This window comes from Oncorhynchus keta, chromosome 37 (assembly GCF_023373465.1).
Source record: "Oncorhynchus keta strain PuntledgeMale-10-30-2019 chromosome 37, Oket_V2, whole genome shotgun sequence".
Taxonomy (NCBI): domain Eukaryota; kingdom Metazoa; phylum Chordata; class Actinopteri; order Salmoniformes; family Salmonidae; genus Oncorhynchus; species Oncorhynchus keta.
The window spans coordinates 3057816-3114024 of NC_068457.1; the positions used below are offsets into that span (position 1 = coordinate 3057816).

Genomic DNA, 56209 nt, shown 5'->3' on the forward strand with positions numbered 1-56209 from the left:
CAAATGGTTGAAGTTGCGCATGGATATATTTTCCCATTTTCAGTGATCAGATTTTCCTGCACTTTTCGATGAAACGCACGTTCTGTTATAGTCACAGCCGTGATTTAACCAGTTTTAGAAACGTCTGAGTGTTTTCTATCCACACATACTAATCATATGCATATACTATATTCCTGGCATGAATAGCAGGGTGCTGAAATGTTGCGCGATTTTTAACAAAAAGCTGCGAAAATTCGCAGCTTCCTTAAGAGGTTTTCAGAAAAGTATAAAGTTGCTGAGGGAAAGTGCCAGATTCCTTACATAAGAGAGATAATTCAGGCATGTGGGAGACGAGTTCAATTCCCCAATGGGGAGGAAGGAGTAGGCTGTTTTTTTCTTAACTGATTCTATATGTGTTATTTCATAGTTGTGATGTCTTCACTATTATTCTACAATGTAGAAAATAGTCAAAATATAGAAAAATCCAGGAATGAGAAGGTATGTCCAATCTTTTGAATGGTACTTGCTTAATTCGTTTGTTTAATATTACGGTGTTTCTATTCTATGAAAACTGAAAAACGCAGTACAGTATTGGGCTATTTAGCTAAAGAATCCCTGTGTCGTGCGGACAGGAGACCGGGGTTCAATTCCCCGACTGGGATGTGTTATTTTATAGTTGTGATGTCTTTGTGATGGCTCTCTATTTAGGTGTGTCCAAACTTTTGACTGATACTGGTTTAATTAATTTGATTAATATTATGGTAAATTCGGACCATTTCGCTCTCGGAGCGCATACTGGACGTTCAGGCTGAGGAGTTGTGTTGATTTGAGCATTCTGGCCTTACAACAGCAGTCAGGAACCCAAGCTAACGTTGGCTAGCTTGCTAGTTACTTCCAGACACAAATGAGACTACTCTGACCATTTTACTCGCCCTAGTAGAGCTGGTTAGGCAGTTTTTGCGTTAACCAGAACATTGGTGACTGTAACTGTGCTGTTGGAAACAATTTAATTACGTTTTTTGCCTACGTTTACTGACACCGGCCATATTCAACTGGTGTCGAGCGCTCGTAAATTCATTATTCTGCGCTCTGGTACACTCAGACGATAGTGCTCTGAAATCGGAGTAGATAATCAAAGCGAATTTACGAAAGCATCCGAATGTCCATTGAGAACGCACAATGACTTTACCATTTAGCTAAGCTAAGAATGACGGGAATAATCAAGTCAATAAACATTGGGTATTTAGATAACTATAGGCTAATATATAGTCAAGTTTGATGTATAACTACTAACGTTAGGTAGATGGCTAACAGGTAACTTATTTGAAAAGTCATTACTTTATTACATTGAGTAGCAAGCTACCGCAAGGACGCGCTCTATCAACTCTGCGGCTTGAGTATGCTTTTGGTGCAGTCGATAGCGCACTGGAATTTGGGCAAGAAGGTTGAGGGTTCGAAACATGCTCCCTGCTTGTTTCATTTGATGTCGTGCACAATCATCAGTTAATTATTTGGTTTATATTTCCCATTCATTGTCAGAGACACAGTAGTGTATTGGGAACCCAAAGCATAATCAGTCCTCTCACTTCCCCTTGGTCATTAGGGCAAATCTGGTCTGTGATAGTTTTTTTCACAAATAGCCCGGCTATTAGACTATTCTTCAGTAGGTTGAATAGTCTATTGTTCAGCTATTAGCCCCCCTCCCCAACTTTCAACAAATTGATGTTTTTTGGGGTGAGAGCAAAGCTTTTCTTTATTTTCAATCAAAAATAATTGTTCTGAAAGCAAAAACGAGGCATAAAAGTCAAATAAATATTTTTTGCAATCAAATATTTTGTGATAGACTGCAAAACTATATGCATTTTATTCCCCAAAAATATTTAGAACAAAACATGTATTTGTTAATCTTAGAACTACCCATCCCGGATCAGGTGGTCCTTCTGTAGCTCAGTTGGTAGAGCATGGCGCTTGTAACCCCACTACGCCAGGGTAGTGGGTTCGATTCCCGGGACCACCCATACGTAGAATGTATGCACACATGACTGTAAGTCGCTTTGGATAAAAGCGTCTGCTAAATGGCATATATTATTATTATTATTATTATTATTATATTATCAGGGAGAATTGTCATCAACTACACTAATTAGCATAGCGCAACGGTCAAAAACTATTACTAGAAAATATTCATATTCATGAAATCACAAGTGAAATATAGTGAAACACAGCTTAACCTTTTGTTAATCACCCTGTCATCTCAGATTTTGAAATTATGCTATACAGCCAAAGCAAGACAAGCGTTACTGTAAGTTTATCGATAGCCTACCATAGCATTATGTCCAGCTAGCAGCAGGAAGCTTGGTCACGAAAATCAGAAAAGCAATCAAATGAAATCGTTTACCTTTGAGCTTCTGATGTTTTCACTCACGAGACTCCCAGTTAGACAGCAAATGTTCCTTTTGTCCCATAAAGATTATTTTTATACCCGAAATACCTTAGTTTCTTGTCCACGTTTTGTTGAGAAATCCACCGGAAATTGCGGTCATGACAATGCAGAAGAAAACTCCAAATTAGATCCACAATAGACAGAAACATGGCAAACGTTTTTTATAATCAATCCTCAAGGTGTTTTTCAACGTTGTTGAAATATTATCGATTATTTAGGCTAGAAACAAGCTGAGGCTTGGATATAAACATCGTTTGACATGTTTCTATGAACTTTACGGATACAACTTGGATTTTTTTTGTCTGCCTGTTGTGACTGTGTTTGAGCCCGTGGATTACTGAAGAAAACGCGCAAACAAAAGGTTTTCGGATGTAAAGAGACTTTATCGAACAAAAGGAACATTTATTGAATAAATTCATGTCTTCTAAGTGCAAACATATGAAGATCATCAAAGACAAGTGATTAATTTTATCTCTATTTCTGACTTGTGTAACTCTTCTACTTGACTGGTTACTGTTTGTAATATTTGTCTGCTGGGCTATGTTCTCAAATAATTGTAAGGTATGCTTTCGCCGTAAAGCATTTTCTAAATCTGACACCGTGGTTGGATTCACAAGAAGTTAATCTTTAAACCTATGTAAAATAGTTGTATATTATCTGAATTTTTATAATGAGTATTTCTGTATTTGAATTTGGCGCTCTGCAATCTCACTGGATGTTGGCCAGGTGGGACGCTAGCTAACCCTAGAGAGGTTAATGCCACCTGAGTCAGCTCTCCGTACTCGTCCTGAGGAGTGTGCTATCAGTCTGGTAAAATCTGTGCCGGCTCCACGCACCAGGTCTCAGGTATGCCTTTCCAGCCCTGTAAGTCCTGTGCCAGCCCTCCAAACTCTCCTTGAGGAGCGTGTCATTGGTCCGGTACCATTTGTGCCGGCTCTACGCACCAGGTCTCCAGTGCGCCTCCACAGCCCAGTACATCCTGTGCCAGCTCCTCACACTCACCGTGCGAAGTGTGTCATCGTTCCGGTACAATTGATGCCGGCTATACGCACCAGGTCTCCAGTGCGCCTTCACAGCCCGGTACATCCTGTGCCTGCTCCACACTCGCCCTGAAGTGTGTTACCAGTCCAGTACTACCTGTGCCGGCTCCACGCATTAGGCCTCCAGTGCACCTCTCCAGTCCGATACGTCCTGTGCCAGCTCCACGCACACAACCTGAAGTGTGTGTCACCAGTCCGGTGCCACCTGTACCGGCTCCACGCACCAGGCCTCTAGCGCGTATCCACAGTCCAGAGCTTCAGGCTACCAGTCCAGAGCTTCCAGCTACGGTTTCCAGTCCAGAGTTTCCGGCGACAGAGTGTCACGTAGAGTAGGCCAGAAGGCTATACTGGAAAACCTAACCTCTATCAAAATAAAACGATGGCGGAGCCGCAAATGTTCTTCTGTGCAAGGGTGTTTATTTACAAAGTGATTCCGGAACAAAAACAACAGTACTGCCATCAAACATATACCTTATGGGACAGCTAAAAACAATACTGCCCCATTCACAGCTCAATCCAAAATGGCCTCTCCATGAACTGTAGGGCTAGCCCCTCCCCTCAGAACAATTAACCCTAATTAATTAATCAATTATCTAATTATCTTCCGTCTTCAAGAGAGCGAGAGTTGCACCCCTTCTGAAAAAACCTACACTCGATCCCTCCGATGTCATGAACTACAGACCAGTATCCCTTCTTTCTTTTCTCTCCAAAACTCTTGAACGTGCCGTCCTTGGCCAGCTCTCCCGCTATCTCTCTCAGAATGACCTTCTTGATCCAAATCAGTCAGGTTTCAAGACTAGTCATTCAACTGAGACGGCTCTTCTCTGTATCACGGAGGCGCTCCGCACTGCTAAAGCTAACTCTCTCTCCTCTGCTCTCATCCTTCTAGACCTATCGGCTGCCTTCGATACTGTGAACCATCAGATCCTCCTCTCCACCCTCTCCGAGTTGGGCATCTCCGGCGCGGCCCACGCTTGGATTGCGTCCTACCTGACAGGTCGCTCCTACCAGGTGGCGTGGCGAGAATCTGTCTCCTCACCACGCGCTCTCACCACTGGTGTCCCCCAGGGCTCTGTTCTAGGCCCTCTCCTATTCTCGCTATACACCAAGTCACTTGGCTCTGTCATAACCTCACACGGTCTCTCCTATCATTGCTATGCAGACGACACACAATTAATCTTCTCCTTTCCCCCTTCTGATGACCAGGTGGCGAATCGCATCTCTGCATGTCTGGCAGACATATCAGTGTGGATGACAGATCACCACCTCAAGCTGAACCTCGGCAAGACGGAGCTGCTCTTCCTCCCGGGAAGGACTGCCCGTTCCATGATCTCGCCATCACGGTTGACAACTCCATTGTGTCCTCCTCCCAGAGCGCTAAGAACCTTGGCGTGATCCTGGACAACACCCTGTCGTTCTCAACTAACATCAAGGCGGTGGCCCGTTCCTGTAGGTTCATGCTCTACAACATCCGCAGAGTACGACCCTGCCTCACACAGGAAGCGGCGCAGGTCCTAATCCAGGCACTTGTCATCTCCCGTCTGTATTACTGCAACTCGCTGTTGGCTGGGCTCCCTGCCTGTGCCATTAAACCCCTACAACTCATCCAGAACGCCGCAGCCCGTCTGGTGTTCAACCTTCCCAAGTTCTCTCACGTCACCCCGCTCCTCCGCTCTCTCCACTGGCTTCCAGTTGAAGCTCGCATCCGCTACAAGACCATGGTGCTTGCCTACGGAGCTGTGAGGGGAACGGCACCTCAGTACCTCCAGGCTCTGATCAGGCCCTACACCCAAACAAGGGCACTGCGTTCATCCACCTCTGGCCTGCTCGCCTCCCTACCACTGAGGAAGTACAGTTCCCGCTCAGCCCAGTCAAAACTGCTCGCTGCTCTGGCCCCCAATGGTGGAACAAACTCCCCACGACGCCAGGACAGCGGAGTCAATCACCACCTTCCGGAGACACCTGAAACCCCACCTCTTTAAGGAATACCTAGGATAGGATAAAGTAATCCCTCCCCCCTTAAAAGATTTAGATGCACTATTGTAAAGTGGCTGTTCCACTGGATGTCATAAGGTGAATGAATTGTAAGTCGCTCTGGATAAGAGCGTCTGCTAAATGACTTAAATGTAAAATGTAAATCTAGTCAAACCTACATTTTCCATTAACTAAACATACTAAAGGATATACATTGCAACATGTTTTTTAAATAATATCACCACATAACATTTACAAAATTACATCACTACTGACAGTGTCTTTTAATAATATCTTCATTTACATTAATGGGCCATTTGGGACAGGCACTACAAAGTCTGCCCCGATTCCCTTTGCTCGGGTCCTTATCCAGCATACCCATAAACTACAGAGAGAGAGAGGAACAGAACAAACAAACAAACAAAGCGCTCATCCACAACATAGATAAGTATAATACATATTGCTTATATTAAATATGAACAATGACATAAGTGTGAAATGAATGTACTAAGACAGAGAAGTTCATTTGTGTGTCGACCCACATTGTTACCTTATCTGATAATGGAGCAAGGAGGAGTGATGAATGTGTGAGTGCGTTAAAGAACCAAATGCTGCCAGCGGCCAGTGACAGCCTACGTCACACAGAGCTTCCAGCGACGGTCGACAGTCCGGAGCCTTCTGCGACGGTCCACAGTCCGGAACCTCCTGCTACGGTCGACGGTTCGGAGCTTCAAGACAAATCCTCCAGTCCAGGCAGCTGGTAATAGTTTTCTCTAATTGGGGATCATATTTAAGTAGTTATTTTTCCCATCTGTGTTTGTGGGATGTTGTGTATGTGTAGTTGCCTGTGAGCACTCCATTGTCTTCACGTTTCATTCATTCTTTATTGTTTTTGTGCGTTTCAGTAAATAAACATGTGGAAACCATATCACGCTGCACCTTGGTCCGATAATTCTTTCGACGAACGTGACAGTAAGATTGCTTTCTGTGCTGTATTGATGTATCCTGAAAATGACATCTGCTGCTTTAGATTGAACGGTCATAACTCAGTTATTGTTTTCATATCTACAAAGAATAAGCTATTGTCTTTACTTTCAGAGTGCGAGTTGATCAAGGGGTCAAATCTAGTTATTTCCAGATGCATGTTCACTGTCCGAGGAACAGGCTGTGGAAGCTTTTTCTGCTGGCAGAAGTGTTCATAACCAGACATTATTACTGTAGTGTACCTATGATTAAAATTACAGGCCTCTCATCTTCTGAAGTGGGAAAACTTGCAGAATTGGTGGCTGACTAAATACTTTTTTGCCCCACTGTATACATGCATGCTCTTCAATTTAGTTATGAGTCTTCAGCCTTTTTAGGTGCCGTCCTCCCACACTATGTAGGATATTGTTTTAGCCCCAGTGCCACTGTTGATAATGGCAAACATTTGTATTTTTTGGATTAAGATGAAAGGATAGCAGGCCCAGCTTTCAAAGTGAGCGAGTAGGTTATTCTGGATTGAGCAGGTACTTTTATGTAGTCTATTTCTTGTGAGGTTTTCTGTCCTCAGATACAGAGAGCTGGGAAAGCCTGTCTGCAGATTAAGAGTTCCCGATTGAAGAGCACTGGTTCTCAGCCCTGGTCCTGGGTACTCAAAGGGGTATACTTCTTTGTTTTTGCCTTAACACTACACAGCTGATTCAAATGATCAAGTCATCATCATCAAGCTTCAAGTGGTATTTATCTATTAATTTGTGACGCTATCCTTGATATGATCCTGCTATTGCCAAATGTTGTACATGTATCTATCCAATGTTATCATGATGTGTTATCAATGACATACGGGAAGTATTATGAAAGAGAAGCTTTACATTGCAATACAGATAGAGATGCAGTAGTCCCAGAGCTAATGATCCAAGGTCAGTTTATATTATACAGGAAGTATTATTAAAGATGCTTTATATTGAAATACAGATATCAAATCAAATGTATTTATATAGCCCTTCGTACATCAGCTGATATCTCAAAGTGCTGTTCAGAAACCCAGCCTAAAACCCCAAACAGCAAGCAATGCAGGTGTAGAAGCACGGTGGCTAGGAAAAACGCCCTAGAAAGGCCAAAACCTAGGAAGAAAGGCTATGTGGGGTGGCCAGTCCTCTTCTGGGTGTGCCGGGTGGAGATTATAACAGAACATGGCCAAGATGTTGAAATGTTCATAAATGACCAGCATGGTCCAATAATAATAAGGCAGAACAGTTGAAACTTGGAGCAGCAGCACGGCCAGGTGGACTGGGGACAGCAAGGAGTCATCATGTCAGGTAGTCCTCAGGCATGGTCCTAGGGCTCAGGTCCCCCGAGAGAGAGAAAGAAAGAGAGAATTAAAGAGAGCACACGTAAATTCACACAGGACACCGAATAGGACAGGAGAAGTACTCCAGATATAACAAACTGACCCTAGCCCCCCGACACATAAACTACTGCAGCATAAATACTGGAGGCTGAGACAGGAGGGGTCAGGAGACATTGTGGCCCCATCCGAGGACACCCCCGGACAGGGCCAAACAGGAAGGATATAACCCCACCCACTTTGCCAAAGCACAGCCCCACACCACTAGAGGGATATCTTCAACCACCAACTTACCATCCTGAGACAAGGCTGAGTATAGCCCACAAAGATCTCCGCCATGGCACAACCCAAGGGGGGGCGCCAACCCAGACAGGATGACCACATCAGTGAATCAACCCACTCAGGTGACGCACCCCTTCCAGGGACGGCATGAGAGAGCCCCAGTAAGCCAGGGTTAGAGGCAGAGAATCCCAGTGGAAAGAGGGGGACCGGCCAGGCAGAGACAGCAAGGGCGGTTCGTTGCTTCAGAGCCTTTCCGTTCACCTTCCCACTCCTGGGCCAGACTACACTCAATCATATGACCCACTGAAGAGATGAGTCTTCAGTAAAGACTTAAAGGTTGAGACCGAGTTTGCGTCTCTGACATGGGTAGGCAGACCATTCCATAAAAATGGAGCTCTATAGGAGATAGCCCTGCCTCCAGCTGTTAGTTTAGAAATTCTAGGGACAATTAGGAGGCCTGCGTCTTGTGACCGTAGCGTACGTGTAGGTATGTACGGCAGGACCAAATCAGAGAGGTCGGTAGGAGCAAGCCCATGTAATGCTTTGTAGGTTAGCAGTAAAACCTTGAAATCAGCCCTTGCTTTGACAGGAAGCCAGTGTAGGGAGGCTAGCACTGGAGTAATATGATCAAATTGTTTGGTTCTAGTCAGGATTCTAGCAGCCGTATTTAGCACTAACTGAAGTTTATTTAGTGCCTTATCCGGGTAGCCGGAAAGTAGAGCATTGCAGTAGTCTAACCTAGAAGTGACAAAAGCATGGATTAATTTTTCTGCATCATTTTTGGACAGAAAGTTTCTGATTTTTGCAATGTTATGTAGATGGAAAAAAGCTGTCCTTGAAATGGTCTTGATATGTTCTTCAAAAGAGAGATCATGTTCCAGAGTAACGCCGAGGTCCTTCACAGTTTTATTTGAGACGACTGTACAACCATTAAGATTAATTGTCAGATTCAACAGAAGATCTCTTTGTTTCTTTGGACCTAGAAGAAGCATCTCTGTTTTGTCCGAGTTTAAAAGTAAAAAGTTTGCAGCCATCCACTTCCTTATGTCTGAAACACATGCTTCTAGCGAGGGCAATTTTGGGGCTTCACCATGTTTCATTGAAATGTACAGCTGTGTGTCATCCGCATAGCAGTGAAAGTTAACATTATGTTTTCGAATGACATCCCCAAGAGGTAAAATATATAGTGAAAACAATAGAGATGTAGTAGTCCCAGAGCTAATGATCCAAGGTCAGTTTTACATTTCACCTCCTGATGATTATAATGACTGACTATGTTAGAATTTAAAAAAACAAAGGTTATTCATAATCTCTCTCTATCCATCTGTCTCTCGTCTGCAGGTATGTTTTGATGTGAGAGAGGAAGCCAGTCCCGTCATCACCACCTCACCCGTTCTTCAGATAACCTTCGGGCCGACTGGGAGCCCAAGGCTGGTTAGGAGACACCGCTAGAGATGTAATTGTGATGAACTGAGAGAATATTAGGGTAGCACTGTAATTCATTAATCATATGCTGTCTTCCCTGCTCCTCTGTTCTACCTCTTTCCTTTTCTGTCTTCTACATTTCTCTCCCCACCTCCTCTTTGTTCCTCTTTTTTTATAATGCACACCATATGTGCATTGAAGTACAGATTGAACTTGTATTTATAATATAATATCACCATTATAATATTTATAATGCATGTATTATGTATTTATAACACCTGGATAATGAACTTTCAATAAAGCGTTTCACATTCACCACTGGTTGAAATTAAGTGTGTCATTGGAATATGACACCTATCCCGTGTCCTCAGATTAATGCGGATGAAGGGAGTTAGATATTCATAGGAAGTGTAGTGTACTGTTTTTTTTTGTATATATAAATTACAAATGAGCCTTTACCTAAACCATGTTTCTAGTCTATTGTATAGTTACAATGTATAATCATTGATGTCCCAGGAGAAGGAGTGGTAAACACTGTTGAAGTGTATAATTGTAATACATACATGCAGACACAGCATCATTCAAATAATGGAGTTTGATACACCTGGTATTGGATATGACTGAAAAAGAATGTCTCACAGAGATAAATACCTGAACCACACCTTTATTTGCCAAGGAGGAGTACATGATCAGTGAATATATTCAATCTACAGGCTAAAATAGGTGGAATTCATGCGTGGTAATAACTACAGTACATGTATATAGGACTTGCATCCTTGACACAAAGTTATTATATTCTACTCAATCCGTAGGAATCATTAATGCCATTCAGACTTGAAGTCGATACAACAACTATGATAGCTGAGGTTCATAGATTGATTTTGAACTAATATTCATACCAAACGTTTTATACACAGATACACAGATACACAGATCAGCTACATACTGTTGCTAGCTACACATCCATAGGCATACAGATATTTCATCCTCCACTACACAATAAGCAAATAAATAGTTAGCTATGTTACTTCAGCTGTATTGTATGGCAAATATAAGCAAGGCAAGCTAACATAATTGTACACTCAATGTGCAGTAAATGCTTTAGCTAGCTAGATTCTTTACATCCACTCTTTCACAAGACGACAGCCTGGTTTTCTCAGGAGTCCCTAAAACATTAAACACGAATTACAATGTCATATTCTTGTCATAACACCAGCTAGCTAACTGGCTAATGTTGGCTAGTCAGCTAACTGGCTAAATAGCAATTTTCTTGAAATTAACTTTGACAAAAAAACATGCACAATCACTTGCAGTGGCCGGGGTAGGCCGTCATTGTAAATACGAATTTGTTCTTAACTGACTTGCCTAGTTGAATAAAGGTTAAATCAATTTATACTCCTACCATGGATGCCAAAAAGTTCAGAAGTATGGTTTTCTGTATATGTCTCTGGAATATTGCAGGAAACTCGTACTGATTTGATTGGATTTGATTTGAAAACCAGTCAGTATCTGGTGTGACCACCATTTGCCTCATGCAGTGCGACACATCTCCTTCGCATAGAGTTGATCAGGCTGTTGATTGTGACCTGTGGCCTGTGGATTGTTGTCCCACTCCTCTTCAATGGCTGTGCGAAGTTGCTGGATATTGGCAGAAACTGGAACACGCTATCATGCACATCGATCTAGAGCAGTGGTTCCCAAATGTTTTATAGTCCCGTACCCCTTCAAACATTAGACTTTCATCTGCATACCACTAGGGTCAGCAAACTCTCAAATATTGTTTTTTGCCATCATTGTAAGCCTGCCACACACACTATACGATACATTTATTAAACATAGAAATTAGTGCGTTTTGGGCACAACCTGGCTCGTGGGAAGTGACAAAGAGCACGTATAGGACCAGGGCACAAATAATATAATAATAATAATAATAATAATCAATCATTTTGCTCTTTATTTAACCATCTTACATATATAACCTTATTTGCTCATCAAAAATAGTGAATAACTCACCACAGGTTAATGAGAAGGGTATGCTTGAAAGGATGCAGATAACTCTGCAGTGTTAGGTTGTATTGGAGAGAGTCTCAGTCTTAAGTCATTTTCCACACACAGTCTGTGCCTGTATTTAGTTTTTATGCTAGTGAAGGCCGAGAATCCACTCTCACATAGGTATGTGGTTGCAAAGGGCATCAGTGTCTTAGCGCGATTTGCCAAGGCAGGATACTCTGAGCGCAGCCCAATCCAGAAATCCTGCAGTGTCTTCTGATTAAATTACATTTCCACAGAACGGCTTGTTGCAATTTTGATGAAGCTTTCTTGTTCAGATATGGGTAAGTGGACTGGAGGCAGGGCATGAAAGGGATAACGAATCCAGTTGTTTGTGTTACCCATTTAGGGAAAGTACTTGCGCACCCAACTCACTCAGGTGCTTCGCTATATCACATTTCACATTGTCCGTAAGCTTGAGTTCATTTGCACACAAAAAAATCGTACAATGATGGCAAGCCCTGTGAGTTGTCCTTGTTAATGCAGACAGAGAAGAGCTCCAACTTCTTAATCATAGCCTCAATTTTGTCCCGCACATTGAATATAGTTACAGAGAGTCCCTGTAATCCTAGTTTCAGATCATTCAGGCGAGAAAAAACATCACCAGTCTTGTGAGAAACTCATCATCATGCAAGTGGTCAGACAAGTGAAAATTGTGGTCAGTTATAAGAAAGTTTAAGCTTGTCTCTCAATTTAAAAAAAACATGGCAATACTTTGCCCCTTGTTCACCAGCGCACTTCTGTATGTTGTAAAAGCGTTACATGGCCACTGCCCATACCATTGCATAGTGCAGAAAATACACAAGAGTTTAGGTGTCTTGCTTTAACAAAGTTAACCATTTTTACTGTGGTGTCCAAAACGTCTTTCAAGCTGTCAGGCATTCCCTTGGCAGCAAGAACCTCTCAGTGGATGCTGCAGTGTACCCAAGTGGCGTCAGGAGCAACTGCTTGCACGCACATTACCACTATGTCTCCCTGTCATGGCTTTTGCGCCATCAGTCGAGATACCAACATGAGCAGCAGCTACGTTTGGCTACATAAGGACAGTTAGATGGTTTCATTTTAGTTTTGGGAGTGAAACGAGGCTATTCAGACGGGAGAAAAAACCTCACCCAAATGTATTGCCCTGTTGGAAAATATAACTGGACTGCTTTTTCGTGTCTTCACAACTGTCTTGGAGTGTTTGGACCATTCTAGTTTGTTGGTGATGTGGACAACAAGGAACTTGAAGCTCTCAACCTGCTCCACTACAACCCCGTCGATGAGAATGGGGGCGTGCTCGGTTCTCCTTTTCCTGTAGTCCACAATCATCTCCTTAGTCTTGGTTACATTAAGGAATAGGTTGTTATTCTGGCACCACCCGGACAGGTCTCTGACCTTCTCGCTATAGGCTGTCTCGTCGCTGTCGGTGATCGGGCCTACCACAGTTGTGTCGTCTGCAAACTTAATGATGGTGTTGGACTCGTGCCTGGCCATGCAGTCTTGGGTGAACAGGGAGTACAGGAGGAGACTGATCACGCACCCCTGTGGAGCTCCAGCGTTAAGGATCAGCGTGGCAGATGTGTTGCTACCTACCCTCACCACCTGGGGGCGGCCCGTCTGGAAGTCCAGGATCCAGTTGCAGAGGGAGGTGTTTAGTCCCAGGGTCCTTAGCTTAGTGATGAGCTTTGAGGGTACTATGCTTTTGAACGCTGAGCTGTAGTCAATGAATAGCATTTTCTCATAGGTGTTCCTTTTGTCCAGGTGGGAAAGGGCAGTGTGGAGTGCAATAGAGATTGCATCATCTGTGGATCTGTTTGGGCGGTATGCACATTGGAGTGGGTCTAGGGTTTCTGGGATAATGGTGTTGATGAGAGCCATTACCAGCCTTTCAAAGCACTTCATGGCTACGGACGTGAGTGCCACGGGTCTGTAGTCATTTAGGCAGGTTGCCTTTGTTTTCTTGGGCACAGGAACTATGGTGGTCTGCTTGAAGCATGTTGGTATTACAGACTCAATCAGGGACATGTTAAAAATGTCAGTGAAAACACCTGCCAGTTGGTCAGCACATGCCCGGAGCACATGCTCTGGTAATCCATCTGGCCCCGCAGCCTTGTGAATGTTGACCTGTTTAAAGGTCTTACTCACGTCGGCTACGGAGCGCGTGATCACACAGTCGTCCTGAACAGCTGATGCTCTCATGCATGCCTCAGTGTTGCTTGCCTCGAATCGAGCATAGAAGTGATTTAGCTCGCCTGGTAGGCTCGTGTCACTGGGCAGCTCGCAGCTGTGCTTCCCTTTGTAGTCTGTAATAGTATGCAAGCCCTGCCACATCCGACGAGCGTCGGAGCCGGTGTAGTATGATTCAATCGCTTTGCCTGTTTGATAGTTCGTCGCAGGGTATAGCGGGATTTCTTGTAAGCTTCCGGGTTAGAGTCCCGCACCTTGAAAGTGGCAGCTCTACCCTTTAGCTCAGTGCGAATGTTGCCTGTAATCCATGACTTCTGGTTGGGGTATGTACAGTCACTGTGGGGACGACGTCCTCGATGCACTTATTGATAAAGCCAGTGACTGATGTAGTGTATTTCTCAATGTCATCGGAAGAATTCCTGTAACATATTCCAGTCTGTGATAGCAAAATAGTCCTGTAGTTTAGCATCTGCTTCATCTGACCATTTTTTTTATAGATCGAGTCACTGGTGCTTCCTGCTTTCATTTTTGCTTGTAAGCAGGAATCGGGAGGATAGAGTTGTGGTCGGATTTACCAAATGGAGGGTGAGGGAGAGCTCTGTATGCCTTTCTGTGTGTGGAGAACAGGTGATCTAGAAAAATAATTCCCTCTGGTTGCACATTTAACATGTTGATAGAGATTTGGTAGAACTTTTTTAAGTTTCCCTGCATTAAAGTCTCCAGCCACTAGGAGCACCGTCTCTGGGTGAGTGGTTTCCTGTTTGCTTATTTCCTTAAACAGCTGGCTGAGTGCGGTCTTAGTGCCAGCATCTGTCTGTGGTGGTAAGTAAACACCCACGGAAAGTATAGCTGAGAACTCTCTAGGCAAGTAGTGTGGCCTGCAATTTATCATAATATAATCTAGAGACTTCCTTAGATTTCGTGCACCGGCTGTTGTTTACAAATATGCACAGACCGCCCCCCCTGGTCCTACTGGAGTGTGCTGTTCTATCCTGCCGGTGCAGCGTGTATCCCGCTAGCTGAATATCCATGTCGTCATTCAGCCACGATTCCATGAAACATAGGATATTGCAGTTTTTTATGTCCCGTTGGTAGGATATTCATGAATGTACCTCGTGTAGTTTATTGTCCAATGACTGCACGTTGGCGAGTAATATTGTTGCCTTCTACAGGTCCGCTCTTCTTCCTCTGCGTCACTTTCTTTTGCGAATAATTAGGATGTCTGCCCTGTGGGGTGTTTGGAGAAAATCGTGTGAGTCCTGCTTGATGCTGCTGTTGTTTTTGTTGTTGAAAAAATCTTGTCTTATCCGAGGTGAGTGATCGCTGTCCTGATATATAGAATATATTTTCTGCCGTAAGATACGGTTGCAGAAACATTATGTCCAAAATCATTTACAAATATCGCGAAAAAAAAACACATAATAGCACCACTGGCTAGGAGACCGTAAAACGGCGGCAATCTCCTCCGGCGCAATTGTTCGTTCGAGTTCAAGTCCGGACTCTGGCTGAGCCTTGGTGTTTGCTTGTGGTGGTATGTACACAGCTGTGATAATAACACACGTGAATTCCCTCAGCATAGTGGGGTTGGCATTTTAGCATCAGAAACTCCAGGTCGGGTGAACAGGAGCTTGAGCCGTTTTCAACTTCGGTACACCAGGAACTGTTGACAGGAAAAAATACCCCTCCCACACCTACTCTTACCAGACTCCGCTGTTCGATCCATGCGGAAAATGAAAAAGCCGTCTGGTTGTATAGCAGAGTTGAGTGTATTATTCGCAAGCCATGTTTCTGTAAAAACAAAGACACAGCATTCCCTGATGCATCATTGAGTTTGTCCTTGTGTCATGTGTGTTGTGAGCTGTCAGAGACATTTTGGCCTCTTCAAACCTTATTGGCTCAAACTTAAACCTAGAGAAATGTACTCTACTGTAGACTCTAGTATTCACAAACAACTGCAATATGTCCCTTATAACATAGATACACCACGTGTTTACCCCTTAATGGAGCATGTAAACACCTTGAGAAATGGCTCTCTGCAGTGGCATGTTAACATTTTGCCTGCACAATTGTTGAAGCTCACTATCTTCGGACCGTGGAAAAGCTGCCATTCAATGCTTAACCATGGAGGCTCGGCTCCAGTCGACTTGTGAAATTTCTCCCTCCAAAACTGCTGAACGGTATATCTCTCGCATGTCTCACTGACTACTCAGCTCCTGAAGTGGAACCACAAAGTGTTTTGGACTCAGTGTAGACAATGTAAAATACATTGGATTTGCAAAAAGTCATCAACACACACTGAAATTTGAACCACAGAATTATGTCTCTAACTTTCAACATAGACAAACCTTGTATAAATATGCTGAATTTGTACCTTTGAAACAACTTCAGATCTTCAACGCTACATCCACTGTTAGAAAAAAGAATAGGCAGGGCAGTACCTTTTACTGGAAAGTACTCTTTTGGTCTCCATCCAGGGTTTTAACCAAGCCCAGCTTTGATATATGTCACTGACTAGTACCAATGTGCTATCGTGAGAATGATTGTTGAGAGAATTCCACTTAAATCAATTAAATTGATTCACTGTTGCTTTTTTAAAAAGTAATTCCAAAAGGTAGGTTTAACAGAGCAAATTAAATGTAACCACGATGATGCTAATGAACAATGATGCTCTTTAGGCCTACAGTTGAAGTCGGAAGTATACATACACCTTAGCCAAATACATTTAAACTCAGTTTTTCACAATTCCTGACATTTAATCCTAATAAAAATTCCCTGTCTTAGGCCAGTTAGGATCACAACTTTATTTTAATGGGAAATGTCAGAATAATAGTAGAGAGAATGATTAATATCAGCTTTTATTTCTTTCATCACATTCCCAGTGGGTCGGAAGTTTACATACACTCAATTAGTATTTGGCATTGCTTTTTAATTGTTTAACTTAAGTCAAACGTTTCGGCTAGCCTTCCACAAGCTTCCCACAAAAAGTTGGGTGAATTTTAGCCCTTTCCTCCTTAGAAAGCTGGTGTAACGGAGTCAGGTTTGTATGCCTCCTTGTACGCACACGCTTCCTCAGTTCTGCCCACAAATTTTCTATAGGATTGAGGTCAGGGTTTGTGATGGCCACTTCAATACCTTGACTTTGTTGTCCTTAAGCCATTTTGCCACAACTTTGGAAGTATGCTTGGGGTCATTGTCCATTTGGATGACCCATTTGTGACCAAGCTTTAACTTCCTGGCTGATGTCTTGAGATGTTGCTTTAATATATCCAGTTACTTTTCCTTCCACATGAAGCCATCTATTTTGTGAAGTGCACCAGTCCCTCCTGCAGCAAAACACTCCTGTAACATGATGCTGCCACACCCTTGCTTCACGGTTGGGATGGTGTTCTTCGACTTGCAAGCCTCCCCCTTTTTCTTCCAAACATGACGATGGTCATTATGTCCAAACAGGTGTTTCATTATGTCCCATGGTGTTTATACTTGCGTACTATTGTTGTACAAATGAACGTGGTACCTTCAGGCTTTTGGAAATTGCTCCAAAGGATGAACCAGACTTGTGGAGGTCTACATTTTTTTTCTGAGGTCTTGGCTGATTTCTTTTGATTTTCCCATGATGTCAAGCAAAGAGGCACTGAGTTTGAAGGTAGGCCTTGAAATACATCCACAGGTACACCTCCAATTGACTCAAATTATGTCAATTATCCTATCAGAAGCTTCTAAAGCCATGACATAATTTTCTGGAATGTTCCACACTGTTTAAAGGCACAGTCAACATAGTATGTAAACTTCTGACCCACTGGAATTGTGATACAGTGAATTATAAGTGAAATAATCTGTCTGTAAACAATTGTTGGAAAAATGTCTTGTGTCATGCCCAAAGTAGATGTCCTAACCAACTTGCCAAAACTATTGTTTGTTAACAAGAAAGTTGTGGAGTGGTTGAAAAACGGTTTTAATGAATCCAACCTAAGTGTATATAAACTTCCGACTTTAACTGTATAAAGCATTTGTGAAAAGTCATCTTTAGCTATTTTATCAATTTAACAGAGGATTATACAAAACATTTACAATACATATAGGTCTATGGTTTCAATCTTTGATTGATTTCAAATGTATTTCCAAGTTAATAATGTCTTCATCACAGCATAAAATCTAAGTTAATAAAGAGTAGGAGTAAATCAAATCAAACTTTATTTAAAGTGTGTTTAAAGATTTATTTGATTTAATTATGTTTGTTAACGTTTTGGTTGAGGTGTAGACGTGAATCCAACATATCAATTACTAACTTGCAGACAAAGTGGAATCAAAGCCAGACTAAGTCAGTGGCGCAGACAGAGAACACTTGGGAGGGATCTTAGACCATCATAACTCGTCCAGATCGTTGATATCCTTCATCTGTGCTTACGGACTGTCCTCTTCAATTCAAACCACAGGTTTATAATGGTTTTCAATTCTGGAGACTGAAATGGCCATTGCAAAATTATGATTTTGTGGCCACTTGACCATTTCTTTGTGGATTTTGGTGTGCGCTTGGGGTTATTGTCTTGCTGGAAGGTCCACTTGCGGCAAGTTTCAGCCTCCTGGCAGAGGCAACCAGGTTTTGGGCTAAAATACCTTTTGTTGTGCTTTAATAGGGTTGAACGTGCAGTGATAACACATTGGGATTTCAACAAATTATTGGCTGCCGTTTTGAGTGAATATACAGGTAACTGCTCAAATAAAGGAAACACCAACAAGAGTGTCTTAAAAGGTCCAGTGCAGTCAAAAACATGATTTCCCTGTGTTTTATATATGTTATTTCCACACTATGAAGTTGGAATAATACCTTGAAATTGTGAAAACTTTTATAATTCCCTTTAGTGTAAGAAGAGCTGGTTGAAAAGATCACCTGAAATGTCAGCCTGTTTTGGTGGGATGGAGTTTAGGCCTGCCTTGTGACGTCACCAGGTGGTAAATTAGTTAACCCCCTAGAGTTGAATGACCCACCGGTGTGTCAGTCTAAGTAAAAACAAATCCCCATAAAAATCTGTCAGTTTAAAATAGAGATATCAGTTTTGCATTGGATGCGTCTCAGTCCACCACATTAGCCACCACATCCGCATCTGCGGTGAAAGGTGGCATAGCTATAGCGGTGTTTGTCAGACCATGAGACATCCTGAAAATCTGGCTTCTCACAAAAACGAATATGGAAAAATGTGACTCTCATGAACACGGTGGTGGTCTCTGTTTAGGTCTACCACCACCACAAGTGTCAGGGGACTTGTCTGAAGTCCGTACCGTAGATGTGCCAACTTCTGTTTGTAGCATCACAACCGTTTGGGCTACAAACTACAAACCCCAATGTGGAAAGGGGAGATTCGCATGAACACGATGGTTTTGTTCGTTTCACAGGACTCTATGACCCCCCCCATTGGCTTAGGCTTTGAAGTATTAATAGACCAATAAGAAAGAGATCCAAACCTCTCTGCTAATAAGGGCTAGTTTTCGGTTTTTCCTTCCCCACTCAGACCACTCCCAGACAGTCCTAGCGACATTATTGTTTGAGAATGTACATTTTTTGCCATTTGAATTGAAAACATTCAGGGTAAGGTACTTCATTGTTGATACTGAGATAAAAATGGCTACATTGGACCTTTTAATAGGGCGTTGGGGGCCACCACCAGCCATCAGAATGCCTTAACATTGATTCTACAAGTGTCTGGAACTCTATTGTAGGGATTCTTTCACAAGAAATTACATAGGTTGGTGTTTTGTTTTAAGGTGGTCAAAAAGGCTGTCTCAGGCGCTGCTCAAGAATCTTCCATAAGTGTTCAATTTAGTTGAGATCTGGTGACTGTGACACACACACACACACACACACACACACACACACACACACACACACACACACACACACACACACACACACACACACACACACACACACACACACACACACACACACACACACACACACACACACACACACACACACACACACACACACACACTTACAGTGAGCTCCAAAAGTATTGGAACCGTGTAACATTTTGTTTTTTTGGATTTGAAATTATACAATGAGTTTATACAATGAGTTTAAAGTGCAGACTGTCAGCTTTAATTGGAGGGTATTTTCATCTATATCAGGAGAACCGTTTGGAAATTACAGCACTTTTTGTACATAGCCCCCAATTTTAGGGGACCAAAGGTGTTGGGACAAATTCACTTATATGTGTATTAAAGTAGTAAAAAGTTAAGTACCTGGTCCGATATTCACATCACGCAATGACTACATCAAGCTTCTGACTCTATACATTTGTTGGTTGTGTTTCACATTATTTTGTGCTCAATAAAAGTTTATGGTAAATAATGTATTGTGTTATTTTAGAGTAACTTTTATTGTAAATATGGATAGAATATGTTTCTAAACACTTCTACATTAATATGGATGCTACCATGAATACGGATAATCCTAATTGAATCGTGAATAATGATGACTTAGAAAGTTACAGATGCACGTGTCACCGACCCAATACTTTCGGAACTCACTATATATTAAACCCCCTATGGTCCTTTGAGACCTCTCTTTCAAAGTAACTGGTATCTCTTCCCAAATTATGGAATAGCCATGGGAGCCAAAGTAATAGGCAGCTGGGCATTTTTCTACATGACCCTAAGCATGATGGGATGTTAATTGTTTAATTAACTAAGGAATCACACCTGTAATCTCACCTGTTTTCAATATACTTTGTAGTCCTCATTTACATTTAATAAAGTGTTTCCTTTATTTTGGCAGTTACCTGTAGGTTGTAATCTCATTGATCAACTGCTCACCCAAATATTACCCAATTGTCTACGTTGAAATGACATGGTGTGCCTAGTGGGTAATCATCCCAAGAAAAGGAACTTACAAAATGTATGTTTATCATGCTTTTCCCCCCCTCCTCGCAGAAATTTTGAGGTTATATTTTGAGGTTCATAACCAAGATGTCTCTGAAGGTTCACACCAGCAATGTCACCAACAAGAATGACCCCCAAGTCCATCAACTCATGCGTGTTCATCGGTAACCTCAACACAGCCGTGGTGAAGAGGTCGGATGTGGAGAGTATTTTCTTGAAATATGGCCGAGGTGCTGGGCTGCTCTGTGTCCAGTATGCCAGTGACAGGCATGCCCGTGGGTCTGTTATGGGGGAGAATGGATGAGTGTTGGCGGGACAGACTCTGGGTGAATCCTATTTGGGTTCTTCTGTCGTTCATCTCAATAGTGAATACTAGGGCCAATGTTTTTGTTTCAGCTGTAGCAAGTGTTACCATTACATTTCAGTGTAATGATGATGATAATGTCATGATAATAACAGATCAGCATATGTCAACAGACACTGTCGAGGGATAATGAATAAAATAGTTTACCTTAAAATCAAAGTTCGTCGGAAGTTTTCAGTCGATTAGAACACATTTCACGGCATCTGTTATTTAGAAATCTGCAGGTCTTAATTGCACATGAATGGGAAAGATTGGCACCATCTAACATACACAACAAATGCCGTGGAACTCAGCTTTTGACATACAGTACCAGTCAAAAGTTTGGACACACCTAATCATTCAAGGGTTTTCCTTTATTTTTTTTGTAGAATAATAGTGAAGACATCAAAACTATGAAATAACACATGGAATCATGTAACCAAAATATTTAGATTTGTCAAACAAATCTTGAAAGTATCCACTGCCTTTGACAGCTTTGCACACTCTTGGTATTCTCTCAACCAGCTTCATGAGGAATGCTTTTCCAACAGTCTTGAAGGAGTTCCCACATATCCCACACATCCCAAACCATCTCAATTGTGTTGGGGTCGGGTGATTGTGGAAGGCAGGTCATCCGATGCAGCACTTAATCACTCTCCTTGGTCAAATAGCCCTTACACAGCATGGAGGTGTGTTTTGGGTCATTGTCCTATTGAAAAACAAATGATAGTCCCACTAAGCGCAAACCAGATGGGATGGTGTATCGCTGCCGAATGCTGTGCTAGCCATGCTGGTTAAGTGTGCCGACAGTGTCACCTGCAAAGCACCATCACACCACCTCCTCCATGCTTCACGGTGGGAACCACACATGCGGAGATCAATCAAGTAACCACTCTTGACCTTATGATACAGTATGTACCCCATGTAGAATGCAGCAGCCATGACTAAACGGGTTGGCCCTGTTTTATTTTGGTCTTGCATAATGTGCCTCCAGTGGTGTAAAAATAATTTAAAGTACTACTTAAGTTGTTTTTGGGGGGGTATCTGTACTTTACTATTTATATTTTTGAAAACTTTAACTTCGCTACATTCCTAAAAAAAATATATATACTTTTTACTCCATACATTTGTGCATACATATGAGTAGGCACACACCTACTCATAAACACACGCTCACACATAAACACACACCTTTATTTAAACAGGGGGGAAAATACACACAGCTCTTTCACATCATGCTCAAGTTAATAGGCTTTCAGTGTGGAGCGATGCCCTAGCGTACTCCTGACTGCCTCAGCCCTAAGCCCCCACAGTGGGCGTGCCCAGAGAACACAAACAGGAGGCCTGGTGCTCAAACTGGAGGTGACAGTATCCATAGGCTCCAGAGGCAGTGACAGCTAAGACTTAGAGCACTGATGCTAGCATTAGCTACAGTGCCTTCAGAAGGTATTGATATCTCTGACTTATTCCACATGTTGTTGTTACAGCCTGAATTTAAAATGTATTAAGTACATTTTGTTTCTCACGCATGATCTACACACAATACCCCAAAATGACAAAGTGAACACGTACAAAAAAATATTTGCATATTTATTGAAAAGGAAATTCAGAAATGGCTCATTTACACGAATAAGTATTAACATATGTATACATGTTAATGACCTTTAAACAACGATTACAGCTGTGAGTCCTTCTGGGTAAGTCTCTCTAAGAGCTTTGTTTACACATTATTATGAAAAATATTATTCAAGCTCTGTCAAGTTGGTTGTTGATCATTGTTCGATAGCCAAATCTTGCCATAGATGTTTAAGACAATTTTAATTCAAACTGTAACTAGTCCACTCAGGAACATTCAATGTCATCTTGGTAAGCAACTCCAGTGTATTTTTGGCTTTGTGTTTTAGGTTATTGTCCTGCTGAAAGGTGAATTTGTCTCCCAGTGGTGGAAAGCAGACTGAACCAGGTTTCCCCCTAGGATTTTGCCTGTGCTTAGCTCTATTCCATTTTTAAAAAATCCAAATAACCTCTGTAGTCCTTGCCGATGACAAGCATATCCATAACATGATGCAGCCACAAACATGATTCAAAATATGAACAGTGGTACTACAGTAGGTGATGTGTTGGATTCTGTAAATGTAAATGTAAATGGATTCGAAATAGGCAGAGTGGTGCTAGGTGATGTGTTGGCTTTGCCCCGAACATAACACTTTTTTATTCAGGACGTAAAGTTAAATTCTTTGCAACCTTTTTGGCAGTTTTACTTTAGTGTCTTATTGCAAACAGGATATATATATATATACATTTTTTTTAAATTCTCTACAGGCTTCCTTTTTTCACTGTCATTTGGTTAGTAATTGTGAGTACTACAATGTTGTTGATCCATCCCATTAAACTGTTTTAAAGTCACCATTGGTCTCATGGTGAAATCCCTGAGCAGTTTCCTTCCTCTCCGGCAAACTGAGTTAGGAGAGATGCCTGTACAGTGCATTTGGAAAGTATTCAGACACCTTTGACTTTTTCCACATTTCGTTACAGCCTTATTCTAAAATTGATTCAATTATATTTTTTCCTCATCAATCTACACACAATACCCAATACTGCAAAAACAGGTTTTTAGAAATGTTTGCAGATGTATTTATATATAAAAACAGATACCTTATTTACATAAGTATTCAGATCCTTTGCTATGAGACTCAAAATTGAGCTCAGGTGCATCATGTTTCCATTGATCATCCTTGAGATGTTTCTACAAGTTGATTGGAGTACACCTGTTATAAATTCAATTGATTGGACATGATTTGGAAAGGCACACCTTTCTATATAAGGTCCCACAGTTGACAGCACATGTCAGACCAAAAACCAAGCCATTGAGGTTGGAGGAATTGTGGGAAAAGGGCACCAAAACAGATCTGGGGAAGGGCACCAAAACATTTCTGCAGGATTGAAGGTCCCCAAGAACACAGTGGCCTCCATCATTCTTAAATGGAAGAAGGTTGGAACCACCAAGACTCTTCCTAGAGCTGACCGGTCGGCCAAACTGAGCAATCAGGGGAGAAGGGCCTTGGTCAGGGAGGTAACCAATGGAGATGGGAGAACCTTCCAGAAGGACAACTATCTCTGCAGCACTCCACCAATCAGGCCTTTATGGTGGAGTGGCCAGACAAAAGCCGCTCCTCAGTAAAAGGCATAAAACAACCTGCTTGGAGTTTGCCAAAAGGGACCTAAAGACTCTCAGACCATGTGAATCAAGATTCTCTGGTCTGATGAAACCAAGATTGAACTCTTTGGCCTGAATGCCAAGCGACATGTCTTGAGGAAACCTGGCAGCATCCCAACGGTGAAACATGGTGGTGGCAGCATCATACTCTGGGGATGTTTTTCAGCAGCAGGGACTGGGAGACTAATCAGGATTGAGGAAAAGATGAACGGAGCGAAGTACACATAGATCCTTGATGAAAACCTGTTCCAGAGCGCTCTGGACCTCAGATTGTGATAAAGGTTCACCTTCCGACAAGACAACGACCCTAAGCACACAGCCTAGACAAAGCAGGAGCGGCTTCGGGACAGGTCTCTGAATGTCCTTGTGTGGCCCAGCCAGAGGCCAGACTAGAACCCGATCCAACATCTCTGCAGAGACCTAAAAATGGCTGTGCAGCAACGCTCCCCATCCAACTGTAACAGTGTAGCTTCCGTCCTTCTCCTCGCCACAACCTGGGCTCAAACCAGGGACCCTATGCACACATCAACAACTACCTCCCACGAAGCATCGTTACCCATCGCTCCACAAAAGCCGCGGCCCTTGCAGAGCATTTACATTACATTTAAGTCATTTAGCAGACGCTCTTATCCAGAGCGACTTACAGATTGGAGCAAGGGGCACAACTACTTCAAGGTCTCAGAGCGAGTGACGTCACCGATTGAAACACTATTAGCGCGCACCCCGCTAACTAGCTGGCAATTTCACATCGGTTACACAACCTTATAGAGCTTGGGAGCATCTGCGGAGGAGAATGGGAGAAATTCCCCATATACAGGTGTGCCAAGCTTGTAGCGTCATATCAAAGAAGACTCGAGGCTGTAATCGCTGCCAAAGTGCTTCTTCAAAGTACTGAGTAAAGAGTCTGAATATGTACAGTGCCTTGCGAAAGTATTCGGCCCCCTTGAACTTTGCGACCTTTTGCCACATTTCAGGCTTCAAACATAAAGATATAAAACTGTATTTTTTTGTGAAGAATCAAAAACAAGTGGGACACAATCATGAAGTGGAACAACATTTATTGGATATTTCAAACTTTTTTAACAAATCAAAAACTGAAAAATTGGGCGTGCAAAATTATTCAGACCCTTTAGTTTTCAGTGCAGAAAACTCTCTCCAGAAGTTCAGTGAGGATCTCTGAATGATCCAATGTTGACCTAAATGACTAATGATGATAAATACAATCCACATGTGTGTAATCAAGTCTCCGTATAAATGCACATGCACTGTGATAGTCTCAGAAGTCTCATGAAGAACAAGGAACACACCAGGCAGGTCCGAGATATTGTTGTGAAGAAGTTTAAAGCCGGATTTGGATACAAAAAGATTTACCAAGCTTTAAACATCCCAAGGAGCACTGTGCAAGCGAGAATATTGAAATGGAAGGAGTATCAGACCACTGCAAATCTACCAAGAACTGGCCGTCCCTCTAAACTTTCAGCTCATACAAGGAGAAGACTGATCAGAGATGCAGCCAAGAGGCCCATGATCACTCTGGATGAACTGCAGAGATCTACAGCTGAGGTGGGAGACTCTGTCCATAGGACAACAATCAGTCATATATTGCACAAATCTGGCCTTTATGGAAGAGTGGCAAGAAAAAAGCCATTTCTTAAAGATATCCATAAAAAGTGTTGTTTAAAGTTTGCCACAAGCCACCTGGGAGACACACCAAACATGTGGAAGAAGGTGCTCTGGTCAGATGAAACCAAAATTGAACTTTTTGGCAACAATGCAAAATGTTATGTTTGGCGTAAAAGCAACACCCTGAACACACCATCCCCACTGTCAAACATGGTGGTGGCAGCATCATGGTTTGGGCCTGCTTTTCTTCAGCGGGGACAGGGAAGATGGTTAAAATTGATGGGAAGATGGATGGAGCCAAATACAGGACCATTCTGGAAGAAAACCTGATGGAAAAAAGACCTGAGACTGGGACGGAGATTTGTCTTCCAACAAGACAATGATCCAAAACATAAAGCAAAATCTACAATGGAATGGTTCAAAAATAAACATATCCAGGTGTTAGAATGGCCAAGTCAAAGTCCAGACCTGAATCCAATCGAGAATCTGTGGAAAGAACTGAAAACTGCTGTTCACAAATGCTCTCCATCCAACCTCACTGAGCTCGAGCTGTTTTGCAAGGAGGAATGGGAAAAAATTTCAGTCTCTCGATGTGCAAAACTGATAGAGACATACCCCAAGCGACTTACAGCTGTAATCACTGCAAAAGGTGGCGCTACAAAGTATTAACTTAAAGGGGGCTGAATAATTTTGCACGCCCAATTTTTCATTTTTTGATTTGTTAAAAAAGTTTGAAATATCCAATAAATGTCGTTCCACTTCATGATTGTGTCCCACTTGTTGTTGATTCTTCACAAAAAAATACAGTTTTATACCTTTATGTTTGAAGCCTGAAATGTGGCAAAAGGTCGCAAAGTTCAAGGGGGCCGAATACTTTCGCAAGGCACTGTATGTAAATGTAATATTTCAGTCTTTTTATGAATGTGCTAATATTTCTTAACCTGTTTTTGCTTTGTCATGATGGGGTATTTAATCCCTTTTTTAGAATAAGGCTGTAACGTCACAAAATTCAAGAGGTCTGAATACTTTCCGAACACACTGTATTTGAAGTGACTGGGGGTACGGATACACCATCTAAAGTGTAATTAATAACTTCACTGTGCTCAAAGGGATAGTTCATTTTTACCCATCTACCAGTAGGTGCCCTTTGCGAGGCATTGGAAAACCTCCCTGGTCTTTGTGGTTGAATCTGTGTGTGATCTTCATTGCTTGACTGACAGATAATTGTATATGTCGAGAACAGCTGAGGTAGTCATTAAAAAATCACGTTAAAACACTATTGCACACAGAGGCCATGCAACTCCTGTGGCTTTGTTAAGCATATATTTTTTTACTCCTGAACTTATTTAGGCTTGCCATAACAAAGGGGTTGAATACTTGTTCGCTTAAAGACATTTCAGCTTTTCATTTTGAATTCATTTGTAAAAATGTTTCTATGTATGTCTACAAACATAATTCCACTTCTGACATTATGGGGTATTATGTGTGAGCCAGTGACACATCTAAATGTAACGTATTTTAAATTCAGGCTGTAACAAAATGTGGAAAAAGAGAATAATTTCAGAAGGCAGAGGGGCAGAGAGAGGCGTATCATGGTTTCACACCTCCCTCTGGTGGAGATGGTAGGTCTGCACAAACATTAGCGTTGTTGTCAGGCTTTCATTTTGCCCTGTCGTGGCTTGGTACTGGACAGATCTAGAATCAGCTTCCCCTCCCCCATGGGCTCCCTTTTGTGTTATGGCTAGGTTCAATGCAGCGATCAAAGGGTGTGGTCCAGATATTCTTGTTATGTGGTGTGTTTCCATTGGGCCCTTTATGTTGATTCACCTTTACCTGACCCCCGAATGTCAGACATAATACTGCAGCAGTAACACCTGTAACGGAAACCTCATATCCTTCTCATATTGTCTATGTTTGATGGAATATTAAAGATCACCCAAATTACAAAATGACATATTGGTTTCTGTAAGCAGTCTATGGACAAGGTATGACAGCAATCAATGCTTTGAGTTTGTTTATCTGACAACTGTCTCCAAAAGCTAATATCAGGGCTTGTATTGGATTTGTTCCACAAATGCTAAAAAAAATAAGCATTTGGAGATCGTGTTCAGGTAAACAAAACCACTGCTTTGTCTTATGTTGTCCATAAACTGCTTACAGGGTAAGGAAACCCATATTTTACTAACTAAAAATGGGTTTCTAAATATGGGTTTCCTTGCCCTGTCTGAATATTTACGTAATTGTAATATTTCAGTATTTTTTTATAAATGTGCTAAAATTAGTTAACCTGTTTCTGCTTTGTCATGATGGGGTATTTAATAACGTTTTAGAATAAGGCTGTAATGTCACAAAATTCAAGAGGTCTGAATACTTTCCAAATGCACCGTATATTTTAAGTGAAGTGAGCGTTAGATTATTGAGAGATTGATTTTTTAAAAAGCATCTCTCTCTATTTCTCTGTAACACCCCCTTTCTCCACTCCTCCTCAGACATCAACATGGCGGGGGAGCCCAAGCCCAACAGACCCAGAGGGCAAGGTTGATATAGATGAAACTTGTGACACTTTCCCATTTTTAGTCAATTTCTCTCAATTTCTCTGTAACATTCTTTGTTCTACCTCAGACATCAACATGGCGGGGGAGCCCAAGCCCAACAGACCCAGAGGGCAAGGTTGATATAGATAAAACTTGTGACACTTTCTCCTTTTTAGCCAATTTCTCTCAATTTCTCTGTAAAAATTCTTTGTTCTACCTCAGACATCAACATGGCAGGGGAGCCCAAGCCCAACAGACCCAGAGGACGGAAGAGGTCTGCCGCTGGTCTCTACAGGTACATAGGAGAACCCTTTTTGGTTCCATGCAGAACCATTTGGGGTTCCATGTAGAACCCTCTGTGGAAAGTGTTCTACACAAACCCAAAACAGAACCAACAAGTGTTCTTCAAAGGGATCTCAAATTTGGACAGTTGAAGAACCCTTTTGGGTTCTAGATCGCACCTTTTTTTCTGAGTGTACTCTATAAGGTGTAAAGCGTAAATCATGTGCACAGACTCAGAGCCGCAATAGTCCGGCATTCTGTTGTGACATAGCTATGTGGCTCTGTATACCTCCCCGCAATTCCCAACCAATGCAGCTCTATTCATTTGAATGTGTTGACAGTTGAAGAAATTGCTTGAGCTGCGCTGAGAATTTGAAAAGTATGAAAGCCAACGGTTCAATATTCTAGAACACTGCTGTACGTACGAATACACATTTGGACTATTAAGGCTTCATGGAAAGGAGGGGGCAGGAATAAGTGGTCAATCTCAAGTCTCAATAGTTGCTGATAATTCCTTTACTCATTTCCTATCCTTCTTCTACAACGATCTGACAGAACTTGATAGTGGGATTTTGCTGTACTGCTTTGACCTGGCTTTTTTTCTGAGGTCAGTGCACATGAGGGAGAGGAATTTGGGAACTGAGGAGACTATTGATGCTCAATGTCAATCCAGAACATTATAATGTTGTCTAGATATTTTTTGGTTTCTTTCAGTGGCTATGACTTTGATAATGACTACTACAAAGATGAATTCTATGACAGGTCAGTGGATTACGCCTGTAAATTCACTTTCGGTGTAACTCTACATTGCACATCATCCAGCAATGAGAAAGAGAGAATGATTTTGCAATGGCAAACATTCACAGTACAGTAAATAAAGAGATCATATTCTTTCATCAGTGACATTAATCGTTTTGCAATCTCCAAAAAAATCAGTCAGTGATGGCATTATAATGCAGTCATACAGACACAATTAATGTATTTTGTGAGGGTGCAAACCATTAATGTCATTGATCAAAGACTATAAACTATATATTTACTTTCATGGGACTTTTTTTCTGAGCCGTGGAAGATGTTGCCTTTTATTCTCAACTCATCATTACTGAAAGATGTCTAAACTTGTTCCCATAAGTAACGCTCACCCAGCTGTTAAGTCAAGCTTTTGTTTCACAACATGGCCTGTGCCGAGCAAACTTTGGCAGTGTCCGCCTCCTCTCTTGGCCGTCCCCGTTTCAGTGGCTATAGAAGCCCCGCTGGTGCTCTCCACTGGATGCCTGTGTTCGCAGATGTCTGAACATAATATCCAGATGAGGAACACATTTCAACCATCCAGAGGAGTTTATTTATACCCTCTCTGTGATGTCCAAATCTGAGTTACGGCTGTCAGAGGCTGCCTTTGACTGGGATCAATATATTACAGAGAGATACACCCAATAATTTAATCGCCCTTCTGCTTTCAAGTGATCTTCAAAACCCCTAGTCTTCATGGAGCCGCTGACGCAACCAACGAACTTGCTCTCTGTCTGGACGGCAGATATCGCTTTGAAGCCGAGGCAATAGCCTCAGCCTCTTACTTTATTTCATTCACAACACACTAGAGAAAGCAGAATAGTTTCCTCTAAATCCTTTTCAAAGGTAGGTTTATTTTTTCTACTGAACAATGGACACACATACCCTTTAAAGGCAATAAATATAATTATCTCAAACTCCATAAGATGCATTCAACACCCACAGTCCATGATACTGTAGATACAATATGGTGTACTGTAGATACGTGTAAGAAGGTAGTGCTTTACCTCAGTTGGCCCTTTCAATGTTTCAGGCATGTCAATACCTTTTTAACACCCCCGAGTCGATTGGTGCACTGGTGCATAAATCTAGGTAACATAATAAAAAAATCCCCATCAAAATCCGTCAGTTCAAGCTAGAGATATTTTTTTGCATTGAATGCGTCTCAATCCACCTTATCCCCGTTCAAGTCAGATGACTTGAGCTGTTGCATTTCCGCATCTATGGTGAAAGATGGCAGAGCTATAGCGGTGTTTGTCATACCATGAGACATCCCGAAAATCAGTCTTTCTTGTGAAAACGCTTGTAGCGTCCGAACAGTTTGACCTAAAAAACTATTATGGAAAGGGGAGACTCTCATGAACACCAAGGTGGTCTCCATTTTGCATCACGAACTTCACAAGTGTCAGGGGAAGTCGGTACCGTCAATGTGCCAACTTCTGTTTGTACCATCCAAACCATTTCAGCTAAACTAATGTGACCCCAATGTGGAAAGGGAAGTTTCTCAAAACACGAAGGTGTTCTCTGTTTGGCTTTATGACCATCACAAGTGTCACGGAGCCCATCTGAAGGTAACCGGCACCGGTTTTTAAAAAATAATGGAAGTATGAAGGTAGTTTTGTGCCTAGGGATTAAATACATGCAAGGGATTAAATACATACAAAAAAATCTAGATTTATATTTCCCAAACTTTCTTATATCTCGTAGATATAGGACAAATACTTCAAAACCTTGTTTTTCATTTCCCTGACTGCCTTTTTTAGCCATTCATGAATGTGTTATTCCATGTGTTTCTCTGGTCTGTAGTAAAGGCCAAATTCAATATTTTATCAAATATTTTTTGGATACCTAAAAGGAATTTTAAATCTATAAGTATAACCATCTAAAAACAATTCAATGTCAATTTAGAACCCCCCAAAACAACTTATTTTTTTTAAATGAAGGACTATTACCTCTGTACTGTCATAACTCAATACAGAAATGTACATTATCAATATCCATCCACCAAAGGCTGTGTACCCTCTCTCTTTCCCTCTGTAGGCTGTTTGAGTACAGGGGCAGAGTGTCACCAGTGCCTCGCATAGTGCCAGTTAAGTGGCCTCACATGGCCATGCCCCTGGTGTGTCAGGTCAACTATTTGCCCGCCAAGCTGTTGGCACGCACATCACTCCTCCCTAGCAGCATCAAGCAGAAGTGTAAGTTCCTGCAGGCGCTTTATATCAACAATTTACCCAATAAGATGTCTTTAAGCAAAGCTCTGAACTAAAATGGCTCGGTTGAACTTGAACGAATCCATAGCAATCTCTTTTCATCTACAATTTTATATTTGCTTTTAAACAGTAAATTCTAAGATGAATGGATATCATTTGTTGGGACGAGTACATGTTATTGTTTTGAGCAATCGCGCTTTGCAGTGTTGTTACCATATACAGCAGTCTTCTCTTGATTCGGTTCCATGCTGCAATGAATGTCTGGGTGGATCTCAAACTTAAATGACTCTTCTTTGCTGTCCCCCTTCCCTCTCTTTATATCTCTATTCTGGTGTTGTCTGTTACGGTGAGCTCAGCGGAAAAATCCAACGAGCTACAGGCAATCAAATCAGAGCTGACTCAGATCAAGTTCAACATTGATGCGCTGCTCGGCCGAGTGGAACAGATCACAGAAGACAAACACTTTGCCGCGGGTGAGTTCCATCTCCATCAGGCCACAAGAAAAATATAACTCTACAGACTACAACTTTACAGAGAGCACTCTTTATCAGGGTGGAGTCAACAAAAGGTCAAACAATTACGTGAAAACACCTTTACAGGAGGATAGAGACAGTAGGGTAGAGAACTCAATTGAACCCCCAACACTGTGAAAAATGGCAGGTCCTTGTAGCCAAATAGAACTTGAAGTGTGAGTTGAGTACAGTTTAATACAGCTTAATCAACCCCAAAAAAACAAAAAGGGCCAAGATAGGCCCAATATAAACTCTTACAGAAGCAGCCAAGAAAATCAGACTGAGTCAATAACCTTAATTAGTGTACTATTAATTAATTTGAGTTATTATTACAAGGCTGCCTCTGGTATGCAGATTGTATAGTTTCCCACTCTCCCCTAATGGCCAATGTCCAGTAGGTGGCAGAATGACACAATCAGCCATTGATTATCTCCTTGGTGTGACCAAACAAGAAAATCTATTTTCTCTCTCCTGTTTCCTGGTCACAGACAACTTTATTGCACCAGCAGCCCCCGCATTATTTTTCATATAATGTGAGACACCTTTATAAGCCCTTTTTCTAAATAAATTAACCCTCCACAGATCTTATTCTGTTAACCATGAGGGTCAAACACTGTAAAGGTGCGAGTCAGCGAGGTCCTGGTCTGCATCCCAAATGGCACCATATAAGGCACTACCTTTGACCAGAGCCCATTGGAAATAGGGTGCCATTTGCGACGAAGACCTGTTATATGAACTGTCATTCACACTGGGTTTATGGCCCTGTAGGCTGGGCCAGCTGTACTCCTCTCTTTCTCTCTCAAACACACACACACACACACACACACACACACACACACACACACACACACACACACACAGGTCATAAATTCAGTGCTGCTCTGTCTCTGACCTGGTGTGGCCTCTAACCAGAGATTTAGGATCAGTATTCCCTTCCTAAATTTTTAAGCCAAACCGTATCGATGTGAAACACAACTAACCTTGGATCAGTTGTTTCGGGGTTTACTTCACAGAGCAGCTCTAAGTCCTAACTAATCATATGTATGTTTGTCAGTTATTAATCTGCTGTGTGTACCACACTTTTGGTTTTCAAGTAGACTTGTCAATGATATGTCTGGACAAATAGTACCTAGTTAAAGTGTTCCATTGAGAGCAGATGCAATACGTCAAGCTTTTTTGGGACTCATTAAATCACATTGCGAAACAGTGGAGAAAATATACCAGAAACAGATTTTTGTTCACTTGACTCACTGGTTTCATGACTTTAGCACATGAAATGTTTAATGTACAACCTACAAAAGTAGCCCCAGAGGTTAAGGCGCATGTGGGAAGTGAGAAGGTTCTGGGTTTTCTAGAATGGCTTTACTTTCTCAGGGTACTAATTCAAATACACATATCATTGTCTCACTACGGGATTTGCTCAGCATATCACTGACGGCTCGAAGAACCAATCGCATCATCTGTTGGAGGCAGACCAGTTGAGTGAGCGAATGAGGTGAGCTCTTCGCCTCCTTATAAGGCACCACTACCCCCTCCTCTGGTCATTCTCACCTCTTCCTTGTGGAAGAGATCACCACTCCCATGAAGGTCTCCCCAACAAAACTAAATGGCTGTCTTCCTACTGAACTGTTCTCAGGGGAACCATGAGGTTAACATTACCAAATGTAGGACCTCTGCTCCTGTCGATAGTGTTGCTAATCACACGAGCATTCCTACGTGCACATACAGTTGCATAAGAAAGGCTAGATAACTAAGAAACGAGTTGCCTACCTGCCCAGACAGTAGTATGGCAAGTTCCATTCTCTCGTTTAGTTCAACCTACGTTCATGCGTTTGATTTGACTGACCAGTTTAGCCTCACGGCATTACGGTCATGGGAGACTTTAAACCAAAGTCGAACAACGCACCCTTTGCCTAGCACTGTGCTGGCTAAAACTTACCCTAGCCTAACGAGGTGCTTGCTAACTAGCTAATGCCTACACTAGCCTCACAGCTATAGCATTCATACACTGTGCTCACTTCAGCTATCCAAACCGCTCACGGTTGAGGCTGGTTGGACGTGCTACTATGGTAGAGAAAATAACATTAAATTCTCTGGCAACAGCTCTAAAGGATATTCCTGCAGTCAGCATGCCAATTGCACGCTCCCTCGAAACTTGAGACATCTGTGGCATTGTATTGTGTGACAACTGCACATTTTAGTGGCCTTTTATTGTCCCTAGCACAAGGTGCACCTGTGTAATGATTGTGCTGTTTAATCAGCTTCTTGATATACCACACCTGGATTATGGATTATCTCGGCAAAGGAGAAATGCTCACTAACAGGGATGTAAACAAATTTGTGCAGAAGATTTGAGAAGCTTTTTGTGCGTATAGAATTCTGGCATCTTTTATTTCAGCTCATGAAACCAACACTTTACCTGTTACATTTATATTTCTGTCCAGTATATATATCACTACTCTTTGTCCCCTTGAAACTAGGGGGAAAAGGGCCATGTTAATTCGATAAAAATGGCTCTCTGACGCCACCAGAGGATGCCACCACACTACCTCAGGTGAGCGCAAATCACCAGTTATTTCTCATAGCAGAGAATTAACACGCTTTCACAGTGGGAGAAACTCCCCAACAACACGTGTGCCAAGCTTGTGTCATACCGAAGACGATTCAAGGCAGTAATTGCTGGCAAGGGTGCTTCAACAAAGTACTGAGTAAAGGGTCTGTGTTACGGATACAAGTATCCTGTGTGTGTATCCTGTGTGTGTGTTTCTTTTCTCTCCTTCTCCCCTCACAGGTGAAAATCATCACTCCCCAATCAGTCACCAATCATCAATCAGAAGACACACGTCCTCCTGTTTCCTACCCAAAAAAAACATGTCAGTAGTTTGCTCTAGAGCTCAATCTCTCTGTAAATGCCATGTCTGTAGGTTTCTGTGTTTCACTCTCTCGTTGTGTATTAACCTTGTCAGGACCCGGTTACGAACCCGGGTCTCCGGAGTGAGAAACAGTCACTTAACCAACTGAGCCACGAATAGTCGGCAGAACCCAGAAAATGAGGCAGACACAGCAGTACTTGAGACTGTGTATTTAATGAAGTAAAAAGTGAAGTTCTTCAGGAAAACATGTAACTCCACAACCTCAAAAGGAATTCCACAAGAACAAAGGTATTCCTCCAAGACAAAAAAGGTAAATCCACAAGGTGGAAGGTAAAGCACAAAAAGCCTCAAAAGATACTCAAAAACAAACAAACAAGAACAAAAAACAGAATTCCACAAGAGAGTCCACCGGGATCAACAAGAGTTCACAGAGTACTAGGGCTGGGTGCTAACATACAAACACAGAGCAAAGAACAGAGGAAAACAAAGGGTTTAAATACAATCAGGGGAAACGAGGCACAGGTGCAAATAATAATGGGGATCAAGGGAAAACAAAAGGTCAAAAGGCACAATGGGGGCATCTAGTGACCAAAAACCGGAACAACCCTGGCCAAATCCTGACAGAATCCCCCCCCCCCTAGGAACGGCTCCTGACGTTCCTACCAGCTCTCTCAGGGTGGAGGGCCCTGAACTGACGAATGAGGTCAGGGTCCAGTATGTCTTTGGCAGGAACCCAGGAGCGCTCCTCGGGACCGTAGCCTTCCCAGTCCACCAGATACTGCCAGGACCGCTGCACCCGGCGGGAATCCAGTATCCGATGGACGGTATAAGCCGGCTGGCCTCCAATGACACGAGGCGGAGGGGGAGGTCTGTCTGCCGGGACAAGGGGAGAAAAAACAACAGGTTTTAATAAGGAAATGTGAAACGTGGGATTAATCTTAAGGGACCTGGGTAAGTGTAGGCGATACGAAACTGGGTTAACTCTCCTGGCAACCTTAAAGGGACCGATGTATTTCTGGGACAGCTTGCGAGACTCCACCCGTAGTGGTAAGTCTCTTGTGGAGAGCCAGACTCTCTGGCCGGGGCGCAGGGTAGGCCCGGGACGGCGACGTTTGTTGGCTTGTTGTTGGTACCTCTGTGAGGAACGCATAAGGTTAAGACGGGTCTTCCTCCACATAAGCCGACAGCGTCTGACGAACTTCAAGGCTGAAGGCACTCTGACTTCTGCCTCCTGGTCCGGGAACAATGGAGGGGCATAGCCAAACTGACACTCGTGCGGGGACATACCAGTGGAGGAGGAGCGCAAGGTGTTGTGCGCGTATTCGGCCCAAACAATGAAGGACGACCATGTGGACGGGTTGTTACGAGTCATACATCGGAGGGTGGTTTCCAGCTCTTGATTCATCCTCTCAGTTTGGCCGTTGGACTCCGGATGGTACCCTGAAGATAGACTGGCAGAAGCCCCCATGAGTTGGCAGAAGGCCTTCCAAAACCTAGAGGCGAACTGGGGACCTCTGTCAGAAACCATATCTTGAGGAATGCCGAAGACTCGGAACACATGATTAATTACCAACTCAGCAGTTTCCTTGGCAGAAGGTAACTTAGTCAGAGGGACGAACCTGGCCGCCTTTGAAAACCTGTCGATAATGACTAGGATAGTAGTATTGCCATGGGATGGAGGAAGGCCAGTAATGAAGTCCAACGAGATATGGGACCAGGGTCTGTGGGGAACAGGTAAAGGGTGAAGGAGTCCTTGCGGGCGGAGGTGAGAAGATTTGCCCTGGCAGCACACGGGGCAGGCATTGACGAAAGTGGCAACGTCTACTCTTATGGTAGGCCACCAGAACTTACGCTGGATGAACTCCAAGGTGCGACCTACGCCCGGGTGACAGGTGAGGCGAGAGGAGTGCCTCCACAGAAGGACCTGAGTCCTCACTGCCTTGGGGACAAACAACCGATTGGCAGGACCTCCTTTCGGGTCCGGTTCAATAGCTTGAGCTCGTCCCACGGTATCCTCAACTTGCCACGAGATCGGAGCCACGATCTTAGCAGCAGGAAGGACAGGCATGTCCGTGTCATCTCGAATGGCAGGAGCGTAGACTCGGGACAGGGCATCCGGTTTGAGATTCTTCGACCCGGGCCGATAGGTGAGGATAAACTGGAATCGATTGAAGAAAAGAGACCATCTATATATATATATATGCCATTTAGCAGACGCTTTTATCCAAAGCGACTTACAGTCATGTGTGCATACATTCTACGTATGGGTGGTCCCGGGAATCGAACCCACTACCCTGGCGTTACAAGCGCCATGCTCTACCAACTGAGCTACAGAAGGACCACCATCTAGCTTGTCTAGAGTTCAACCACTTCGCCTGCTGGATATACTCCAGAGTTTTGTGGTCCGTAAGCACTTGAAACGGGTGAGAAGCCCCCTCGAGCCAGTGTCTCCATTCCTTCAATGCCATCTTAACCGCTAGGAGTTCACGATCCCCCACATCGTAGTTCCTCTCAGCCGGGGTAAGCCGATGTGAGAAGAAAGCGCACGGATGAAGCTTCTTGTCTTCACCCCTCTGAGACAGGACAGCTCCAACGCCAACCTCTGAGGCGTCTACCTCCACCACAAACGGTTCATCCGTAGTCGGTAGTATCAGGATGGGAGCAGAGAGGACGCGCTGCTTGAGTCCTTGGAAGGCCGTCTCAGCTTCTCTTCCCCACAAAAACCTTGCATTGCCACCCTTGGTTAAAGCTGAGAGAGGGGCTGCCACCAAGCTGAAGTTCTTGATGAACTTGCGGTAAAAGTTAGTGAAGCCCAGGAAACGCTGAACTTCCTTAACGGATTTGGGGTGGGCCAATCCGCTACCGCCCCTACCTTCCTGGGGTCCATTTGGACTCGACCGGGTTCCACTACAAATCCCAGGAATTGTACTCGGGATGAATGGAATTCACATTTTTCCGGCTTAACGTACAGATGGCTGTCTAGGAGGCGTTTGAGTACTTGTCTGACATGCTTACTGTGTTCTTGAAGAGAGCTCGAAAAGATGAGGATGTCATCCAAGTAAACAAACACAAATATGTTAAGCATATCCCTAAGCACATCGTTTATGAGCGCTTGGAACACCGCTGGGGCGTTGGTCAGGCTGAAGGGCATCACCAAGTATTCATAGTGACCAGTAGGCGTGTTGAAAGCGGTCTTCCACTCGTCACCAGGTCTGATCCGCACAAGATGGTATGCGTTCCGCAGGTCAAGCTTAGTGAAAACAACTGCTTCCTGGAGCAGCTCGAAGGCTGTGGCCATAAGGGGTAGCGGGTAACGGTTACGGACGGTTATGGCATTGAGTCCCCGGTAGTCGATGCAAGGACGTAATCCACCCTCTTTCTTGGCCACAAAGAAAAACCCTGCTCCCGCCGGGGAGGTGGATGGACGCATGAGGCCTGCTTCCAGAGCGTCCTTGATGTAGGTATCCAGAGCAGCTCGTTCGGGTGGAGATAGGGAAAAGATCCTACCCCTGGGGGGGCAAGTGCCCGGAAACAGTTCGATGGGGCAATCATAAGGTCTATGGGGTGGTAGCATGGTGGCCCTCTGTTTGCTAAATACCAGTTTGAGGTCATGGTAACACTCGGGAACTCGGGTCAGGTCGATGGATTCTAAAGACTCGGGAGTAGAACTCTGGGAATTTGGGAAAATACAAGTAGCTTGGCACGTAGGACCCCACTGCTTGATAGTGCCCACAGACCAGTCGATGTGAGGGTTATGGCTGTGAAGCCAGGGGTATCCAAGGACGAGAGGGAACTCGGAACAGGAGATCAAATGAAAGTTCATCAATTCCTGGTGTTGTGAAACTGAAAGTCGCAAGGAGGTAGTGACATGAGTGACAAGTCCAGATCCCAAAGGGCTTCCATCCAATGTAGTAACCCTCATGGGGTCACTTAGAGGTTCAGAGGGAACGCCATTCTCCTTCTCCCAGACACCATCCATGAAGTTACCTGCGGCTCCAGAGTCTACCAAGGCTTGAAGGTGAAGCTTGTGGTTGTCCCAGGAAAGGGTGACTGGAATGAGCAGACGGGAGTTGGACGGATGGGAGGAGGTTATGTTTCCCGTTACAGTTCCCCCCGGTCTGTACGGGACAGAGTGTTTCCCTGGAGCCCGGGACACGTGGAACGGAAATGGCCCGGTTTGCCGCAATATAGACAGCGTCGCTCCCTCATCCGGCGGTCTCTCTCAGCCTGGGAGATGCGTCCAATCTGCATGGGTTCGGGTGGAGCCAGCGAGGATAAAGGTGGGGACTCGGAGCTGGGACTGATAGGGGCTAGAGGTCTACGGTTGAGTTCTCTCTCTCTCTCAGACGCTGGTCAATGCGTGAGGCCAACTTGATCAGGGACTCGAGATTGTCTGGTGGTTCCCGAGTGGCCAGTTCATCTTGGATAGTGTCGGAAAGGCCTTTCAGAAAGCACACCGTGAGCGCCTCGTTGTTCCAGCCACTCGCTGCTGCCACCGTTTGGAACTGGATGGCATAGTCAGTCACGCTGCGCCGACCTTGGAGGAGAGTCAGGAGCTGTTTGGCTGAGTCAGGACCACTGCTTGGGCCTTGAAACACTCGTTTGAATTCCTCAGCAAAGGCAGAGTAGCTGGCACAGCAGGAACTATGGGCATCCCACACAGCAGTAGCCCAGGCCAGGGCTTTTTCCGACAGCAGGGTGATGATATATGCGATCTTAGACCGGTCGGTGGGGAACGACGAGGGTTGCAGCTCGAAGGAGAGAGAACATTGGGTGAGAAACCCTTTACAAGCACTTGGATCACCTGAGAACCGTTGGGGAGGTGTAAGACGAGGTTCAGCCAGAGGGTTAACTGCCATGGGTACGTGAATCTGAGGTACTGGGACGGGAACTGTTGCCGGGGTAAGTCGATCAGATATCTGCTTTATGGAAGTCAGCATCTCCGACAGAAGATGAGAATGTCTAGCCATTAAGGCCTCTTGCTGAACCAGGGCGGCTTCGTGGCGTTGGACAGTCTCCTGGTGGTGGGACAGCATGGCAACAAGGTCCTGGGAACTGGCTGCCTCTGGGTTCATTATTGGCTCTGTATTTCTGTCAGGACCCGGTTACGAACCCGGGTCGCCGGAGTGAGAAACAGTCACTTAACCAACTGAGACACGAATAGTCGGCAGAACCCAGAAGATGAGGCCTTAGACTGCTGCGTCACTTGGGACCCCATTCAAGTTCCCCAAGAACACAGTGGCCTCCATCATTCTTAAATGGAAGTAGTGTGGAACCACCAAGACGCTTCCTAGAGCTGGCCACCCAGCCAAACTGAGTCACTCGGGGGAGAAGGGTCTTGGTCAGGGAGGTGACCAAGAACCCGATGGTCACTCTGACAGAGCTCCAGAGTTCCTCTGTGGAGATGGAAGAACCTTCCTGAAGGACAACCATCTCTGCAGCTCTCAACCAATCAGGCCTTTATGATAAGAGTGGCCAGACGAAAGCCACTCCTCAGTAAAAAGGCACATGACAGCCCGCTAGGAGTTTACCAAAAGGCACCCAAAGACTCTCAGACCATGAGAAACAAGATTATCTGGTCTGATGAAACCAATATAAAACTCTTTGGCCTGAATGCCAAGCATCACATCTGAAGGAAACCTGGCACCATCCCTACGATGATGTATTGTGGTGGCAGCATCATGCTGTGGGGATGTTTTTCAGCGGCAGGGACTGGGAGACTAGTTAGGTTTGAGGGAAAGATGAACGGAGCAAAGTACAGAGAGATCCTTGATGAAAACCTGCTCCAGAGCACTCAGGACCTCCAACTGGGGCGAAGGTTCACCTTCCAACAGGACAACGACCCTAAGCACACAGCCAAGACAACACAGGAGTGGCTTTGGGACACGTTTCTGAATGTCCTTGAGTGGCCCAGCCAGAGTCCGGACTTGATCCCGATCTAACATCTCTGGAGAGACCAGAAAATAGCTGTGCAGCAACGCTCCCCATCCAACCTGACAGAGCTTGAGAGGATCTGTAGAGAAGAATGGGAGAAACTCCCCAACAACACGTGTGCCAAGCTTGTGTCATACTGAAGACGATTCAAGGCAGTAATTGCTGGCAAGGGTGCTTCAACAAAGTACTGAGTAAAGGGTCTGTGTTACGGATACAAGTATCCTGTGTGTGTATCCTGTGTGTGTGTTTCTTTTCTCTCCTTCTCCCCTCACAGGTGAAAATCATCACTCCCCAATCAGTCACCAATCATCAATCAGAAGACACACCTCCTCCTGTTTCCTACCCAATCACAGTTCCTTTCCCTTGGTTTAAAAACCATGTCAGTAGTTTGCTCTAGAGCTCAATCTCTCTGTAAATGCCATGTCTGTAGGTTTCTGTGTTTCACTCTCTCGTTGTGTATTAACCTCTCTTTTGTTTGAGCACCTCCATAGCACTTTGTCATCACCTGTGAGTATTGTTTTGGTTATGGTGTTTGTGTTTGATTGCTGGTGGGAAAAGGGGAAACCAAGACAAGTCGCCCATGGGCATACACTACCCGTAGGTAGACTTTGTTAAATACACTAGTTAGAACTGGGCGGACCACCCACTGTATTTTTGGTTAGTTAGTTAGCTGTTATTAAAGTAGGCTAGTCTAGCTTTTTTTTTTTTAAATACTTATTGTTTCTTTCCTTGGGTCCAGCTCAGCCCCTTTTCCTGCTCCCCCATTACCGTGTGTTTACAAAAAAACCTAGAGTTTGATGGTAGATTACAGTTGTCGTAGTTATTTCGTTCTCACTTTTACTTTGTCACTATTATAATTTGCATGGGTTATGTTACGGGTCTCATTACCATCCCCCCTAGACTGTCGGCCCAAAAGGGATTCGTAACAGTCTGAATACTTATGTAGGTGTGATATTTCAGTTTTGTTGGGGGGGTTGCATTAAAAAAAAAGAAACCTACTTGGGTGAAAAAATAAGACATAAAAAAAAATATTACAGCTGATTTTTAAAGACTTACAATAACACTACTATGAAAGGACATATAGATTACACTGTAGGGCATTGCTTTCCAACCCTCTCCTTGGGTACCACCAGACATTTAACATATTTGTTGAAGCACTGAACTGACAATTAGTCAATGAAGGGCTTGGTGATAGTTGATTAATTGAATCAGGTGTGCCAGTTTACGGATGCAAAAAAAATGTGACATTCCTGGTGGTCCCTGAGAGTGTTTGGAAGCATTGCTGTAGGCTATATTACCTGTCATTGAAGTGTTATTACACTTCACGACTCAGGTGAAAGACAAATATGTATAAGAGAGACTGGGTATGAATTCCTACACCATTTCCAAAAAAATCACACACAATTTATTCATCACCTGTTATGGCTGCATCCAAATTATGTTGTAGCCCCATGTATATACAGTGTTTTAATTTGAGAATAAACAGTGACAGTTTCACTAGTATATTTTCCAGTTTTAGTCCGTCCCTGGTTAGTAGGAAACAATGAGAAAATGCAGTGGAACTGGCTTCAAGGTCCAGAGTTGAGTTTGATGGATCTAGATCAAATTAAAACAGACAGAATCATCCATTTTAAAAGTTTAATAGAGTAGAGAATCTAAATGCATAAATATACACAATAGCATTGGGAGTGTGTTGTTTCAGAGATGTAGAGCCAGGTAAACAAAGATCCTGTAAACAAAGATTCTCAGAGAAAAAGTAAGTGTGTGTGTTTCCTTCCAGGTTTCACCAGCTAAGGCCAGGGCTAACAACCTGTTAACTAGGACAGACAAAAAGAGAAGCACAGAGAGAGGCAGAGAACACCATGGCCCTGAAATAGTGACTTGGCAGTTTGAAGTGACTGAAATACCTTTTTTTTTTTTTTTGCATATCTGATTTGAATCTGTTCTTTTCCTGCAGTCAGAACAGCCAAAAAGTACATGGAATTGGATATTACCACCTTTGTAGGTGGTTTTCAATAAGTTACAAACCTGATTCCTGGGAATGCGACTTGTCTCTGAACGGTCAAATCTGATTTATTTGCACTCAAGTGTTTTTTTAATACTTTTATTTGGCATGTGTTGTTGCTTGCTTGCTACTCTGTTGACAGTTTGACAAGAACATGACGTGGCAGCTAACTACCCCACATGACCAAAAGTATGTGGACAGCTGCTCATCAAACAACTCATTCCAAAATAATGGGCATTAATATGGAGTTGGTCCCCCTTTGCTGCTATAACAGTCTCCACTCTTCTGGGAAGGCTTTCCACTAGATGTTGGAACATTGCTGTGGGGACTTGCTTCCATTCAGCCACAAAATAATTAGTGAGGTCGGGCACTGATTTTGGCCGATTAGGCCTGGTTCGCTGTCGGCATTCCAATTCATTCCAAAGGTTTTCGATTGGGTTGAAATCAGGGCTCTGTGCAGTGCAGTCCAGTTCTTCCACACCGATCTTGACAAACCATTTCTGTAAGGACCCCCCCTTGGTGCACAGGGGCATTGTCATGCTGAAACGGGAAAGGGCCTTCCCCAAACTGTCGCCACTCCAGCCGACACTTGGCATTGCGCATGCTGATCTTAGGCTTGTGTGCGGCTTCTCAACCATGGAAACCCATTTCATTAAGCTCCAAACGAACAGTTATTGTGCTGACAATGCTTCCAGAGGCAGTTTGGAACTCTGTAGTGAGTGTTGCAACCAAGGACAGACGATTTTTACACGCTTACGTGCTTCAGCAATCGGCGGCCCCGTTCTGTGAGCTATTGTTGCCTACCACTTCACGACTGAGCCATTGTTGCTCCTAGACGTTTCCACTTCACAATAACAGCAGTTACAGCTGACCGGGGCAGCTCTAGCAGGGCAGAAATTTGTCAAACTGACTTGTTGGAAAGGTGGCGCCCAATGACTGTGCCACATTGAATGTCACTGAGCTCTTCAGTAAGGCCATTCTACTGCCAATGTTTGTCTATAAAGATTGCATGTCTATATACCATATGAACTTGTGGACGATTTGACAGGTGTAAGCAATATGATAATAGGTTCACCTTGTCCCCCTAGATGGAAGTTCCACAATATTCCTTATACCAATTATACCATATCAGATCTCCACCCTTGTAGGGCAGGGTTCTTAATGTTTTGAAAAACATTTTTGCCCTCAGTACAGCCTCAATTTTGTCGGGCATGGACTCTACAAGGTTTTGAGTGTTCTACAGAGATGCTGGCCCATGTTGACTCCAATGCTTCCTGCAGTTGTGTCAAATTGGTTTGATATCCTTTGGGTGGTGGACCATTCTTTATACACACAGAAACCCAGCAGCATTGAAGTTCTTGACAAAAAAACAGTGCTCCTTGCACCTACTACCTAGTTAAATAAAATACTACCATATCCCATTCAAAGGCACATAAATATTTTGTCTTGCCCATTCACTCTCTGAATGGCACAAATTCCGATTTGGCTCAAGGCTAAAAACATCCTTCTGTAACTTGTATCCTCCCCTTCATCTACACTGATTGATTTAAAATGGATTTAACAAGTTACATCAATAAGGGATTATAGACTGACCAGGTGAATCCAGGTTAAAGCCACGTCATGGAAAGAGCAGGTGTTCCTAATGTGTTGTACACTCAGTGTAAATACACAATTCCTTCACACACGTATTCACACGCCTTGACTTTTTCCACATTTTGTTGTTACAACTGGAATTAAACATTTTATTAAATTGAGATTATGGGTCATTGGCCTACACACAATACCAAATGTCAGTGGAATTATGGTTTAGAAATTAATTTAAAAAATGAAAATGGAAATGTCTTGAGTCAATAAGTATGGACTCCCGATTGGTGCAGTGGTCGCAGCGCTAGAGGCGTCACTATAGATCTGGGTTCGACCCCAGTCTGTGCCGCAGGCAACTGAGAGAAGCATGAGGGCGGAGCATAATTGGCACAGCGTTGTGAGGGTTTGGCCCGCCTGGATATCCTTGTCCCATCGTGCTCTAGCGACTACTTGGTCGGGCGCATGCACGCTGACTTCGGTCACCAGATGTACAGTGTTTCCTCCGACCCATTGGTTGCGGCTGGCTTCCAGGTTAATTGAACAGTGTGTCAAGAAGCAGTGTGGCTTGGCAGGGTCATGTTTCGGAGGACGCATGGCTCTCAACCTTCACTTCTCCCGAGTCCGTATGGGAGTTGCAGCAATAGGACAAGACTAACTACCAATTGATATCACGAAAAAGGGATAAAAAGTACAAGGAAAATGTGTGTGTATATATCTCAGCAAAAATAGAAACAGCCCGTTTTCAGGACCCTGTCTTTAAGAGATCATTTTGAAAAATCTAAACTTCACAGATCTTCATTGTAAAGGGTTTAAACACTGTTTCCCCACGCTTGATCAATGAACCATAAACAATTAATGAACATGCACCTGTGGAACAATCGTTAAGACGCTAACAGCTTACAGACGGTAGGCAATTAAAGTCACAGTTATGAAAACGTAGGACACAAAAAAGGCCTTTCTACTGACTCTGAAAACACCAAAAGAAAGATGAGCAGGGTCCCTGCTCTTCTGCATGAGCGTGCCTTTGACATGCTGCAAGGAGGCATGAGGACTGCAGATGTAGCCAAGGCAATAAATTGCAATGTCCGTACTGTGAGACCCCTAAGACAGCGCTACAGGGAGACAGGAGGGATTGGTGTTGGAAGAAATGGCAGCAGTTTTACAGGCGCCCAACCAATTTCGCTATTATGTGGGTTTTCTTTTGCGTTATTTGTAACTTATTTTGTTCATAGTGTTTCTGCAACTGTATCTTATGCAAAAAAGAGCTTCCGGATATCAGGACAGCGATCGCTCACCTCGGATTAGAAAAATATTCTCCCCACTGTACATACACAACACCACTTTACATTTGAGAATAATAATGATATTCGTGTGTGTCAATGTATAAAATGTACAATTAAATGCTGCATCATAGAGCAGCTGGTGAGGTGGACAACGTTTATTTTTTTTGAGTGACAGTTCAGTAAGTGGAGCTGGTGGTGGAACGAACAAGTTATCTGCTTCGACTCAGTCAGGATGCGATGCTGGAAAGGAGTGACGTCAGAGGTGTCTGAAAGGTGTTTCCGGGTATGTGGTCTAGGGTGGTGGGAGACTTGAAAGGTGCTTTGCTTCAGATGTCTGGTAGCTCAGTGGTGCTCAGGGTCGGCATCGGGATGTCCTCCTGTGGACTTAGGCTCTTCCCAGACAGCAACCTCAAGCGTTCCCCTGCCCTCTTATAGCTGGTTGTTCTCATCTAATCAAACTGTATTGGTCACATACAAGTGTTTAGCAGATGTTATTGCGGTTGTCGCAAAATGCTTGTTTCTAGCTCCGCCAGTACAGTAATATCTAACAAGTGATATCTAAAAATTAAACAACATATACATCATACAACATATACTAACATCTCCCTCTTCCTGTCCTGTCTTGTCCCTGCACCTGGCTATCATATTCCCACTTGTGGGATGTGATTTTACAAATGGGTGAATGAATGATATGATTGGGAAGAAACGGCAAGAACAGTGGTTGCTAGCTGCAGCCTCAGTCCTCTTTCTTTGCTTCTCTTCCTTTTCTCCTTTAGGTATCTGTATTTGGTTACTAAATGTTTAATCTCCTACAAAGTGACCAAAAAAATGAATTACCTTAAGCACTTCTCTCTCCATTTTTCACACACACACACACACACACACACCATAGATTGTGGCTAGCTAGACTTGGCAACATGGCAAGCTAACGTTAGCTAGCTAGAAATGTGGCCTATCTTAATTTTATCGACTATTAACCAATTTGCCATCGTAATGTGTGCTGCAGCAAATTACCATGCTGCATTTGTGGAATTCTGTTCATGGTATACATCAGAAGTTGTATTGAATATCGCAGGGTACACGGACAAAATTATTCGCTATGTTTTTGTGATATCTTGACTGTGAAGATTGCGGAGCATGGATTGAGACAATCGCGTAAAATTTACCATACGGCAACGTGTTGACGCACACAGCGTAAGCCTTAAACTTCTGTCTGCCCCACAGACACGGGCCCTGTAAAGGGCAGCCCGTTGGTTTCTGCAGCTAATCATTCCAGTTTCACAGTGGGGAGGGGGCAACATGCTGGCTTTAGGGGACCTAAACCCCAGACAATGCAGCAAACTGCCGATACCCAGGTTAGGGCCCTTAACCAGGGCAGACCTGGAGGAAAAACATATTTTTCTGCAGCCGCAGCAATGTTCTGCCCTCTTGGGGTCGGGAAGGCTCAGCAGTGCAGCAGTATCCAACAGGTAATATATAACAATTCCACAATAAAACCTAATATCTAACAATTCCACAACAAAATCTAATACACACAATCTAGTAAAGGAATGGGAAAGGAATAAAAAAGTACAAAATATATGGATGAGCCGTGACAGAGCGGCTAAGATGCAATAGATATTAAAGAATAGATAGTAAAGGATAAGTTAAATACATATGAGATGAGTAATGTGAGATGTGTAAACATTATTAAAGTGGCATTATTAAAGTGACTAGTGTTCCATTTATTAAAGTGACCAGTGATATCAAGTCTGTAGGTAGGCAGCCACCTCTCTGTGCTAGTGGTGGCTATTTAAAAATATCTTAAGGATCAGGCCCTTCTTTTCGATTTCCGCCTAAAATGACATACCCAAATCTAACTGTCTGTAGCTCAGGACCTGAAGCAAGGATATGCATATTATTGATATCATTTGAACGGAAACACAAAATGAATGTAGGAGAACATAACATAGATCTGGTAAAATATAGGTAGCATAGTGGTTAGAGGGGCTGCAGGTAGCCTGATGGTTAGAGCGTTGGACGAGTAACCAAAAAGTTGCAAGATCAAAATCCCGAACTAACAAGGTAAAAATCTGTCGTTCTGCCCCTGAACAAGGCAGTTAACCAACTGTTCCTAGGCCGTCGTTGAAAATAAGAATTTGTTCTTAATAACCTCTTGCCACTCAGATCCCTTTAGCGGTATCATTTTCGTCTACATCCAGTGAATTGAGGAGTGCCAAATTCCAATTAAATTACTAAAAATTATTTAATTTTCATGAAATCACAAGTGCAATACACCAAAACACAGCTTAACTTGTTGTTAATCCAGTCGGCGTGTCAGATTTCAAAAAGGCTTTACGGTGAAAGCAAACAATGCGATGTAAGGACAGCGCTCAGTAGACAAAACATTACGAACAGCTAGCAACAAAGTAGATTGGTCACGAAAGTCAGAAAAGCAATAAAATGAATCACTTACCTTTCATGATCTTTGTATGTTTGCACTCACGAGACTTCCAGTTACACAATAAATGTTTGTTTTGTTCGATAAAGATTCTCTTTATATCCAAAAACCTCCATTTGGTTGGTGCGTTTTGTTCATGAAGTCACCCAGGTGTCCCTCACGACTTTCCCAAATGTACCCAAGTGGCCGAATTGGTAAATGTATACATTTCCAAGAACATAACTATAGAAAACATACAAAATGCTATGCTAATAAAAAATACAAGTTTACACACTCCCAGGAATGTCATACATGATGGATCATTAGCTTCCCTACATAAAATGTATTAACAGGAGACGTGACAGGAATGCTGATCCAATGTCTCCAAAGACAGAAATGAAATATTTAAGATAAGGACCATGTTAGCAGCCAAAACTGCAATAAGTGAACACACCACAAACCACACACAAAGTTTTTTAAAAAGAAAAATGTACACACACTTCACAATTACAGTATTTAGAAAACCCTTTGCACAAGATTGTGCTGCTCGTCCCAAGTCTCTTTCTGCTGTAAAGCACTTTACCGTCCTACTTGTTGGCTGGCTGGGTATTCACACCTCTAGATGGCCAGGCAGGGGTTTGTTGTGGAGCCAGAGAGGGCAGCAGTCAGACTAAGTGGGTGGATGGAGGACTTGAATGTGGTCTCTTTGAAGTCAGTCTACCACTATTGAAGATAAAAGAAAAACAGTCTGTAAGAACTCAAGTTTATTACTTATTATATTGAACCTTTTATTTTAGCAAAACATCAAATAAACAACACATCTATAAACATATTATTTAGAGTAGGATGAACACCGTGGTGAAGTGTGTACCAATTTAGTTTTTTAATTAACCTTTATTTAACTAGGCAAGTCAGTACAAATTCTTATTTACAATGACGCCTACCCCGGCCAACGCTGGACCAACTGTGTGCCGCCCAATTACTGCCAGATGTGATACAGCCTAGATTCAAACAAGGTACTGCAATATGTTAAACCATTGCGCCAGTCGGGAGCCCAATGTTTATTGTATGTAGACTTTTTAAATTTTTTTTTTTTAACCTATATTAAGAACAAATTCTTATTTTCAATGACTGCCTAGAAACAGTGGGTTAACTGCCTGTTCAGGGGCAGAACGAAAGATTTGTACCTTGTCAGTTGGGGGTTTGAACTTGCAACCTTCCGGTTACTAGTCCAACACTCTAACCACTAGGCTACCCTGCCGCTTTGACATGTTGTGGCTTGTTTGCTATTCATACACTTCATTAGGGATTTTATATATATATTATATTATAGCAATGAAAGAAAATATTTCAAAAATATTTCAAATGAATACTATGCAACCATTGAAACAACTTAGCTCGGATTTACGATATAAAAGAATATAAATATAAATACTGGTATTTCACTTACCAGTCTAAGGTCGCGTCCTCTCCTTTAGCTGTTGTCTAAACTATATTCACTAACTGAGTCCATGACACTTTCTGCTAGAATATCATCCAACATCTGTATACCTGGACTTTGATTTAGCTTTTCCAGTATTAGTATCCATATCTCACAGATATGCATAACGCGCCTCGACATGCTCTTGCAAAAATGGCCAAAGACCACACATTTGTGCCAGGTTAGCTGAGAGATTTTTCTTCACACAAAGATTTTCCACTTACTCACGTAAAGCACAGCTTATTGGCTATCTAGCTAGCTAGGTTTCAAAACGATAGGCGGTCACTGGACAAAGATACAGTCAATCAAGTGAACACCGACCGTGTCATCGGTAAGCAATGATGTCGTGCCTTCCTGGCTAAAATTGGCTTACCAGTGGATGTACTGAATGCAGAATGATATAGCAAAGGCTGGTTACTTTTTAGTGTCCGGAATTAATATGAACATAATTTGGCTGGCTGATAAAATGTTTAGCATTTGATTTTCACAGATGTATTTCTTTCCAAGTTTAACGAGTGGAAATACAAAATTGATAGTGCATACTATATGGACCTTTTTAGAATATGAAAAACAAAACTACATTTTATCTCTGGGACCCTTAGGATGACAAATTAGAGCAAGATTTCAGAATGTAAGTAAATTATTTACCTTCAGATGTGAATGTATCAAACCTGTCGCTGTGATGTGTTTTGTTATTGTGCACCCTCCTCAAACAATACCTTGGTATTTTTTCGCTGTAATAGCTACTGTAAATTGGACAATGCAGTTAGATTAACAAGAATTTAAGCTTTCTGCCCATATATATGTTTAAAACGACGTTGTAGTTACATTATGCATTTTGAGCAACAACTGTCCTGTCGACGGGACACCAATCCATAAGAGGTTTTAACAATCGGATGGCCTTAAGATAGAAGCTGTTTCAATCTCTCTGTCCCAGCTTTGATGCACCTGTACTGACCTCGCCTTCTGGGTGGAAGCAGGGTGAACAGGTAGTGGCTCGGGTGGTTATTGTCCTTGATGATCTTTTTTGCCTTCCTGTGACATCGGGTGTTGTAGGTGTCCTGGGGGGCAGGTAGTTTGCCCCCGGTGATGCGTTGCACCATGATTTAGAGAGCCCTACGGCTGTGAGCGGTGCAATTTCCGTACCAGGCAGTGATACAGCCCAACAGGATGCTCTCAATTGTGCACCTGTAAAAGTTAGTGAGGGTTTTTTGGTGACAAGCCCAATTTCTTCAGCGCTGTTGCGCTTTCTTCACTGCACTGTCTGTGTGCGTGGACCATTTCAGTTTGTCGGTGAAATGTTCACATGAAACTTTCCACCTACTCCACTGCTGTCCAGTCGATGTGGTGCTCCCTCTGCTGTTTCCTGAAGTCCATGATCATCTCTTTTGTTTTGCTGACATTGAGTGAGAGGTTATTTTCCTGACACCAGACTCCGAGAGGCCGTCGTTGTTGGTAATCAAGCCTACCACTATTGTCGTCTGCAAACTTGATCATTGAGGTGGAGGCGTGCATGGACACGCAATCATGGGTGAACATGGAGTACAGGAGGGGGCTGAGAATGCACCCTTGTGGGGCCCCAGTGTTAAAGATCAGCAGAGTGGAGATGGTGTTTCCTACCTTCACCACCTGGGGACGGCTCATCAGGAAGTCCAGGACCCAGATGCAGAGGGCGGGGTTGAGACCCAGGGTCTCAAGCTTAATTATGAGACTTATATTGACCTCATTAACTTTAAACATTAGCTATCTGAGCAGCTAACCGATCGATGCAGCTGTACATAGCCCATCTGTAAATAGCCCACCCAATCTACCTACCTCATCCCCATATTGATTTTATTTACTTTCTGCTCTTTTGCACACCAGTATTTCTACTTGCACATCATCATCTGTTCATCTATCACTCCAGTGTTAATTTGCTAAACTGTAAGTACTTTGCTACTATGGCCTATTTATTGCCTTACCTCCTCACGCCATTTGCACACACTGTATATAGACTTTCTTTTTTTCTGTTGTGTTATTGACTGTACCCTTGCTTATTCCATGTGTAACTCTGTTGTTGTTTTGTGTCGCACTGCTTTGCTTTATCTTGGCCAGGTCGCAGTTGTAAATGAGAACTTGTTCTCAACGAGCTTACCTGATTAAATAAAGGTGAAATATATATTTTAAATTATGAGTTTGGAGGGCACTATGGTGTTGAATGCTGGGCAGTAGCAAATGAACAGCATTCTTACATTGGTATTCCTCGCTAGAATATGCATATAATTGACAGATTAGGATAGAAAACACTCTAAAGTTTCCAAAACTGTCAACATATTGTCTGTGAGTATAACAGAACTGATATTGCAGACGAAACCCTGAGGAAAATCCAATCAGGGAGTGCCTCTTATTTTGAAACCCTTCTGTTCCTATGCATGCTTATCCTCCATTTAAAGGGATATCAACCAGATTCCTTTTTCTCTGGCTTCCCTAAGGTGTCAACTGTCTTTAGACAGTTTCAGGCTTTTATTTTGAAAAATGAGTGTGAAAGATCACATTGCGTAAGTGGATAGGTGGGGGCTCTCAGAGTGAGTTTTTGCGCTACAGAGTAAAGCCGCCATTGTTCCTCCCGCTGTTATTGAAAAACCTACACACTCAGTTGATATATTATTGAATATATATTTTAAAAACTACCTGAGGAATGATTATAAAAATGTTTGACATGTTTATGTGGACATTATGAAGACTATTTGGAATTTCCATCTGCGTTGTCGTGACCGCTCTTTCCTGTGGATTTCTGAACATAACGCGACAAACAAATTGAGGTATTTTGGGTATAAAAATCATCTTTATGGAACAAAAGGAACATTTGTTGTGTAACTGGTAGTCTTGTCAATGAAAACATCCGAAGATCATCAAAGGTAAACGGTTCATTTGATTGCTTTTCTGATTTTTGTGACCAAGCTTCCTGACGCTAAGTGTACATAATGCTATGCTAGGCTGTCTAAACTTACACAAACGCTTGGATTGCTTTCGCTGTAAAGCATAATTTCAAAACCTGAGCCGACAGGTGGATTAACAAAAGGCTAAGCTGTGTTTTGCAATATTGCACTTGCAATTTCATGAATATGTATATTTTTTAGTAATATTATTTGACCGTTGCGCCATGCTATTCAGCGGTTACTGACGAAAATGATCCCGCGACAGGGATGGGTAGCGTCAAGAAGTTAACTGACTTAGTTAAATAAAGGTAAAAAATAAATACAAAAATTAACAATTTAAATCACCTGTGGACATATTGGGGCGGTAAGCAAAAAGATGCTCGACTATACATATAATTGACAGCTTTGGAAAGAAAACACTCTGACGTTTCCAAAACTGCAAAGATATTGTCTGTGAGTGCCACAGAACTGATGTTACAGGAAAAACCCAGATAAAAATCCAATCAGGAAGTGACGCATTTTTTAAAACCGCCTCATGCCAATGACTCCTTATATGGCTGTGAATGGGCCACGAATGAGCTTAGGCTTTCTGTCGCTTCCCCAAGGTTTCGACAGCATTGTGACGTATTTGTAGGCATATCATTGGAAGATTGACCATAAGAGACTACATCTACCAGGAAATTATTGCGTAATCTCCAGCTGCAGTCTTTTTCCGTTTGCTTCTGATGAGAAACCAACTGTCACGACTGATATATTATCGAATAGATATGTGAAAAACACCTTGAGGATTGATTCTAAACAACGTTTGCCATGTTTCTGTCGATATTATGGAGCTAATTTGGAAAAAGGTTTGGCGTTGTAGTGCCTGCATTTTCCTGTCTTTTTCTTAGCCAAACGTGATGAACAAAACGGAGCTATTTCGCCAACACAAATAATCTTTTTGGAAAAAATGAACATTTGCTATCTGAGTCTCGTCATTGAAATCAACTGAAGTTCTTCAAAGGTAAATTATTTTATTTGAATGCTTTTCTTGTTTTTGTGAAAATGTTGCCTGCTGAATGCTAGGCTTAATGCTATGCTAGGCTATCAATACTCTTACACAAATGCTTGTGTAGCTTTGGTTGAAAAGCATATTTTGAAAATCTGAGATGACAGTGTTGTTAACAAAAGGCCAAGCTTGTGTTTCAATAGATTTATTTCATTTCATTTGAGATTTTCATGAATAGAAAAAGTTGCGTTATGCTAATGCATTATAGTTTAAGTATTTTTCTGTCGATTTCTCAGCCAAGCAGGATGAACAAACGTGACGTTTTTCGCCTACAAAAATATTATTTTTGGAAAAAAGGAATATTTGCTATCTAACTGGAAGTCTCCTGAGTGAAAGCATCTGAAGTTCTTCAAAGGTAAATGATTTAATTTGGTTGCTTTTCTTATTTTTGTGAAAATGTTGCCTGCTGCCAGCACAGCCTAGCATAGCATTATGCCATGCTAAACTTACACAAATGCTTGTCTAGCGTTGGCTGTAACGCATATTTTGAAAATCTGAGATGACAGTGTTGTTAACAAAAGGGTAAGCTAGTGTTTGAATATATTTATTTAATTTCATTTGCGATTTTCATGAATAGGAAACGTTGCGTTATGGTAATGCACTTGAGGCTATGATTACGCTCCCGGATAAGGGAATGCTCGTCGCTAGAGGCTAAGGACGCGGCTAGGGAGGCCGTCTGGGCCGGCACCCCTGCGAGGGTTAACACTTTTAAATGTTTTACTCACCACAGCCACGGAGAAGGAGAGCACTTATAAATGTAGATCCTTCAAACACCCACAAACAGGGAAATCGATCCCAATAAAAGTTGTTATTACATGCGTCCTTGTGGTAAAAAATTATGTAGGTAAAACAAAGCGCGAATTAAAAGTACGTATCTCAGAGCATCGTAGCACCATTAGGTGTAAAAACTTTACTTATCCAGTTGCGGCCCACTTCTTGGAGGCAGGCCACTCGATTTCGTCTCTGCGTTATATTGGCATCGAACATGTCACCCTCCCTAGGAGAGGGGGTGACCTTGATAATTTATTGTTAAAACGAGAGGCTGCCTGGATCTTTAATTTAAAGACTCTTGCGCCCTTCGGTCTCAACGTAGACTTTGATCTGAAGCCATTCTTGTGATTATTGTGACTTTGCCATTGTAATTGTGTGTAAACTTGTATAGTCAAATTAATCTATGATCGTATGCTATCCATTTGTTTTTATGCTGTTCTTTGTATAACATTTTAATATTTGATTATAAACCAATGATATTAGGCCACTCCTGGCCATGATTACAGACACCTGTGTCTTTTGACACTATATAAACGAGTCATCCCGCAGTGTTTGATTATACCCTGATGAAGACAGCTTGGCTGTCGAAACGTTGGTATTACATTTTTGCATCTGAGCTCCAAGAGTGTGCAAATTCACTCTGCCTATCTACTCCGATTTCAGAGCACTCTCGTCTAAGAGAGTGCCAGAGTGCAGAACTGATGAATTAACAAACATGCAACACCTGCTGAATATGACTGGTGTCAGTAAATGTTAAAGTGATGGTTAGTCAAGAACGCCCTACATAACATGTACTGTAAACAGCCTAAACAGCTGTGCAACTTACGGTGAGTAAAATGGTCAGAGTGAAGTGTTCGTTCTGTCATTTGTGTCTGGAAGTAGCTAGCTATTAAGCTAGCCAATTTGAGCTAGTTAGCTGGAGTGCTTGGTTGGGACAAGCATGCATTGGCAGGCGAGCTGCAGAAGGAAGAGGAGATTACAATTCCCCATTGTTTATCAGTGCAATTTTGACGGCCTACCAGATGAAAAAGTTTGACAGGAGTTATCTAATGTTCCTTAATTTTAGCTCATCTTGCTCAGGTTAGCATTAGTTGATCTTGTTGTTGTTGATGTGCATAACTGAGGGAGAGAGAGCCTACCTTTTTCATGGTTGTTTGATCAATTGGATTGTAAAGTTCCCAAATGTAAGAGGACTCCTGTGGTGTTTTACGTGGCTTTTGGCATTCCAATGATCTGAAGTTGTGATGTTGCAACTGCCTGTAAACACACAGTCCAGTTCATAGTGAATGATGGCAGGTCCGTGTGGGTGTGGCAAATGGCTTATTTGTATAAAGGTGTACTTTAGCTCTGATTCACAATAGTGCACCAGTCTGTCCTGGGCAAAACAGATGTTTTTATTCAGTTTTATTTACTGCAGTGTCTATTAATTGTTCAAGTGCAAATACCTTGGTATACGTAATTACCAAACATTCTAAGAATTTATGAAAATGTGAAAATGACCATATCTAAGTGGTCGCTTGTCAGAATATTTTTTTAAAAACGTTTTTGCTTTGTCATTATGGCAAATTGTCGATTTGACGAGGAAAACATTTCATTTAATCCATTTAGAATAACGCTGTAATGAAACAAATTGTGGAAAAAGGGAAGTGGTCTTAATACTTTCCGAATGCACTGTTTATGAACAGATTTTAATAAGATGTCATGTTGCATTTCAAGTGAAACTCACTGCAATGTTTCACACACAAGTTATTTTAAAAGAGATGGCTAACAACAGCAAGCGCGCTACTGTAACAAAAACACAGTTCCACTCACCAG

General features: G+C 42.7%; 1 pseudogene; it reads left to right on the top strand.

Moving 5' to 3' along the window:
- The first annotated feature begins 20656 nt into the window (after positions 1–20656).
- Positions 20657–34675, top strand: LOC118369954 (RNA-binding protein Raly-like; annotated as a pseudogene).
- Positions 34676–56209: the final 21534 nt, after the last annotated feature.